The 72,089-nt window shown below is 39.7% G+C and overlaps 2 protein-coding genes across 3 annotated transcripts; both read right to left on the bottom strand.

Annotated features, from left to right (window-relative positions):
- Positions 1–34,885: 34,885 nt before the first annotated feature.
- Positions 34,886–40,136, bottom strand: PTP4A1 (protein tyrosine phosphatase 4A1). Of its 2 annotated transcripts, none has more exons than XM_060283687.2 (5): positions 39,998–40,136; positions 38,778–38,870; positions 38,307–38,437; positions 37,319–37,393; positions 34,886–36,286 (listed from the first exon to the last, which is right to left on the bottom strand). In XM_060283687.2, the coding sequence occupies exons 1-5, from the start codon at positions 40,100–40,102 to the stop codon at positions 35,947–35,949; spliced, it is 744 nt and encodes a 247-aa protein (XP_060139670.1). In that variant the 5' UTR covers positions 40,103–40,136; the 3' UTR covers positions 34,886–35,946. The 2 variants fall into 2 exon arrangements, with proteins under 2 accessions (XP_060139670.1, XP_030705356.1); XM_030849496.2 differs by having other exon boundaries at positions 36,027–36,290.
- Positions 40,137–40,407: 271 nt separating this feature from the next.
- LOC132593375 (uncharacterized) lies at positions 40,408–44,015 on the bottom strand. The gene is made up of 2 exons (XM_060283688.2): positions 43,808–44,015; positions 40,408–40,548 (listed from the first exon to the last, which is right to left on the bottom strand). Exons 1-2 carry the CDS (start codon positions 43,844–43,846, stop codon positions 40,453–40,455), a joined length of 135 nt encoding a protein of 44 aa, XP_060139671.1. The 5' UTR covers positions 43,847–44,015; the 3' UTR covers positions 40,408–40,452.
- Positions 44,016–72,089: the final 28,074 nt, after the last annotated feature.

The following is a 72,089-nucleotide window of genomic DNA, read 5'->3' as shown; positions in this document are numbered from 1 at the left end:
CCAGCTCCAAGGTCAGAGTCAGGAAAGATACCTCTACTTACATGGTGCCTGGGGAGGAAGGTTTGGGCCTCTTCCAACTTTCTAGAGGAATACAGGCTCTAACCTCCACCAAGACCCTGAAAGCGGGAAATTTCTCAAAGTTAGGCAGTGGGTTAAGATTCTGAAGTGCTGATAGAGAATAACACGTCCCCTGTATACGGCTTGCAAAGTGCTCCTCTAAGTAGCACACGTGCCACAGTTAGTCAGTCAGTTAGTGCACATGCTCGTTTTCGTGGCAGCAAGATAAAGGCTTTTCCTAACCTCACTACCATCTGAGAAACTGTGTCTATCTGGTTCCAGGAACACGATCCTTGGGGTTTTAGAGTACCTCTCAGTGAAGCTCCCTGTCATTCTGAGGGGGACCAGTAGAAAAAGATTCTCAAATTAATTCAACACACATTTCTGTGGGTCTACTGTGTGTAAGGCTCTGAATATCACTAAAGATAATAAGATGAATAAAACAAAGATGCTTCTTTCAAGACACTTATCATCTACTGAGTTTTCCACATTTCTAGTATAAAAAATATTCACTAATTATTGACCTATAATATTATTATAAGGAAAAAGAAGCCTCTGGCAGAATCTGCTCAAGCCATGATTTAAATTTGGAAACAAGCTTAGTTTAGTTTATAAAAAAACAGAGTGTGATTATGGATAAACAGCCACTAGGGCACTAACCCATTTAATTTTCTTCTCAGATATGGTCAGAATGGAAAATATCTTTCCTTCATGAGCAACAAGTCATGGTATGGTGTAATACCAAAAGGGAATGAAAGCCACAAAGCAAAACTTTCCAGAGGACCACTGGAACCAGAGATCTTTCGGCAGACATTATGATGAATTCTTTGGCCTGTTTGAGGAGTCACTGTCTTTGGGAGAAGTTTTCTGAGCTCCCAGCTCATGAATTGTTACGGACAGAGTAGGAACTGAGCAAGAGGAGTTGTGGGGATTCTGTTACTGAACCAAACTTGGATCCAGTTGCCTGCACACGGTAAAGCCAATCTACTGACCCTGGTTGTGGTGAAGGAAAGTGCAGAGTTTACTGCAGACGCCAAGCAAGGAGTCCAGGCAGCTAGTGCAAAAAAGACCTGAAATCTCCGAAGGCTTTCAACAAAAGGTTTTTAAAGACAGGGTGAGGAAGGAGGGTGTGTGGTGTGTGATCGGCTCGTGGACCTTCTTCTGATTCATTGGTGGTGGGGTAATGGGGAGTCAACATCATCAGTCTTCTGGATCCAAATGGTCTGGGATCTACATGCTTGTGGGCAGCATACAGTTAACTTCTTCCACTTGCTGGGGGTTTCAGTATCTGCAAAACAGTTCAAAGGACATGGCTCAGAAATTATCTTCGGCCCTCGAGGAGGAACTAAGGGTCCTTGACTTTGTTTAATGGCTATACTATTATTATTTTGTCTTGCTTGCCTGTTTTCCTTTCTTTCAGCATTTTCTCACTTCTCTGATTAAATTTACCCTTTGGAACTCGGGGAAGGCCTAGGAGGCTAAGGTTTTTCTACAGACAAGAGGCAGGCAGAGGACAAGGGGAGTAGGGTTCTGTTCTGGGAAGGCCCCATAAAGTCCTGCTCGGTTACATTTCTGCAGGAGCTGGCACAAAGGATTTTGGTGACTCTGAAAGGTGGAGCACTTGTCATTCTGGGCAATATTGCTTGGTGTTTGGTGGCAACATATTTGTGTGAAATGAGTGTCCTGATTAGGGAAACAGAAGCCGTGTGTCTGGCAAGACTTGGCTTCTAAAAGTCACGGCGGAAGATGTTAATTTCTGAGAAATGTATTAATGCATGCTACTACTACAGGTGTATTTTTCCTGACAGTAAAGCAGCCAGTCAACCACGAACACCAACAGCTCATAGTGATGGGTTTATACAGAGTAACTGGGGCCTGTGACTTTTCGAAACTCGCTGTTCTTTTAGAACATTGGTTCATTCAGTGACTTGGCAGAATAAACCAGGGAAGGTTGGGTCCCAAGTCCAGGTAGATTAAGAGGTTAGGAAAATCCTGGAAACTGAACATGGAAGGAATGTCAGGCATTGCTTTCCATGGCACTATGGAACCATACCATAATTGTTTACTTCTCTCTCTCCACCACTAGACTACAAATTATTTGAGGGAAGAAAACTTATGTCTTTGTATTTATAGTGTCTAACACAATATTTGGGGCAGAATAAATATTTTCCAGTGAATGAATTCAGCAGCTAAGGACTAAATCAGAGGATAAATCTAAAGCTGGGGTGTTAGTCTATTAGAAGAGAAGAATAATTGGACCCAAATTATAATTGTAGCTACCACTATTAAGCTCTTCTCATTTGCCAACAGCTGTGATAAGCACTTTACACATATCATATAATCCTTATAGTACCCCTTTCAGCGAAGCACTGTCATACGTACTATCATAACTCCTATGATACAGACAAGGAAAATAAATAAAAGAAAAACAAACAAAAAAAAAACACATACACAAAAAAATTCCACACAAAATGTTGTCCAAAGTCCCACAACTACTAAGGGTTGAATATCATAGCTTAAGGTTTCCTTTTTTCCCTTAAATAATAGATTTTATCTTTTTCAGAAGTTTTAGGTTTACAGAAAATTGAGCAGATAATACAGAGAATTCCCACTTACCTCCTCATGGCCTGGATCACAGTTTCTGCTTTTATTAACTCTTGGCCTTAGGATGGTATGTTTGTTATAACCGATGAACAAATATTCATACATTATTATTACCTGAAGTCCATGGTTTACATTAGGGTCCATGTTTTGTTCTGTACAGTTCTATGGACTTTGGCAAATGTGTAGCTTAACTTCTTAACCCCATGTCATGATAAAAAGATGCAATAAAGTCATTAGAAAGATGTTCAAACCAATACCAAGATCTTCTTATCACAGAGATGACAATTCTTCCAAATCAACCTGTGAAGGTATTGCAATTCTTATTGTACTACCAACAGAGTTTTCATGGAATCTGAAAAACGCATTCTAAAACTCAAATGGAAAGTGCCAAGAAGAGCCAGGAATTTTGAAGAAGGAGGATTATTCTTACCAGTTATCAAGTCTTACAATAAATCTATGCTAATAAAAACATGTGCTTATTACAATCAAATAGATAATCAAATAGTCCACTTAAAAGAGATGTGACTCTAGAAGCAGACCCACACATACATGGATTTTGATTTACGACAGAGGTGGTATTACAAATCAGGGGGGAAAGAGTAGACTATTTGATAAATGATACCGGCACAACTGACTCTCCATATGGGGGCCAAAAATTTTTATTATCCCCCCCCCAAATTCAGATGGAATAGATAATGAAGGCAGAAAATGAAATTATAAAACTTTCAAAAGTAAGCAGAGTAAAATAGCTTCATTACATCTTGGCAATGAAGGAATTCTTAAATAAGGCACAAACAGCACAATCCGTAAAGGAAAACTGATCAACTGGGTTACAATAAACTTTGAAACTTAGTATGACAAAAAGTACAGTAAACAAAGTGAGAAGACATGCACAAACTAGAAGAATCTTACAATTCATATGGCCAAAATAGGTATAACAAGTAAATAGAATTTATATCCAGATCAATAAGGAGAAGCTAGAGGAGGGGGCAGATGGCGCAATTGCTTTAAAGAGAAGAGGAAAAATGGATGGCAGTTAATCTTAGATCAAAGAAATGCAAATTAAAAGCACTTGCTAGGCTATTACATACCCGTTACGTTAAGAAAACGGAAAAGTTTGACAATATCACGTATTAGTAAGGTGTGAATGAATAGAAATTCTTGCATATTCCTGGAGAGAAAATGGAGCAGGCATGGACTGCTAAGTCTTTAGCAGATCTTTTCTCCTCTTCCCGGACACACAGCCAGACCAGCAACTCGGGTTCTCTTGGGGTTAGATGTGGCCCTGTAACTGTTACCGGTGGGGAGGGATTGAATGCACACTCCCTTCTGGCCACCTAGGAATGAAATAGATGCTCAGGGAAATGTGGAAGCCACAGGTTAAAAATGACAGAATCCCTGACAGCATCATTACCTGAGTAGCTGCGTGGGGCAGTCTCACTCACCCAACTCTGCAAGTTACCTAGTGTTTGTTCAGGTAACTGTTAAGGTGTGAGCACATGCTGTTCTGGGCTTTTAGGTGAATGAAAAGTAAACTGCTATTGAATTGAAGTGCTATATTTCGGGGTCTGTTTGTTACTGCAACCCAGTCTACCCTAGACATGCATTTGGCGATATATAATATTCACATCCCCTATTTGCCAGCAACTCTGTTTCTAGGTATATTTAATCCCTAAAGAAACTCACGGTTATGTGAACAGGGATAACTGTTCAAGAGTGTTCATTGCAGCAATGATGTTAACAGAGAGAACAATGGGGAAAAATTAACTCTCATAGAAGAATGGATAAACTGTGGTTTATTTAAAAAAAAAAGGAATACTATAGAGCAGGAATAATTAATTATTTAGATGTACATTATTAACATGGATGGGGTAAGTAAGAAAGCAAACTACACAATAATTATATTACAATAGCATCTATGTAAAAATGTAAAGATCAGCATATGAGGAACATTTATATATAATCCTTATTTGTAGTGAAAATGTAAAACTGAGAAGCACAATGAAAGCCACTAATTTCAGTACAGTAATTCTGGGGCTGGTATGGATAATTGTGTCCTGTTTTGCACGACCCTCTGGGGCACCGTTTATGTAAACTACAATGTTTACACAATCTGTGCAGTATCAGATGGCAGACCTGGGAAGGGAGGGAAGAAATATGGGGATAAATTTTAAATTGCACCCATAATTTATTTTGAGAGAAAGAGAGGAGGGAGGGGCGCTGATGTGGTCAGATGTTAACTTTACAGATGACTTTTTACTTGTATACTTTTGATACATATGAAGTGTTTTATAATTTAAAATAAAAAGGAAACTAAAAAAGGTCCCAAGAGCTATTCTCATTATTTCATTATGTAGTATTTCTGAAAATGTAGGAATATTTGGAAGCAAATGAAAAAATGAAATTTCTAATTTATACTTGTTTGTTAACTGTAAAGTTCTATGTATATATTGTGATTTGTCTATAGTATGTGTGCCATAAAGTAGGAATATCGTATACATAGGCTGCAAAATGAGTGCTAGGGTTTGTAAGGATCTCTGTCAAAATAAAACTCATTACTCTCAGCTGTTTTCAAATAGGACTAGAGAGGGGTGTGTGTGAGACAGGTTGGGACCTGGGACCTGGGACCCTTTGCTGCAGTGCTTGCACCTGGACAAACATCTCCTGGAGCAACAAAATACAAAGAAACTATAAGGCACTAAAGATAACTGTATGCACCCACAGGGACTTACTGTATAGCACAGGGAACTCTACTCAATATTCTGTGACAACCTATGTGAGAAAAGAATCTAAAAAAAAATGAATATATGCATATGGATAACTGAATCTCTTTGCTGTACACCAGAAACTAACACAACATTGTAAATCAATTACACTCCAATAAAATTAAAATATTAAAAATAAATAAAACCACGTGCATGTGAGTTGGGGTAAATTATGGACCAACTGCTAAAAGATGCAGAAAGACCCCCCGAAAAACCCCAACTACCACTTCTGAAGAGCGAGGAGCAAATACAGGGTGTCGGGAGCAAAAGCAGGGTACTGCCCATGCCCCCTGCACACTACACCACCTAAGGGGTGGGCAGACCACCTAAGCCATGCCTCCAGCCCGACCCCTGGATCCACCCTCATACTCACCCCATATAGGGAAGCAGCTCTCGCCCCCTCAGGGACCCAGCAAGGGAACCTGTTGCTTGTTCTCCCTCCCCTCTGCTGCAGCAGGGGCCCCAATAAAGCCTGGCCTGAATTTCTTGTCTGGCCTCTGATCAGCTTCTATTGACTGGGGAAGGCCAAGAACCTGGTATCAGGCGGAGCGTACACTCCGCCTGATACCAGCATGCTACAGCCATGGCTACAAGCATGGCTCTCGGTGGTGGGGTATGGTGCCTGAGACAAAGCACATCATATCTCTCCTCTGCCTAATACTTGCCCATCCGTAGTTATGAGTGAAGATGAAATCGGCTTAAATAGTATAAAGGACAATCCAGAAGCACAAAAAAACAAAGTACACATTAAAGGGCAGGTTCCGTGTGGCAGCTTATATTTTGCAAACATGGCCACAGCAATATGTGCTTTTTTCCTTTTCTGGTTCCTGTAACCTACAATATTAACAGTAATAAGAGGCTTAAGGATATTTTAAATGAATATTTATTTGTAAAGCAATATTCTTTGTTCAATCCATTCATCCAGGAGATAAAACATCCTACACATAGTTTTGTGAAACGGCAGCTTCATTCAACAGCAGGCGGAAAGGTCCATGCAACCCAGTGGGTGTCTCCAGAGTGACTGCTGTGGTGGGGATGGGAAGCAGGTAATCAGCAGGACAAAGCCTGTGACGGAGTCTGTCCTACCGAGCGAAGTAATTCAGAACGAGAAAGACAAATACCGTATGCTGACACATATATACGGAATCTAAGAAAAAAAAAAAACGGTCATGAAGAACCTAGGGGTAAGATGGGAATAAAGACACAGACCTACTAGAGAATGGACTTGAGGACATGGGGAGGGGGAAGGGTAAGCTAGGACAAAGTGAGAGCGTGGCATGGACATATATACACTACCAAATGTAAAATAGATAGCTAGTGGGAAGCAGCCGCATAGCAGAGGGAGATCAGCTCAGTGGTTTGTGACCACCTAGAGGGGTGGGATAGGGAGGATGGGAGGGAGGGAGAAGCAAGAGGGAAGGGATATGGGGACGTATGTATATGTATAACTGATTCACTTCGTTATAAAGCAGAAACTAGCACACCATTGTAAAGCAGTTATACTCCAATAAAGATGTTAAAAAAAAAAAAAAGCCTGCGACAGTCTGTGGTGACTGACACAAAGAGGTGTGGGCAGACAGGCGTTTGTCCTCGTGGTAGAAGCAGAACAGTCACTGACTCAGGGGAATGAATCCAAATCTTGGCAGGGGACCACCCTAAGAAGGAATAAAAGTGCCAGAGAGATGGCCAGGAATGCCTGGGACTGGGACCCCGGCATAAAGTGGTCAGACATCCATAGCAGCAGAGAGGTGTTGGAGAGTACTTGATCTTTTTTTTTTTTTTTTCAAAATATACAGTTTTTATTTTAAAATTTTGGAATAGATAATACACATACTTTGTAAAAAATACATTTAAAAGTATACAAGTCATTCGTTGAGAACTCTCTCCCACCCCAATCACTCCCCAGATGCAATGTCTAGTTTCTAGTGCCTCCTTCCAGAAGTACTTGATCTCAATTCATAGAAATTAGAGCTAGCAATGCTTAAATATAGTGACTGGTCATCCTGGGAAGCAAGCAAGGACTGAGTCTGAAGCTGTGTGGAGAAAATAGAAAACAGAAACCAGTGCAGCCCTACAACCTAGTGCGGAGGCAGCATCCAGAAGCAGGTTTGAAAAACGATGGAGGGAACAAATGACACTCCCGTTCTCCCTTCCACCTTCGAATGTCACTGTTTATGACAATATGGAAATGTCACGTGTGCTGAAATGAAAGGGGGACAAATAATAACTCTATTAAAAAAAATTTACTGGAGTACAGTTGATTTGCAATGTTGTGTTAATTTCAGGTGTACAGCAAAGTGATTCAGCTATACGTATATGTATATTCATTCTTTTTAATATTCTTTTCTCATACAGGTTATCACAGAATATTGAGTAGAGTTCCCTGTGCTATACAGTAGGTCCTTGCTGGTTATCTGTCTTATATATAGTAGTGTGTGTTTGTTCATCCCAAGCTCCTGATTCATCCCCTCCCCCATGTTTCCCGTTATTTACAAAACAGAAACAGACTTACAGATATCGAAAATAACTCCATTTTGAGGGGCTATTTTCTTCAGGCTAATTTTCTTTCCTATCTCAAACTCCATTTTGCAAAGATTATATCTTCAATATTTTGACAAATTTTGGACAGAAAATATCAAACTAAATAACACCAATGTCAGGTTTCTGTTTATTACTTTTTTTTTTTTTTTTGATTCAGGATCTAGCAGAGTGCCTTGCAGAGCCGGATAAAATGTGGAGCATACGGTGCTTTGTGACAGCCTGGAGGGGTGGGGTAGGGAGGGTGGGAGGGAGGGAGATGCAAGAGGGAAGACTTATGGGAACATATGCATATGTATAACTGATTCACTTTGTTATAAAGCAGAAACTAACACACCATTGTAAAGCAATTAGACCCCAATAAAGATGTTAAAAAAAAATGTGGAGCATACTACTAATTTTAATGATCAAAGCTGAATTGAACTAAGTTCTACTAATCATTGACTATATAATCCAGAAAAAAATTATTTCATGTCACATGGTTCCATATCTGTAAAACAGGACTGATGATAAATATTAGATGGTTTGTTATAAAGATTAAATAAGATGGTGTATTAATAGCATTTGATATAAGGTTTATCTTACAGTAGACAAAGTGAATGCTGGCTACAAATAAATACCTATGGAATCGAATATGTTTCATTTGTCCTTGTTCTCCTTTTTTTTTTTTTGGAGACAATAAATTTTAATACCTGTTGGTTAACATGTTGCAGTTATTAAATCCTTGGCAACTTGCAAACTGCAACAATATTTCCACTTCAAGGAAATTTAAAAAAAACAGGTGATCATAGAAGTTCTGCTTCAGGTACTGCAGTACACTCGATCATTTTGGTCCATCCTTCCCACCATGAACAATTTTAAAAGCTGAGATTGAGGTAAACATAAAAATAACACTTTGAAGGCATTGGAGAGCAACTAAAGAAGTGAAATTTGTGGACCAAGATCCAGGAGAAGAGGGAAGCCAGGAGCGGTGAACCTGGCATTTGAAACTGCTTTCTTCCTTAAAGTGGTGGATAATTTCAGAGTCGGAAGCTGAGAACCTGAAAAGTTTTGTTTTCAGATTATTTTTGAATAGGTCATATATTCACAAGGTACAACATTTAAAATGTATATGGCAAGGAGAATAATGAAAGTTTCCTTCATCCCCTTTCTCCAAGATACTATTTCCCCTTTCTAGGAGGCTACCAGTGTTACCACTTTCTCGTGCAACCTTGTATATCTGAAAATGAGATTCCTCCCAGTGCACAGTGAGATATGCTCCATATATTTCCAGGGAGTGGAATGGCAGATCCACCAGAGCCTGCTGGAAGCCAGTTTACCACTTAAATAAAGCCATTACTTTATTTGTTTAGCCCCCTTTAACCAATATTCTTAAATATTTGCTTAAAATATATTGAGGAGAAACTAATTTTTAAATAAACAAGTGGATAACAACCCACTTACTTCCATTAGCTAGTCAGTGTTCAAAAAATTTGTAAAATAACTTCTAAAAGTTTTGTAGTTTTCGTCTCTCTCCAGTTTTCTTTTGTGAGTTTTCCAAACAAGACAAATTTGTAGTGGGTCTTGCAAAAATACTCAATGAAAATATGTTGGCAGAATGAGGACTTCTTAAAACCTCTACTACAACTGTTGTTTACATTGATTAGAGTGGGGACAATTTAATTTTTTCTCAGTGTTAGTTGACTCTGTGACCTAATTATAATTTATTATAATGATGACTTAATCCTGCTCAAATTACCCTCACACTGTTTTAATTGACATCCTTGTCCAAATATATGCTGTTTTTGTTCTTTTATATCCTTTTATTTTACATTCCGGTTTAAAAGTAGAAGCTTCCTGTTTTTATTTCCTACCTCATTCTATTTTTCCTATCTATTGAGTGTTTTTAATTCCTATTAATCTTTATTTTCACCTCAATCTTCTTCTCTACACTTTTTTCAATGTTAATTTTTTTATTGCTGTTTACTCTATTTATGCTTTTAATTTTTGGCCTCACCGCACAGCATGTGGGATCCTAGTTCCCCAACCAGGGATCGAACCCACGCCCCCTGCATTGGAAGGGGGACTCTTAACCACTGGACCACCGGGGAAGTCCCTTCTTCTCTACATTTTAATTCATTCCATTTAAAAATTTCTTCTTAGCCATTGAATTTTTGTCCCTACTCCTTTATTGTTTATCGTGTGTTTTTATTATCGATTTATCTGTATAAGAGATAAGTACCAGAACTCAGTCAAAAAGAGGCATTGACAAGTTTACAGAAATTGATTTTCACTTTTAATAATGGGAAAGGCAAGGTTTTGAGGGATAATAGACAGCCATCATCTCCAAATTTGTCTTTATTACTGATTTTATTACTTTAGACTTTCCAGAAGGATTACGGCTTGTTTGTTTACCTCATTTCTTGGCTAAGGTTGGGAACTAAATTTCCCAGAATCCCTTTTCCTATATGGTTCCAGGTTAGAAATGGACAGAAGAATTTGTATGAGATTTGGAGAGCGACAGAAATTGAAGCCACTATGCTCAGAAGGTCATTGTTATCAGACTGGGTGACGGTAGGGGCAGAGATGCCCGGTGAGTCCCACATTTTCCTTTCTTCTCTCCAGGACATGTCTTGCCTCTCTTACCACCTGCTGGCCCTACTGACCACTGGCAGCCCCTGACCACCCACAAGGCACTTAGCTGAAGACCCAGGGGTGATGGCCACAGAAAGACAACTATTTCCCCAGAGGTGACGCTTGAAGAGATCTCTCCATCAGTACTCCTTCCACAATCCCACTTTGGCAAGCAGCTGTGCTTGTTTTCTTGAATTCCTCTACCATCTCCAGTTTGTCCACTCACACCAATGTTTCAGGTAGAAAGTTTAGTGCCTGTTTCTCTGATCGTGTCTCCCTTTGCAGATCTTCACTTTTGCAACTCCACTTATGCTTGTGTAAGGTCTAATTGTTATGATAAATCCCTTATTCTCTTTCTGTTTACAGTGGCTCTGTTTTCCTACTGATATACTTGGCATCTTTCTGTTCTGCCATCTTTACTGCTTCAACAATGTCTTTCCTCACGGCTGCAAAATGGCCACCATGACCAAGCATGATACCTTCACAGGACATTGCCAAAGCATAAAGCAGGAGTACTGGTGCTAAATATCTATCTCCTTACATTCTTCTCCTGGTTCAGGGAGGAAAAAATTTACCTCTGCAGAAATTCCCCTCAGTCTCATCAGTCAGAACAGTGATGTACCTTCCTCTGGTCACTGACAAAGGGGCTGCAGGCCACGATGGGCTTGGACCTGTGGTCTCGTTCCTCAGCTGCATATCGCGATAACCTAGGAGGCTTTCAAAACATATTTTCACCTGTGCCCAGCTTGCAGAGATTCTGATTTCATTGCTCTGGGGTGGTGCCCTGGCATCAATATTTGTAAAATTCTCTTACAGGGATTTAATGTGCAGCCATGATTGAGAGCCACTGCCTGGATCAAACATGATTCATTCTCTGGAGTTGTTGCACAACAAACAAAATCAGAGTTCTGTACAAGGAAAAAGGTGTAAAGGGCTGTGGGATAGGCCATCAAGAGCATCTTAGGATATGTTTTTATCTATTTAGATCAGCGGTCCCCAACCTTTTTGGCCCCAGGGACAGGTTCCATGGAAGACAACTTTTCCACAGAAGGGGCTTGGGAGGTGGGAGCGATAGTTCAGGCGGTAATGCCAGTGGCAATGGGGAGCAATGGGGAGTGGCACATGAAGTTTCTCTGGCTCATCCACTGCTCACCTCCTGCTGTGCGGCCCGGTTCCTAAGAGGCCAAGGACCACTATCTGTCTACGGCCTTGGGGTTGGGGACCCCTGATCTAGACTATCTCATCTAAGGATGATCTATAAGATAGCAAGAAATATGACTAAAATTCCCACCTGGTTTGCATGCTATCACTAAGCTCTACCAGATTCTACGTAAGTTATTTAATGCATATGTTCCATTTTGATCAACTTTAGGGATGCAGTAGGACAGCTCTTCTCCCATCCTTTACTACTTGAGGTAAAGCTATCTGAACCCACTACCAAACCACGTTACACAGGGCTCAAGAAATAACTATTCCTTGGTGGACACATACAATTTTGAAAAGCTAAATAAATGTACAAATCACTTATCAAGAGGATTCTTAAGTGATTTCCAGAAATTTCCTAGTTATGTTAAGGATTTGACTATTGATATTCCAGTTAGATAAACTATAAAATGCTAAAGGTTTGGACACTGGTCAGAATATCCCAGTCCAGCTACATCTTTGTTAAAAAAGCGTTTGCTAAGAGCTGCAGGGGGCGGGGAAAGAACTTTGAATGTAAGAAAATGTGTTTTCCAATATGCCGGTTACTTTTGCAATCAAATCAGTATTAAAAATATTAGTCCCTGTGACGCACACTCTAGGGATCTACCAAATCTAAAGTATTGATTTATATACCCGGGCACTCATTTGCATCATAGTTTTCAATACATAAGTTTTTCAAGGATAGGCAAGCAAAATTCACCATTTTGTTTTGTTTTGTTTTTTAAGGAAATCATGCTTAACCAGTACCTGAAAGTAGGAGAAGCTGTAGGCTATTCTTTACTACAGCACAAGTTTGCTCAGAAAGAATATTGGTTTTAAAATTTTATGTTTATTTTTTTTAATTAAAAAAAACTGAGCTATAGGTGATTTACAATATTATATTAATTTCAGGTGTACAACATAGTGATTCACAATTTTATAGATTACACTCCATTCAAAGTTATTATAAAAGGCTGGCTTTATTCCCTATGCTGTACAACATATCCTTGTAGCTTATTTACTTTATAGTAAGTAAGGTAATTTGTACCTCTTAACCCCTACCCCTACCTTGCCCCTCTCCTCAATCCTCTCCCCACTGGTAACTACTATTTTATTCTGCTTCTGTTTTGATATGTTCATTCATTTGTTTTATTTTTTAGAGTTCACATATAAACGATAACATACAGTATTTGTTTTTCTCTGCCTGACTTATTTCACTAAGCATAAAACCCTCCAGGTCCATCCATGTTGTTGCAATGGCAAAATTTCATTTTAATTGAGAAAAAACCTATAAGTTAAAAAACATGCCAACCAATTGCAATGTAGGGAATTCATGTGGATCCTAGGTTGCACAGTCTTAAAATAAATTCATGAGATGATCAAGGAAGATTATTTTATTTTTTATTGGTTTAGAACATTATAAACTAATGTATATAATATTTTATTTCATGTATACAATATTATATTTCAACTTTCGTATACACTACAGTGTACTCACCACCAAAAGTTTAGTTTCCATCTGTCACCATACAGTTGATCCCCTTTACCCATTTCAACCTCCCTCCAGCCCGTTTCTCCTCTGGTAACCACTTCTCTGTTCCATGTATCTAAGTGTTTTTGTTTGGTTTGTTCACTTATCTTGCTTTTGTTTTGTTTTGAATATTCCACATATGAGTGAAATTATATGGTATTTCTCTGTCTGACTTATTTCACTTAGTATTATATCCTCAAGATCTTTCCATGTTATCACAAATGGCAAGATTTCATCTTTTTTCTGGCTGAGTAGTATTCCATTGCATACCACATCTTCTTTATCTATTTGTCTATAGATGGGCACTTAGGTTGTTTCTGCATCTTGGGTATTGTAAATAATGCTGCTATGAACATTGGGGTGCATGTATGTTTTTGAATTAGTGTTTTCATTTATTCTGGATATGTGCCAGGAGTGGAATTGCTGGATCATATGGTAACTCTGTTTTTAGTTTTCTAAGGAACCTCTATACTGTTCTCCATAGTGGCTGCACCAATTTACATTCCCACCAACAGCGTATTAAAGTTCTGCTTTCTCCACATCCTCACCAACACTTGCCATTTCTTGCCTTTTTTTTTTTTTTTTGTGGTACTCGGGCCTCTCACTGTTGTGGCCCCTCCCACTGCACAGGCTCAGTGGCCATGGCTCACGGGCCCAGCCGCTCCGCGGCATGTGGGATCCTCCCAGACCGGGGCACGAACTCGTGTCCCCTGCATCGGCAGGCGGACTCCCAACCACTGCGCCACCAGGGAAGCCCCTTGCCTTTTTGATAATAGGACAATCAGGGAAAATTGTACTGTGATTGACTACTTTTTTTTTTTTTTTTGCGGTACGCGGGCCTCTCACTGTTGTGGCCTCTCCCGTTGCAGAGCACAGGCTCCGGACGCGCAGGCTCAGAGGCCATGACTCACGGATCCAGCCGCTCGGCGGCATGTGGAATCTTCCCGGACCGGGGCAGGAACCCGTGTCCCCTGCATGGGCAGGCGGACTCTCAACCACTGCGCCACCAGAGAAGCCCTTGTACAGTGATTGGATTCTTGATCTCACTGGGTGTTTGATGATCTTAAGCAATTATTAATTTTTAGGTGTGATAATGATATTGTGATATGTTTAGAAAAGATAAATTATTTTTTTGGCAATGCACACCAAAATATATTCAGATGAAATGATGTTATATCCAGCAATTGCTTCAAATAACCCAGTTTGACAGGGTATTCTTGTATTAAGTACCTACTGCTGCATAACAAATTACCCCCCAAATTTATCAGCTTAAAGCAGCAAACACTGATCTCACAGTTTCTGTGGGTCAGGAGTTCAGAAGTAGCTTAGAGGCATGGCTCTGGCTGAGCATCTCCATAGTCATCTGAAGGATGGAGGATCCGCTCCTGTGTTTACTCAGTAATTGCAGGCTAACCTCAGTTCCTCACTGGCTGTAGCTGGAGGCCTCATTTTCTTTCCTTCCCAAAGACTGCTTGGGTGTCCTGAAGATGCGGCCGCTGGCTTGCCCCAGAGCAGAGCCCAAGATGAAAGCTGTGGTCTCTTATAACCTAATCTCAGGAGTGATATACCATCACTTCTGCCACATTTCATTGTTCATGCAGGCCAACCCTGGCACAACATAGAAGGCATCACTGATAGGTACAAATACAGAGAGGTAAGGGTCATTATGGCCCATCTTAGAAACTGGCCACCACATTGACTCAGTGCTTTATGGGCTTAGGTCAGGCCTCCACCTGTCCTCATACCTCCATAAACAAAACCCTTACTGGTGGTCCATCAAGGTATTTCTGGTCTCTGATTTTGGCATTGGTTCAGAGTGATGGGTATTTTCCTTTCCTCAGGGTAGGGTCAACCATTAAACAGACTCTAGGCAAGGTCTGAGGGAAGATTCACCGAAAACAGTGGTGGAAGAGTGCAGGGTATTTTCTTAAAGAGACCAGGTCCCTTCGGACTCTGAGCTGGCTTAGATTGGGGAATTGGGTAAAAGATCAAAAAGTCCCACTACAATGACTTGTTTTTTGACAAGAAGACCTATAATTTTCCATCTATGTATGTCAAGTAGCACCTTAGTAAGCTGCCCATCTATTTCATTTCTAGGGATTCCATGACGAATTAGCCATCACCACAGATCTCAGGGACAAAACCCTCTAATTACCATTTCATCACTGTGGCTTAGGGACGTAATATCCCCTATCTTATCTCTGACAGTCCACAGCTGTCACCTGACCACTAACACTCCAAGATTTCATTATTCCCCTGGAGTTGGGCAATCCAACTGCTTTCCTGTGATATTATTTCTTAATACTATTATTGCAAATGGCAAGTCCTCTGCAGAGACTGTGGTTCAGGTTGTAGATAATAGACGCACGGCAACATGTCCAATTTCTTTAGCATTTGAATACCTTTCTCTAAAGCACTGGTTCTGAAAGGGTTATCCTAGGACTAGCAGCAGCACCTGAGAACTTGCTAGAAATTCAGACCCTCAGGCCCTCTCCACACCTATTAAATAGAAATTCTGGGGGTAGGGCCTAGCAATCTGTTTTAATATGCCCTCCAGTGATTCTGATGCAGGCATAAATTTGAGAATCACTGTCTTTGTGAATAAGGGTAGGGTAGAAGTTGACTAGCCTCAAAATGTCTTAAAATTTTCCCTATCATTGCTTACTTTCAAAAAATAAAATGTCATCATTCAGAAAGAGGAATCACATTTATTTTGGGCAAACATAAAACATAAGAAAACTGTGGAAAGAGGTTGAAGAAGTGAGTATTTTTTTAACATCTTTATTGGAGTATAATTGCTTTACAATGGTGTGTTAGTTTCTGCTGTATAACAAAGTGAATCAGATATACATATACATATATCCCCATATCTCCTCCCTCTTGCGTCTCCCGCCCACCCCTCTAGATGGACACAAAGTAAAGAGCTGATCTCCCTATGCTATGCAGCTGCTTCCCACTAGCGATCTATTTTACAGGTGACAGTGTACGTAAGTCCATGCCATTCTCTCACTTCATCCCAGCTTACCCTTCCCCCTCCCTGTGTCCTCAAGTCCATTCTCTATGTCTGCCTCTTTATTCATGACCAGCTCCTAGGTACTTCAGAAACATTGTGGGTTTTTTTAGATTCCATATATATGTGTTAGCATACAGTATTTCTTTTTCTCTTTCTGACTTACTTCACTCTATATGACAGTCTCCAGGTCCATTCAACTCACTACAAATAACTCAATTTCGTTTATTTTTATGGCTGAGTAATATTCCTTTGTATATATGTGCCACATCTTCTTTATCCATTCATCTGTTGATGGACACTTAGGTTGCTTCCATGTCCTGGCAATTGTAAATAGTGCTGCAATGAACATTGTGGTACATGACTCTTTCTCAGTTATGGTTTTCTCAGGGTATATGCCCAGTAGTGGGATTGCTGGGTTGTATGGTAGTTCTATTTTGAGTTTTTGAAGGAACCTCCATACTGTTCTATGCAGTGGCTGTACCAATTTACATTCCCACCAGCAGTGCAAGAGTGTTCCCTTTTCTCCACACCCTCTCCAGCATTTATTGTTTCTAGATTTTTTGATGATGGCCATTCTGACTGGTATGAGGTGATACCTCCTTGTAGTTTTGATTTGCATTTCTCTAATGATTAGTGATGTTGAGCATTCTTTCATGTATTTGTTGACAGTCTGTGTATCTTCTTTGGAGAAATGTCTATTTAGGTCTTCTGCCCATTTTGGATTCAGTTGTTTGTTTTTTTAATATTGAGCTGCATGAGCTGCTTGTGAAGTTTGGAGATTAATCCATTGTCAGTTGCTTAATTTGCAAATATTTTCTCCCATTCTGAGGGTTGTCTTTTTGTCTTGTTTATGGTTTCCTTTGCTGTGCAAAAACGTTTAAGTTTCATTAGGTCCCGTTTGTTTATTTTTATTTCCATTTCTCTAGGAGGTGGGTCAGAAAGGATCTTGCTGTGATTTATGTCATAGAGTGTTCTATGTTTTCCTCTAAGAGTTTTATAGTGTCTGGCCTTACATTTAGGTCTTTAATCCATTTTGAGTTTATTTTTGTGTATGGTGTTAGGGAGTGTTGTAATTTCATCCTTTTACATGTAGCTGTCCAGTTTTTCCAGAACCACTTATGGAAGAGGCTGTCTTTTCTCCATTGTATATTCTTGCCTCCTTTATCAAAGATAAGATGACAGTATGTACATGGCTTTATCTCTGGGGTTTCTATTCTGTTCCATTGATCTATATTTCTGCTTTTGTGCCACTACCATACTGTCTTGATGACTATAGCTTTGTAGTACAGTCTGAAGTCTGGGAGCTTGATTCCTCCAGCTCCATTTTTCTTTCTCAAGATTGCTTTGGGGAGAGGGGAAGATGGTGGAAGAGTAGGACGCAGAGATCACCTTCCTCCCCACAGATATACCAGAAATACATCTACACGTGGAGCAACTCCTACAGAACACCTACTGAATGCTGGCAGAAGACCTCAGACTTCCCAAAAGGCAAGAAACACCCCACATACCTGGGTAGGGCAAAAGAAAAAAAGAAAAAACAGAGACAAAAGAATAGGGCTGGGACCTGCACCAGAGGGAGGGAGCTGTGAAGGAGGAAAGGTTTCCACACACTAGGAAGCCCCTTCGCGGGCAGAGACTGCGGGTGGCAGAGCCGGGAGCTTCGGAGCCACGGAGGAGAGCACAGCAACAGGGGTGCGGAGGGCAAAGCGGGGAGATTCCCGCACAGAAGATCGGTGCCAACCGGCACTCACCAGCCTGAGAGGCTTGTCTGCTCACCCGCCGGGGCGGGCGAGGCTGCGAGCTGAGGCTCCGGCTTTGGTCGGAGCGCAGGGAGAGGACTGGGGTTGGCTGTGTGAACACAGCCTGAGGGGGTTAGTGCACCACAGCTAGCCGGGAGGAAGTCCGGGAAAAGGTCTGGAGCTGCCGAAGAGGCAAGAGACTTTTTCTTCCCTCTTTGTTTCCTGGTGCGCGAGGAGAGGGGATTAAGAGCCCTGCTTAAAGGAACTCCAGAGACGGGTGCGAGCCGCGGCTAAAAGCGTGGACCCCAGAGACGGGCGGGAGACGCTAAGGCTGCTGCTGCCGCCACCAAGGAGCCTGTGTGCGAGCACAGCTCACTATCCACACCGCTCTTCTGGGGAGCCTGTGCAGTCCGCCACTGCCAGGGTCCCGGGATCCAGGGACAACTTCCCTGGGAGAACGCACGGCGCGCCTCAGGCCAGTGCAACGTGACGCCAGCCTCTGCCACCACAGGCTCGCCCTGCACTCTGCGCCCCTCCCTCCCCCCCGCCTGAGTAAGCCAGAGCCCCCGAAGCAGAGGATCCTTTAACCCCGTTCTGTCTGAGCAAAAAACAGACGCCCTCCAGCGACCTACACACAGAGGCAGGGCCAAATCCAAAGCTGAGCTCCTGGGAGCTGTGAGAACAAAGAAGAGAAATGGAAATCTCTCCCAGCAGCCTCAGAAGTAGCGGATTAAAGCTCCACAATCAACTTGATGTACCTGCATCTGTGGAATACATGAATAGACAACCAATCATCCCAAATTGAGGAGGCAGATTTTGAGAGCATGATTTATGATTTTTTTCCCCTTTTCCTCTTTTTGTGAGTGTGTATGTGTATGATTCTGTGTGAGATTTTGTCTGTATAGCTGTGCTTCCACCATTTGTCCTAGGGTTCTATCTGTCCGTTTTTTTAAAAAAATTTTTTTCCTTAATAATTAATTTTAATTTTAATAACTTTATTTTACATTACCTTATCTTCTTTCTTTCTTTCTTTCTTTCTTTCTTTCTTTCTTTCTTTTCTTTCTTTCTATCCTTCCTTCCCTCTGTTAGACGACAAATCATCCCAAATTGAGGAGGTGGACTTTGAGAGCAAGATTTATGATTTTTTCCCCTTTTCCTCTTTTTGTGAGTGTGTATGTGTATGCTTCTGTGTGAAATTTTGTCTGTATAGCTTTGCTTCCACCATTTGTCCTAAGGTTCTATCCGTCCGTTATTTTTTTCTTAATAATTATTTTCTAATTTAATAATTTATTATATTTTACTTTATTTTACTTTATCTTCTTTCTTTCTTTCTTTTTTCCTTCCTTCCCTCCTTCCTTCCTTCCTTCTTTCCTCCCACCGTCCCTCTTTCCCTCTCTCCTTCCCTCCTTTCTTTCTTTCTTTCCTTCTATTCTTCTTTCCTTCTTTTCTTCTTTCTTTCTTCCTTCCTTCCTTCTTTCCTTCCTTCCTTCCTTATTTCCTTCCCTCCTTTCTTTCTTTCTTTCTTTCTTTCTTTCTTTCTTTCTTTCTTTCTTTCTTTCTTTCTTTCTTTCTTTCTTTCTTCTAATTCTACTAATTCTTTCTCTCTACATTTTCTCCCTTTTATTCTGAGCCGTGTGGATGAAAGGCTCTTGGTGCTGCAGCCAGGAGTCAGTGCTGTGCCTCTGAGGTGGGAGAGCCAACTTCAGGACACTGGTCAACAAGAGACCTCCCAGCTCCACATAATATAAAATGGCGAAAATCTCCCAGGGATCTCCATCTCAAAACCAGCACCCAGCTTCACTCAACGACCAGCAAGCTACAGTGCTGGACAACCTATGCTAATCAACTAGCAAAAGAGGAACACAACCCCACCCATTAGCAGAGAGGCTGCCTACAATAATAATAAGTCCACAGACACCCCAAAACACACCACCAGACGTGGACCTGCTCACCAGAGAGACAAGATCCAGCCTCATCCTCCAGAACACAGGCACTAGTGCCCTCCACCAGGAAGCCTAAACAACACACTGAACCAACTTCAGGCACTGAGGATAGACATCAAAAAAAACGGGAACTACGAACCTGCAGCCTGCAGAAAGGAGATCCCAAACACAGTAAGATAAGCAAAATGAGAAAACAGAAAAACACACCACAGATGAAGGAGCAAGATAAAAACGAACCAGACCTAACAAATGAAGAGGAAATAGGCAGTCTACCTGAAAAAGAATTCAGAATAATGATAGTAAAGATGATCCAAAATCTTGGAAATAGAATAGACAAAATACAAGAAACATTTAACAAGGACCTAGAAGAACTAAAGATGAAACTAACAATGATGAACAACACAATAAATGAAATTAAAAATACTCTAGATGGGACCAATAGCAGAATAACTGAGGCAGAAGAACGGATAAATGACCTGGAAGATAAAATAGTGGAAATAACTACTGCAGAGCAGAATAAAGAGAAAAGAATGAAAAGAATTGAGGGCAGTCTCAGAGACTTCTGGGAAACATTAAACGCACCAGCGTTCGAATTATAGGGGTTCCAGAAGAAGAAGAGAAAAAGAAAGGGACTGAGAAAATATTTGAAGAGATTATAGTTGAAAACTTCCCTAATATGGGAAAAGAAATAGTTAATCAAGTCCAAGAAGCACAGAAGAGTCCCAAAAAGGATAAATCCAAGGAGAAATATGCCAAGACACATATTAATCAAACTGTCAAAAATTAAGTACAAAGAAAGCATATTAAAAGCAGCAAGGGAAAAACAACAAATAACACACAAGGGAATCCCCATAAGGTTAACAGCTGATCTCTCAGCAGAAACTCTGCAAGCCAGAAGGGTGTGGCAGGACATACTGAAAGTGATGAAGGAGAAAAACCTGCAACCAAGATTACTCTACCCAGCAAGGATCTCATTCAGATTTGATGGAGAAATTAAAACCTTTACAGACAAGCAAAAGCTGAGAGAGATCAGCACCACCAAAACAGCTTTACAACAAATGCTAAAGGAACTTCTCTAGGCAAGAAGCACAAGAGAAGGAAAAGAACTACAATAACGAACACAAAACAATTTAGAAAATGGGAATGGGAACATACATATCGATAATTACCTTAAATGTAAATGGACTAAATGCTCCAAACAAAAGACACAGATTGGATGAATGGATACAAAAACAAGACCCATATATATGCTGTCTACAAGAGACGCACTTCAGACCTAGAGACACATATAGACTGAAAGTAAGGGGATGGAAAAAGATATTCCATGCAAATGGAAACCAAAAGAAAGCTGGAGTAGCAGTTGTCATATCAGACAAAATAGACTTTAAAATAAAGACTATTAGAGGAGACAAAGAAGGACACTACATAATGATCAAGAGATTGATCCAAGAAAAAGATATAACAATTGTAAATATTTATGCACCAAACATAGGAGCACCTAAATACATAAGGCAAATACTAACAGCCATAAAAGGGGAAATCGACAGTAACATATTCATAGTAGGGGACCTTAACACCCCACTTTCACCAATGGACAGATCATCCAAAATGAAAATAAGGAAACACAAACTTTAAATGATACATTAAACAAGATGGACTTAGTTGATATTTATAGGACACCCCATCCAAAAACAACAGTATACACATTTTTCTCAAGTGCTCATGGAACATTCTCCAGGATAGATCATATATTGGGTCACAAATCAAGCCTTGGTAAATTTAAGAAAATTGAAATCATATCAAGTATCTTTCCCGACCACAATGCCATGAGACTAGATATCAATTACAGGAAAAGATCTGTAAAAAATACAAACACATGGAGGCTACACAGTACACTACTTAATAACGAAGTGATCACTGAAGAAATCAAAGAGGAAACCAAAAAATACCTAGAAACAAGTGATAATGGAGACACGACGACCCAAAACCTATGGGATGCAGCAAAAGCAGTTCTAAGAGGAAAGTTTATAGCAATACAAGCCCACCTTAAGAAACAGGAAATATCTCGAATAAACAACCTAACCTTGCACCTAAATCAGTTAGAGAAAGAAGAACAAAAAATCCCCAAAGTTAGCAGAAGGAAAGAAATCATAAAAATCAGATCAGAAATAAATGAAAAAGAAATGAAGGCAACAGTAGCAAAGATCAATAAAACTACAAGCTGGTTCTTTGAGAAGATAAACAAAATTGATAACCCATTAGCCAGAGTCATCAAGAAAAAAAGGGAGAAGACTCAAATCAATAGAATTAGAAATGAAAAAAGAGAAGTAACAACTGACACTGCAGAAATACAGGAGAGGATGAGAGATTACTACAAGCAACTCTATGCCAATAAATTGGACAACCTGGAAGAAATAGTCAAATTCTTAGAAATGCACAACCTGCCAAGACTGAAGCAGGAAGAAATAGAAAATATGAACAGACCAATCACAAGCACTGAAATTGAAACTGTGATTAAAAATCTTCCAACAAAAAAAAGCCCAGGATCAGATGGCTTCACAGGCGAATTCTATCAAACATTTAGAGAAGAGCTAACACCTATCCTTCTCAAACTCTTCCAAAACATAGAAGAGGGAGGAACTCTCCCAAATTGATTCTACAAGGCCACCATCACCTTGATACCAAAACCAGACAAGGATGTCACAAAGAAAGAAAACCACAGGCCAATATCACTGATGAACATAGATGCAAAAATCCTCAACAAAATACTTGCAAACAGAATCCAACAGCACATTAAAAGGATCATACACCATGATCAAGTGGGGTTTATTCCAGGAATGCAAGGATTCTTCAATATATGCAAATCAATTAATGTGATAAACCGTATTAACAAATTGAAGGAGAAAAAACCATATGATCATCTCAATAGATGCAGAGAAAGCTTTTGACAAAATTCACCACCGATTTTTGATTAAAAAAACCCTGCAGAAATTAGGCATAGAGGGAACTTTCCTCAACATAATAAAGGCCATATATGACAAACTCACAGCCAACATCATCCTCAATGGTGAAAAACTGAAAGCATTTCCACTAAGATCAGGAACAAGACAAGGTTGCCCACTCTCACCACTATCATGCAACATACTTTTGGAAGTTTTACCCACAGCAATCAGAAAAGAAAACGAAATAAGAGGAAGCCAAATCAGAAAAGAAGTAAAGCTGTCACTGTTTGCAGATGATATGATACTATACATAGAGAATCTGAAAGATGCTACCAGAAAACTACTAGAGCTAATCAATAAATTTGGTAAAGTTGCAGGGTACAAAATTAATGCACAGAAATCTCTGGCATTCCTATACACTAATGATGAAAAATCTGAAAGTGAAATCAAGAAAACACTCCCATTTATCATCGCAACAAAAAGAATAAAATATCTAGGAATAAACCTACCTAAGGAGACAAAAGACCTGTATGCAGAAAATTATAAGACACTGATAAAAGAAATTAAATATGATACAAATAGATGGAGAGATATACCATGTTCTTGGATTGGAAGAATCAACATTGTGAAAATGACTCTACTACCCAAAGCAACCTACAGATTCAATGCAATCCCTATCAAATTACCACTGGCATTTTTCACAGAACTAGAACAAAAAATTTCACAATTTGTATGGAAACACAAAAGACCCCGAATAGCAAAAGCAATCTTAAGAACGAAAAACGGAGCTGGAGGAATCAGGCTGCCTAACTTCAGACTATACTACAAAGCTACAGTAATCAAGACAGTATGGTACTGGCACAAAAACAGAAAGATAGATCAATGGAACAGGATAGAAAGCTCAAAGATAAACCCACGCACATATGGTCACCTTATCTTTGATAAAGGAGGCAGGAATGTACAGTGGAGAAAGGACAGCCTCTTCAATAAGTGGTGCTGGGAAAACTGGACAGGTACATGTAAAAGTATGAGATTAGATCACTCCCTAACACCATACACAAAAATAAGCTCAAAATGGATTAAAGACCTAAATGTAAGGCCAGAAACTATCAAACTTTTAGAGGAAAACATAGGCAGAACACTCTATGACATAAACCACAGCAAGGTCCTTTTTGACCCACCTCTTAGAGAAATGGAAATAAAAACAAAAATAAACAAATGGGACCTAATGAAACTTAAACGCTTTTGCACAGCAAAGGAAACCATAAACAAGACCAAAAGACAACCCTCAGAATGGGAAAAATATTTGCAAATGAAACAACCGACAAAGAATTAATCTCCAAAATTTATAAGCAGCTCATGCAGCTCAATAACAAAAAAACAAACAACACAATCCAAAAATGGGCAGAAGACCTATATAGACATTTCTCCAAAAAGATATACAGACTGCCAACAAACACATGAAAGAATGCTCAACATCATTAATCATTAGAGAAATGCAAATCAAAACTACAATGAGATATCATCTCACACCAGTCAGAATGGCCATCATCAAAAAATCTAGAAACAATAAATGCTGGAGAGGGTGTGGAGAAAAGGGAACACTCTTGCACTGCTGGTGGGAATGTGAATTGGTACAGGCACTATGGAGAACAGTATGGAGGTTCCTGAAAAAACTACAAATAAAACTACCATATGACCCAGCAATCCCACTACTGGGCATATACCCTGAGAAAACCATAATTCAAAAAGCGTCATGTACCAAAATGGTCATTGCAGCTCTATTTACAATAGCCCAGAGATGGAAACAACCTAAGTGCCCATCATCGGATGAATGGGTAAAGAAGATGTGGCACATATATACAATGGAATATTACTCAGCCATAAAAAGAAACGAAATTGAGCTATTTGTAATGAGGTGGATAGACCTAGAGTCTGTCATACAGAGTGAAGTAAGTCAGAAAGAGAAAGACAAGTACCGTATGCTAACACATATATATGGAATTTAAGAAAAAAATGTCATGAAGAACCTAGGGATAAGATAGGAATAAAGACACAGACCTACTGGATAATGGACCTTAGGATATGGGGAGGGAGAAGGGTGAGCTGTGACAAAGCGAGAGAGAGGCATGGACATATGTACACTACCAAACGTAAGGTAGATAGCTAGTGGGAAGCAGCCGCATAGCACAGGGAGATCAGCTCGGTGCTTTGTGACCGCTTGGAGTTGGGAGATAGGGAGGGTGGGAGGGAGGGAGGTGCAAGAGGGAAGAGATATGGGAACATATGTTTATGTATAAGTGATTCACTTTGTTATAAAGCAGAAACCAAAACACCATTGTAAAGCAATTATACCCCAATAAAGATGTTAAAAAAAATAAAAAAAAATTAAAAAAAGATTGCTTTGGCTGTTCGGGGTCTTCTGTGTTTTCATATAAATTGTGAAAATTTTTGTTGTAGTTCTGTGAAAAATGCCATTGGTAGTTTGATAGGGATCACACTGAATCTGTACATTGCTTTGTGTAGTAGAGTCATTTTCACAATGTTGTTTCTTCCATTCCAAGAACATGGTATATCTCTCCATCTGTTTGTATCATCTTTAATTTCTTTCAACAGTGTCTTATAGTTTTCTGCATACAGGTGTTTTGTCTCCTTAGGTAAGTTTATTCCTAGGTATTTTATTCTTTTTGCTGCAATGGTAAATGGGAGTGTTTCCTTAATTTCACTTTCAGATTTTTTTTAACATCTTTATTGGAGTATAATTGCTTTACAATGGTGTGTTAGTTTCTGTTTTATAACAAAGTGAATCAGTTATACATATACATATGTTCCCATATCTCTTCCCTCTTGCAACTCCCTTCCTCCCACCCTCCCTATCCCCCAACTCCAGGCGGTCACAAAGCACCGAGCTGATCTCCCTGTGCTATAGGGCTGCTTCCCACTAGCTATCTACCTTACGTTTGGTAGTGTATATATGTCCATGCCTCTCTCTCGCTTTGTCACAGCTCACCCTTCCCCTACTCATATCCTCAAGTCCGTTCTCTAGTAGGTCTGTGTCTTTATTCCTGTCTTACCCCTAGGTTCTTCATGACATTTTTTTCTCTTAAATTCCATATGTATGTGTTAGCATATGGTATTAGTCTTTCTCATTCTGACTTACTTCACTCTGTATGACAGACTCTAGGTCTATCCACCTCATTACAAATAGCTCAATTTCGTTTCTTTTTATGGCTAATATTCCATTGTATATATGTGCCACATCTTCTTTATCTATTCATCCAATGATGGGCACTTAGGTTGTTTCCATCTCTGGGCTACCATAAATAGAGCTGCAATGAACATTTTGGGATATGACTCTTTTTGAGTTATGGTTTTCTCAGGGCATATGCCCAGTAGTGGGATTACTGGGTCATATGGTAGTTCTATTTGTAGTTTTTTTAAGGAACCTCCATACTGTTCTCAATAGTGGCTATACCAATTCAAGTTCCCACCAGCAGTGCAAGAGTGTTTCCTTTTCTCCACACCCTCTCCAGCACTTATTGTTTCTAGATTTTTTGATGATGGCCATTCTGACTGGTATGAGATGATATCTCATTGTAGTTTTGATTTGCATTTCTCTAATGATTAATGATGTTGAGCATTCTTTCATGTGTTTGTTGGCAGTCTGTATATCTTTTTGAAGAAATGTCTATATAGGTCTTCTGCCCATTTTGGAGTGGGTTGTTTGTGTTTTTGTTTTTGAGCTGCATGACCTGCTTATGAATTTTGGAGAATAATTCTTTGTCAGTTGCTTCATTTGCAAATATTTTTCCCATTCTGAGGGTTGTCTTTTGGTCTTGTTTATGGTTTCCTTTGCTGTGCAAAAGCGTTTAAGTTTCATTAGGTCCCATTTGTTTATTTTTGTTTTTATTTCCATTTCTCTAGGAGGTGGGTCAAAAAGGATCTTGCCGTGGTTTATGTCATAGAGTGTTCTGCCTATGTTTTCCTCTAAAAGTTTGATAGTTTCTGGCCTTACATTTAGGTCTTTAATCCATTTTGAGCTTATTTTTGTGTATGGTGTTAGGGAGTGATCTAATCTCATACTTTTACATGTACCTGTCCAGTTTTCCCAGCACCACTTATTGAAGAGGCTGTCCTTTCTCCACTGTACATTCCTGCCTCCTTTATCAAAGATAAGGTGACCATATGTGCGTGGGTTTATCTTTGAGCTTTCTATCCTGTTCCATTGATCTATCTTTCTGTTTTTGTGCCAGTACCATACTGTCTTGATTACTGTAGCTTTGTAGTATAGTCTGAAGTTAGGCAGCCTGATTCCTCCAGCTCCGTTTTTCGTTCTTAAGATTGCTTTTGCTATTCGGGGTCTTTTGTGTTTCCATACAAATTGTGAAATTTTTTGTTCTAGTTCTGTGAAAAATGCCAGTGGTAATTTGATAGGGATTGCATTGAATCTGTAGGTTGCTTTGGGTAGTAGAGTCATTTTCACAATGTTGATTCTTCCAATCCAAGAACATGGTATATCTCTCCATCTATTTGTATCATATTTAATTTCTTTTATCAGTGTCTTATAATTTTCTGCATACAGGTCTTTTGTCTCCTTAGGTAGGTTTATTCCTAGATATTTTATTCTTTTTGTTGCGATGATAAATGGGAGTGTTTTCTTGATTTCACTTTCAGATTTTTCATCATTAGTGTATAGGAATGCAAGAGATTTCTGTGCATTAATTTTGTACCCTGCAACTTTACCAAATTTATTAATTAGCTCTAGTAGTTTTCTGGTAGCATCTTTAGGATTCTCTATGTATAGCATGATGGCATCTGCAAACAGTGACAGCTTTACTTCCTCTTTTCCAATTTGGATTCCTCTTATTTCTTTTTCTTCTCTGATTGATGTGGCTAAAACTTCCAAAAGTATGTTGCATGATAGTGGTGAGAGTGGGCAACCTTGTCTTGTTCCTGATCTTAGTGGAAGTGGTTTCATTTTTTCACCATTGAGGATGATGGTGGCTGTGGGCTTTTCATATATGGCCTTTATTATGTTGAGGAAAGTTCCCTCTATGCCTACTTTCTGGAAGGGTTTTTATCAGAAATGGGTGTTGAATATTGTCAAAAGCTTTTTCTGCATCTATTGAGATAATCATATGGTGTTTCCTCTTCAGTTTGTTAATATGTTTTATGACATTGATTGATTTGCGTATATTGAAGATTCCTTGCATTCCTGGGATAAACCCCACTTGATCATGGTGTATGATCCTTTTAATGTGCTGTTGGATTCTGTTTGCTAGTATGTTGTTGAGGATTTTTGCATCTATGTGCATCCGTGATATTGGTCTGTAGTTTTTTTTTTTTTTTTTTGACATTTTTGTCTGTTTTTAGTATCAGGGTGATGGTGGCCTCGTAGGATGAGTTTGGGAGTACTCCTCCCTCTGCTATATTTTGGAAGAGTTTGAGAAGGATAGGTGTTAGCTATTCTCTAAATGTTTGATAGCATTCCCCTGTGAAACTATCTGGTCCTGGGTTTTTGTTTGTTAGAAGATTTGTAAGCACAGTCTCAATTTCAGTGCTTGGGATCAGCCTGTTTCTATTTTCTATTTCTTCCTGGTTCAGTCTCTGAAGGTTGTGCTTTTCTAAGAATTTGTCCATTTCTTTCAAATTGTCCATTTTGTTGGCATATAATTGCTTGTAGTAATCTCTCAGGATCCTTTGTATTTCTGCAGGGTTGGTTGTTCCTCTCCTTTTTCATTTCTACTTCTATTGATTTGAGTCTTCTCCCTTTTTTCTTGATGAGTTTGGCTAGTGGTTTATCAATTTTGTTTATCTTCTCAACTAACAAGCTTTTAGTTTTATTGATCTTTGCTATTTTTTCCTTCACTTCTTTTTCATATATTTCTGGCCTGATCTTTACGATTTCTTTCCTTCTGCTAACTTTGGGGTTTTTTGTTCTTCTTTCTTTAATTACTTTAGGTGTAAGGTTAGGTTGTTTATTTGAGATATTTCTTGTTTCTTAACGTAGCATTGTATTGCTATAAACTTCCCTCTTAGAACTGCTTTTGCTGCATCATATAGGTTTTGGGTCATCGTGTCTCCATTGTCATTTGTTTCTAGGTGTTTTTTGATTTTCTCCTTGATTTCCTCAGTGATCTCTTGGTTATTAAGTAGTGTATTGTTTAGCCTCCGTGTGTTTGTATTTTTACAGATTTTTTTCGTGTAATTGATATCTGGTATCATAGCGTTGTGGTCGGAAAAGATACTTGATACAATTTCAATTTTCTTAAATTTACCGAGGCTTGATTTCTGCCCCAAGATATGAGCTATCCTGTAGAATGTTCCATGAGCACTTGAGAAGAACGTGTGTTCTGTTGTCCTATAAATATGAATTAAGTCCATCTTGTTTAATGTATCATTTAAAGCTTGGGTTTCTGTATTTATTTTCCTTTCGGATGATCTGTCCATTGGTGAAATTTGGGTGTTAAAGTACCCTGCGATGATTATGTTACTGTTGATTTCTCCTTTTATGGATGTTAACTTTTGCCTTATGTATTGAGGTGCTCCTATGTTGGGTGCATAAATATTTACAATTGTTATATCTTCTTCTTGGATTGATCCCTTGATCATTATGTAGTGTCCTTCTTAGTGTCTTGTAATAGTCTTGGCTTTTTTTTTTCCAGTATGTGGGCCTCTCACTTTTGTGGCCTCTCCCATTGTGGAGCACCGGCTCCAGACGGGCAGACTCAACGGCCAGGGCTCACAGGCCAGCCACTCCGCGGCATGTGGGATCTTCCCGGCCTGGGGTATGAACCCATGTTCCCTGCATGGGCAGGCAGACTCTCAGCCACTGCGCCACCAGGGAAGCCCAATAGTCTTGTTTTTAAAGTCTAATTTGTCTGAAGTGAGAATTGCTACTCCATCTTTCCTTTGATTTCAATTTGCATGGAATATCCTTTTCTATCCCCTCACTTTCAGTCTGTATGTGTCCCTAGGTCTGAAGTGTGTCTCTTGCAGACAGCATATATACGGGTCTTGTTTTTGTTTCCATTCAGCCAGTCTATGTCTTTTGTTTGGAGCATTTAAGCCATTTACATTTAATGTAATTATCAGTATGTATGTTCCTATTACCATTTTCTTAATTGTTTTGGGTTTGTTATTGTAGGTCTTTTCCTCCTCTTGTGTTTCCTGCTAGAGAAGTTCTTTTAACAAGCTGGTTTGGTGGTGGTGAATTCTCTTTGCCTTTGCTTGTCTGTAAAGGTTTTAATTTCTCTGTCAAATCTGAATGAGATTCTTGCTGGATAGAGTAATCTTGGTTGTAGGTTTTTCCCTATCATCACTTTAAATATGTCCTGCCACTCCCTTCTGGCTTGCAGAGTTTCTGCTGAAAGATCAGTTGTTAACCTTATGGGTTTCCCTTATATATTATTTGTTGTTTTTCCCTTGCTGCTTTTAATAGTTTTTGTTTTTAATAGTTCGATAAATATGTGTCTTGGTGTGTTTCTCCTTGGATTTTTCCTGTATGTGACTCTCTGCACTTCCTGGACTTGATTGAGTATTTCCTTTCCCATATTAGGGAAGTTTTCAACTATAATCTCTTCAAATATTTTCTCAGTCCCCTTTTTTTCTCTTCCTCTTTTGCAACCCCTATAATTCGAATGTTGGTGTATTTAATGTTGTCCCAGAAGTCTCTGAGACTGTCCTCAATTCTTTTCATTTTTTTTTTCTTTATTCTGCTCTGCAGTAGTCATTTCCACTATTTTATCTTCCAGGTCACTTATTTCTTCTTCTGCTTCAGTAATTCTGCTTTTGATTCCATCTCAAGAAGTTTTAATTTCATTTATTGTGTTTTTCATCATTGTTTGTTTGCTCTTTAGTTCTTTTAGGTCCTTGTTAAACGTTTCTTGTGTTTTCTCCATTCTATTTCCAAGATTTTGGATCATCTTTACTATCATTACTCTTAATTCGTTTTCAGGTAGACTGCCTATTTCGTGCTCTGGTGGGTTTTTACCTTGCTCCTTCATCTGCAGTGTGTTTCTCTGTCTTCTCATTTTGCTTAACTTACTGTGTTTGGGGTTTCCTTTTCACAGGCTGCACGTTCATAGTTCCTGCTGTTTTTGGTGTCTGTCCCCAGTGGCTAAGGTTGGTTCAGTGGGTTGTGTAGACTTCCTGGTGGAGGGGACTGGTGCCTGTGTTCTGGTGGATGAGGCTGGATCTTTTCTTTCTTGTGGGCAGGACCTTGTCTGGTGGTGTGATTTTCGGTGTGTGTGACCTTATTATGATTTTAGGCAGCCTCTCTGCTAACGGGTGGTGTTGTGCTCCTGTCTTGCTAGTTGTGTGGCATAGGGTGTCCAGCACTGTAGCTTGCTGGCCATTGAGTGGAGCTGGGTCTTAGCGTTGAGATGGAGATCTCTGGGAGCTTTTGCCACTTGCTATTACGTGGAGTTGGGTGGTCTTTTGTGGACCAATGTTCTGAACTCAGCTCTCCCATTTCAGAGGCACAGGCCTGACACCCGGCTGGAGCACCAAGACCGTGTCCGCCACACGGCCACATACATGGGGAGTTTCTTTCCTTTTGGGAAGTCTGAGGTCTTCTGCCCGCATTCAGTAAGTGTTCTGTAGGAGTTGTTCCACGTGTAGATTTATTTCTGATGCATTTGTGGGGAGGAGGGTGACCTCTACATCTTATTCTTCCACATTTTGGAGGTCTCTGCCAGTAGTGAGATGTTGGAAGAGGAAAAATATAATTTTACTTTCTATTGGGCTTGGGAATTTATTTTTATATTTTAAGTAGGATAATAAGAGCACCTTTTGAAGGTCTGATTTCAAAGGAACAGGGAACTATTTAGTTCTGTGAACTAGATCTGTGTTAACTGTTCCTGTGCCTTCCATACCATGGGGGAAATGATTAGTCCTCTCAAGCAAGTGCAAAGCAGTAAGTGAAATACGTTGCCTCTCTTTAACTTTCCAAAAGCTGAAAAGTGCTGAGAAGCAAGCTGTGTCAAAAGTGAGTACAGTGCGAAGGACTTAACAAAGTAAGTTACCAAGATAACCTTTTCTCTTTTGATGACTTTGTAAGCAATATTTGTAACCAATACCTCTCTTGCAAACTGCTTGCAGTTAAGGACACCATATGTCGTCGTCAAATGAAAAGTTACTAGTACTAGTTTTGCCTATGTTGTATGGTTACAAAAAAATAAAATTTTCAAAGAAAGAAAAAATAAGTGAGAGAAGTAGCCTACACTGTCAGGGTTGTTGGAACTAAGTCATGGTAGCCTTTTTTCATCCATCAGGAGGTAGAATTAGTGGGCAGAAAAGTTTTTCAAGTAGAAATTGTTGGTAATTTTAGATCCTCCGCAAGAACAACTTATTCCGTATGTGTGACCAAACAACTCAATGCCAAGGTTTGGAAGTTCACCTTGTCAAGTTTTTGGTGTTTGAGCTGCACTTCTGTGGTGGGTTTAGTCTGATGCACCAGTGAGCCTTATCAAACCTGGCAGTATTAATTTCATGCACAGCATATGTATCAGACATAACTACAACTATCATTTAATTAATGTCTAAATATTTGCTTTCTTTGAATCTGTATGCTAATGGCATTTACTTGATAGCCACCCATGCAAATTATTTGAATATACTTTTGCAGCAGGGGTATTTTTTTTTTTTTTTTTTTGTGGTACACAGGCCTCTCACTGCTGTGGCCTCTCCCGCTGCGGAGCACAGGCTCCAGACGCGCAGGCCCAGCGGCCATGGATCACGGGCCCAGCCTCTCCACAGCATGTGGGATCCTCCCGGACCGGGGGCATGAACCCGTGTCCCCTGTATCGGCAGGCGGACTCCCAACCACTGCGCCACCAGGAAGCCCCGCAGCAGGGGTATTTTAACATACTTCTTTTGCAAGCCAGAACCTTTAGGTAGAGGTTGTGTTGGTTTAGATACACTGGCTTTTATTATGGGATATCCAGCAGTTTAAATTTGATGTGCTAGTCTAAATTCCATGAAGGCAGGGACCAAGTTTGTCCTAATCACTTTGTCTTCAGTGCCAAATACATGGCATATAATGTTCACTCAATGGACACCTGTGGAACTAATGCACAATTTCCTGATTCTAGTGAACTGAAAATTCAGTAGCTCTTTCAGGGCTAGAATTTTGCTTCTTCTTTTGCTCCAGCCCTGCCAACAAACCACAGACTATTACTTTCAGAAAAAAAAAGTGCTTTCCTCGAAGGATATGTATGTATTGGATTTACAAAAAGCATCTGATAATTAAATTTGGCATTTAATACTTGAGTAAATACTAGCAAACATAAAACTGAGTCGTATATATGTAACACTAACTAGTAAACCAAATTACCACAGCTACCTTAGTTTTATCTAAATTAAGATTAAATAGGCTTAAATAAGCACCTATGATTCCCTAATAAGCACACACTTCAATAAGCACTAAACTTCTTGACCTCTATTTTGGTTGTTTGGAAACCTTATACCCTAATGCTTAATATTTCAGTTCTGTGGGATGTTGCTGTAGATATACTCTTTAAATATAAATCCACTCTATAAGTGACGTGGTAGTGATTAACACTGTGTATTTCTGGCTTTTCAGTACACGATAGATGGCATTTCCCGTGCTGAGTGGCCAGTTCTGTCCAATGAGTTGAATAAAAGTGATTAAGCATGATTTCTTAGTCAAGAAATTTGTGACACTCCAAAGCCTTTTTTGCCTTCTGTCACAACAAGCACTGGCCCAGAGTAGATGCTCCAACAGCTTGGGTCCCTCTGATAGACATGACACTTAAGTGACAAATAAATCCCAGTTACTCTCAGGGTTGGTTGTTTCTGCAGCGTATCTTAGCCTATCCTGACTTAATTCAAAAGGGATTTTCTGCAGAAATAAAAAAGGTTTTAATATAAATGAAGAAACTTACAAAATTAATGTTGTGGAACACTTTGTCCTTAAACAAAATGGGCTCCATAGGCAGGAGTTTGAAAACTTATACAAGAGCTTTAACAACTGGTAACATAAAAAAGTGGCCAGGCATATATATATACATAGTCACAGCTGTGTGGTAGAATGGACAGTCACACAGGTTTGAGTCTCTGTTTTTACCACTTATGAGCTCATCACCTAACTAGAGGCTCATATCCCTTATGTGTAAATGTGGGATAACTAATATAGGATTATAAGGTAATTGAATTACGAAAATCACCTGATAATAAGATCTTTAATATGTAAGTAGCTATGATAGCTACATTAATCAACTGATTAGTCTGGCAATATATATCAAATTATAGAATTACTACTAATTCTTCCATTCACAACTTAGTGCATACAACAAGCCTAAGTTTCAAGAATGGAGTATATTAAATGCTAAACTGGTATGAAAAAATGGAAGCAAATTCTTTAAAACATAAGATGGTATATCATTTTTTTACTCAAATTTTGAGGCTTTTAGTCAGTTGTAGCTATTTTTTTAAAAAAAGGGTTATCAGACAAGGACATCTCTTCCTTTTAGATTAACACGAGCTATGCAAAAGTATTTCAGATTACTGAAGGAAACATAACACTTATTAAGACCTCACATGCCAAAAATTTATGTCTGAATTAATTTCAAAACCTATAAAGGTATGTAATTATTGATATGCTAATGAGAAGACTGATGCTCAGAAGTTAAGTTGCCCAAAACCACTTAGTAGGTGGAACTGAGCTTCAAATCATGGTCTTCCTCCACGACAGTTTCTCCTCAGTATGTAAGAGTACATTGGTTCATGATTATCTAAACCTTAAAAAAAGTTTATAGTGGAAAGCACTTTTAATATTAAATAGCTCCCTGCCTAATTATAAGGAGCTTATCACAACGCCAACTTCATTTAATCCTTCATTTGTTAAAAAAAAATCCACGCTTCAAAGGGCAGTAAGTGAAGTGCAATTCTTTCATATCGTTTTCTACAAAATAAGTTAACTTTAAGCAAAACAACTTCAATGACAATAAATGCATTTCATCATTTATTTAATGTTTAAGCTCTCGCACTAGATTTTTACAAGCTGGTGAACACTGACAAATTATTTCTCCCACAGAACTATAACCACATGTTCCCGGACAGTATAAATATATGGTTGAGCTGACATTAATACACATCACCATTTTATCAATCACATAATAAAACAAATTGTCAAGTATCCAAATATTAAGTTACACAGCTCAAAAGGCATATAAAATATTAAATGTCTGCTCAATTCATTAGCAGAAACCCACTTTTTTGTTTTTTGCAAGAAAGGTTGGGAATCACACTTCAAACAAAAATAAGTTGGTAAACAACTTCAGATAAGTTTGAAAAAAAATTACAAGAATTTCAGAAATTTTATGATTAAGAATTGTTTTAGCTACCATAACAAAGTATTTCTACCTTTTAAAAAAATATTTACTAAATTAAAGCGCATATTCTACATGTTCTGCACAAGACAAAGGCAACATTTTACTAAAAATACTTAATAGCCCCCTCCCATTCCTTTTTTCAGGCCCTCCCTGTAAGTTGCACCCCAAAGTGCAAACATTAAAATTAACTGTAAGGCTTTTTTGTCTGGAGACATTAAAGACATGTGCTTCTGTACAATGTAGATTTTCAAAACGGAGGTCTTCCATGACAGCACAAAATGAGATTTATAGAAAGACATTAAATAGTCACTGGTAAGACTTGGTTAATTAAAAAAAAACAAACGAGCAAATCTGATGTATACTGGTATGAATGTGGAAGATGTAAACATATTGTGATCAAATAACCTTATAGGCCCTACTTTCTATGTTTGAAATGATGGAAAGAATAAAACACATAAGGTCCAGAGTTTTCATAGTTCCTGGGATTTTAGTTCGATATGATACTAAAAACAACAAGAATTGTGCTGGGTATTTTGGCACCTAGTCTTTCTAAATTTCTTATATACTGATAAGAATCTGGCATGGAAACACATTTAAAGACATGAATGACTCCATACTGCATGATTTCAGGAAAAGTCAATTGGTACAAATGATAAGCACATTTTAAATGCTGAACAGCAAGAATCCTTTGCTAAGTGTCCAAGTAGGTTGATCATAACCCAAACAGAGGGTGCAATTCTGCCAGGCTTGTGGCCTGGTAAAACTGCGTTTCAACACTCCTATGGAAGCTTCATCAGACTTCACCAAGCCAACATGCTGGTTAACATGTACGACAAATCCCGTCCTGTCTAGGTTCCACTTCCAAGCAATGGCATCAGGCACCCCAGTTTTATTGAATGCAACAGTTGTTTCTATGACCATTAGAGTCTTTGAAGCGCAGCCGCATTTTAGGACGATACTTCTCCAAATACAAAAGTTGCTTGCTGTTAAAAGCTCCACGCCGCTTTCTAGAAGGAAGAAAACGAAAGACAAATTAAAGCAAAGTCCCTCTATAATTAACATTTACTGTTCTATAGGAGGCAATCATCACCTTTCTTGTAGCAATTTATTTTGATTATTACATTGTGACTTAATGTAGAAATAGGGATCAGCATCCATGTGTAAATGGGAAAAGGGCCATAAAAAGTTAATTTTCTAAATCTTTTTGAGAGGTAGTTATAAAATAGTCCAAACTTACAAATTCATTCATATAAAGCCCAAGAAAAGGCAAAACTAACTTATTGTAATATGAGTCAAAGAGATTGCCCCTGGTGGTTGGGAAGATGACTACAAACAGCGTGAGGGCACTTTCTGAAATGATCAAAATATTCTGTATATTGCACTGAGTGGTTATTTTATTTGGCTGTTACCATCCATTCATTTACCTTTGATATCTGCATTTTAACTAACTATACCTCAATAAAAGGGCAGATACACAAGCAACATATTCAATCAAGTATTTGAAGTAAAACAATAATTTACAGAATCATTACTGGATTACAATCTTTGTAATATGAGTATCTACATGGAATGCAAACAAGTAAGATACTCCCTGGTGGTAATACTATCTTAAAAATGAACAAAATGGGGCTTCCCTGGTGGCGCAGTGGTTGAGAACCTGCCTGCCAATGCAGGGGACACGGGTTCGAGCCCTGGTCTGGGAGGATCCCACATGCCGCGGAGCAACTAGGCCCGTGTGCCACAACTACTGAGCCTGCGCATCTGGAGCCTGTGCTCCGCAACAAGAGAGGCCGCGATAATGAGAGGCCCGCGCACCGCGATGAAGAGTGGCCCCCGCTCGCCGCAACTGGAGAAAGCCCTCGCACAGAAGCAAAGACCCAACACAGCCATAAATAAATAAATTTAAAAAAAAAAAGAACAGAATGGTCAGACAGGCTCTTGAAAAGAAATTGCTTTCCTAGTAATATATTTAAATTCGCTAACATTCAACGAGGAAATAAAAAGTGCAAACGGAAAGAACGTATTAAATACATACTGTCTTATGAACTGTACTGCATCTTCGTATTTCATTCCACCTTCAATTAATGCTAGGGCGACAAGCACTGGAGCTCTGTTAAGGTAAGAATTATAGTAAATTATTTTTCAAAGTCAAATCCTGGAAAATTCAATACTCCGAACATTCCCCAATCCGAAAGCACTATTATTTACTGCACTTCCTATGTTAATACCTATGGAAAATGTTGGACTTCATGTTAAAAATTAAATTAATAAAGTACCATTACTTTCATATCAAACCCAGGTTTTTAATCTATAACCAAAAAGACAACTATGTCCTTAACTAATACAAATAAGCCTAGAAATTAAGACCTGTATCACTAGAGAGCAGTCCTGAAAAAATTTAAGGGAGAGGGTAAATCGTGACACGTGTGGACAATATTTTCTAAATTCCAAGCAGTGAAAAATACTTTCCACTTAAAGATCTGGAAAATACTGCTTTCTTTGTTTTATTATCCATGAGACTGTGACATGTTTCACGCCAGCCTCCCCAGGGCCATGGTCTGAGCAGTGGGGGACGAGGGTGGTGGTAGCAATTTACAACTACGGACACGTATATTTTGGCACTGCTGTGTAATGACTTCCTACTGAAACAGGATTCTCCAGGATCAAGAACCCTGCCACAAACTCACCATATGCAGTGCAAAAACACCTTAGAGACAATTCATGATCCTTTTTCCAATGAGCTTGGACAGTGATTCCCAATACTATGGATACAACCTAGAACACACAATTAAGTAATTCCGCCCACATGGGCAAGTATAAATTTCAGCGACAGCATCTGTCAGTTCCAAATGTACTGGAACACATTACTGCTACACTCACCTACTTTTAAATATAACTCAGTAAGTAACCTAACAAAGCAAATTGATTCACAAACTGACAACCGCGTCTTTATGGGAGTCAAAATCAAGCTTTAACTAGAATGAAGACCAGTATCATTAAATGGGTTTAAGAAATTCTCTTACCTCCCAAGGCCTGCAACACAATGAACAGCAATACAACAACCAGGGTCTTCACGAAACTTAATTTTCACAAGACTTAACCAATCATCAACAATCTGGTTAGATGGTGGTGCGCCATCATCAAAAGGCCAATCCTAAGTCAAAAGAATACACATTTTAGACTTTTAATGTAATTGGTATAATAATTCTAAAATTCTAACACCCAAATGTTGCCAGAAGCATTTTCTTTTAACGTTTAAACAAGTGTTTTATGAAACCCCACTGTCAATGAAATGCAAATACATGCTGAGTCTTTATAAAGATCTTTTATTGCTTCAAGCCTCTGCTCAGCTTTCACCTTTATTTGGACCTCAGGACAGTGTATACTTTTGCAACAACTTAAACAATTAAGCTTTCTGAAGCCAGTGGTTTATCTGAATGAATAAACTTTGGCAGCACAGCACTGTGAACACATGGGAACCATTAAACACTTACGAGAACATGGATGCCTTCTTTCTCCACAAGACTAGTGTCGTAAGTTGCTTCACATACTCTTACTACTGTGGTAACTCCGTACTTCTTAAGTTCCTGGATAAAACATATATAAAAAAGCACATGAAGTCTTCATAACCATGTCACTCTTGCTCACCATTTGCCATTTTGATCACCTCTCTAACAGGTTAACAGAAAATCATGTATGTTTAACACGGTCTTGTTAAGTCTTACTGTCACAAGCCTTGTTTTAGGTGACAATACTAAAATAGCATTAAAAGGAAAGGGAATTGTTAAACATCATATATTTTTAATAAATTTTATATTAAAAAAAATCCCATGGCCCTTCACATACTGAAGTCGTTTATAGTCACGGTAACCTTGGCTAGACGAAGCACTAACAAAAGAGCAACTCAGGAACAAAGGACCAAAGGAATCACTCATGACTACAAACAATCTGACTTGACTGATATTAACTCTAAACTTTTGCTCATTTGCAGTGCACAGTGTATAGTTTGGAGCCTTAAAAGTATGTTCAGAGAGTAAAATCTCAAAAATGCGGTGTAAAAACCCCGCACCATTTAAGACTAGAGGCTTTAAGACTCATAGTGCATTATTAATTATAATTCTGGCATTTAAAAAATATACAGACGAAAATCAAAGATAAAAGTATTTCTATGATCTGGAAGGCCTATTTGTTGTTTCTGATTATCTATAGATATTTATAAAATAAAATGTGTATGCATCCAAATAAATTATTCAGCATTACAATCCTTCCAGAAATAGAATTAGTAGATCAGTAGCTGATAATTACATTCTAAGCATCAAAAGGGGGCCAAGACATAAACTAATCCTGGTTTATAGTATCTGTCATTATGCTAATAAGCAAATATGTGAAAAACCCACAAGCGGAGCCTCCCGCCAACCAATTTCTAGTAAGATAAGAGCCATACTGTTATACTGTCCACATATACACTTAAATTAAGCAAACTGTGAGGCATGAAGAACTAGATATTAACTTATAAATCTAAACTAACTCAAGTACATGTTCTCCTCAAAATGTATAAAATAATTCACCTCTAACGTAAAGACACTGGTACTTCTGAGAGTTGGAACTGTAGTCGTAACACCTCACAATTTCCAAAACATTTTATTTTGTTACATAAAAGGCTCCACTATTAAACTACAATCAGTTTAAGACATTAAAAAGCATCAAAACTTACCTCTATAAATTTGTTTAGGGTCGCATTAGTTGGATTGTGTGTAATAAGAAATCTCATGTTCTTGTAAGTGATTTCCACAGGAGCTGGGCGGTTCATTCGAGCCATGTTAATTTAGTTAAAAAACACTCAATAGGGTTATGAAAGAATTTAAAAGACTGAATACAGAAATGATGCAAAGAAACTGAGTCTACTTCAATATACTCCACTTGAAATTCTCAGTGCTTTTGAGTATGAAGTTGGGAGTAATGGGAAATGAAATGAACCTCCTGACAAGAAGCAGCAATTCTTCAATCCAGTAATACTGAGGCAAGAGAAAGGAAGTGCACTGAGGTTTACCCCATCCAGGTCAGAACTCTTGTAAAAAATGCTCTGTGGATTTCAATCCAACACTTCTGTGTCCAGGTTCACCACTCTTACGGGGGCTTCTTGGTGGAGTAGTAATGAATTTCTACAGTTCACTTGTCTGCATAGAGGTCGTGCTGTGCCTGGCAGTAATCTCCACTGCCCTTCAGAAACTCCATAAATGTGTGACCAAGAACACCACAGAACTGCTGTTTAAAAGAAAGAGAGAAAAAAAGTTGTTTTCAATTCAAAAGGAACATGTTATGCTTTGACAGTATTTAAGGGCACAACGATCTTTCCAAATCTGGGCCCAAGCCACCTTTTAAACTTTTACTTGAACCACAAAATACAAAGGTGATTACAGATTAAATCAATAAGCAAGGATTACTTTAAGTAAATATCCCTCACATCGTTACATTTGATGAATATCCCTTACATACATTCTTCTACTAATTACTCCTTTTAAAACCTGGCTACTTGTTTTACATTCTTCTAAATTATCACGTACAACTTTCTACATTGATTTTTCCAACTACCAAAATATTTTTATGTATTACAAAAATTCAATATATTAGTCAATATATTCTTAAAAGAAAAAAACGAAACTGGTTTTCAAAATGCTCCCATATATACTATTTCATTTGATTCTTAACAACCTATTAACTTATCATTCCGCTTTAACAGATATTTCTCATCTGAGTCTCTGGAAATTAATCAACTTGAAATCAAGTTTTCAACTTACGTGAAACATAAGCGCGCGCGCACACACACACACATATACACAGAACTTCCATTTATAACTATAAAAAAGACGTTCATAATTGTAATAGTCTTTTGTATTTTAAAACCGAAGTTTCAGTTATCCTGTCATAAACTGAAATCTAATTGAAAGAAAAAGTAGTGGTGGTGGGATGGTGTAAATTACCTTACATTTCTTTCACAGGTCTCAAAAGCAAGGTAACTGCTACCACCAATTATACTTTCCCCAAGTTCCCCTTAAAGATCTAAATTAATTTTATGTTAGTATCAAATATTACACGAATATTCACAGGATATTTTCATAATATATACACGGAAAACATTGATGTTGACGTTAGTCTTCTTCCAAGTAGTTTACAAGGAGCTTGTGTGGTTGGGAGTAAACAGAGGACTAAAAAAAAAAAAAAAATTAATAGGTCAACAAGAGCACTGAGAGCCAGCCACTGCCCCAAACTCTTCACAGGTATTCTCATGGATAATTTACCAAATAAAATCTTTTGAAATCAAAAGATTCCCTTAGTTTACTATGCTTAAGTTTAAATTTAAGCATTAAAAAAGGCTTAAAACTACATTCAAACTATCTCATCTCATTTTCAGAGTCCCACGCTAGTTATAGTTTCTAAAAGAACGCTGCTAAGTTTTGAACAATAATTCATATGAAGATCTAGCCAATCACAGAAAACATTAAGTCAAAAACTCAGTTCACTTTTCTGTGAAAATACAGGAACTAGCCTCAGGAATCATGTCTTAATAGGTGTCCCATAAGGAAGGTAACTTTCATTAATCCAAGTTCGTTCAAACCCACCCTCAGATGTTACTTCATCAACTTGTAAGCTGGGCTAAGAAAATTAGTGATTAAATTGCCACTGAGGACTTTGTTCTGTTAACAGTGTGACAGCAGTAACTGGAAATAATTTCAATTATACTTTCCCTTCAAATCCTACACACTACTTCCTTAGAATAAAAAGTGTATTCTGGCACCTTTCCAATGACAATGAATTAAAGTGATCTGCAAAGCTGTTAAGGTCAAGGGCTCTTATCTCAGTATTCTGATTTCCGGTACTACCTTTTTTCAACTGAAAGCCGATTTCTGAATAGACAGTATTGCACACCACCGATTTCCATACTGAAACATACAGCTGAAACTCCTGTTATAGCTGAGTTTGGCCATATCCACCCCTTTCAAGCAAGCGGTTTCATGAGAAAGCACAGAAAGCACAGAAAGCAATACAGAAATAAGTCCTTTGGTGACCTGGTTATTTTTACTGAGTGGAGGCACCCAGTGGCTGGGGGGGGGGGACGGGGACGGGACGACGACGGACAGACGGACGATGGATTTCCACAAGCGCAGAAATGACCACTAATACCTAACATCTTTCTCTTCTGCCCGAGACACTCCCCTATTCCCCATTTCTCTGCCCCAGGAAAAACCATCCATGATAGGAAGTATGGAAATATCAAGGAATTGTTCCCCTCCCACTGCATATAACCGCAATAATACACACGGGGGCATGGGGGACCAATTTCTGTGCAGAAGCCTAAACCGATCTGTCCTACTGCAGAGTCCGAGCAACAAATCTCTGTTGTGTCCAACGATTCGTTGGCGAGTCTGTTCCACATCTACTTGTGCTTTAGATAACGCACCCGGAATAAAGCATGTATAAAAAAAGTACTGCTCACTCCTGGGAATGATCTGGTTTTCTGGTCTCCAACTTTTCTACTGCCATCAAACAAAACTCATACGAAAAGAGTAACAGGATGGGGCTTCCCTGGCTGTCCAGGGCTTATAACTCCTCGCTCTCAGTGCCCAAGGCCCGGGTTCGATGCCTGCTCGGGGAACTAAGATCCCACAAAAGCGGCTCGGTGAGGCCAAAAAAAAGAGAGAAAAAGAGAGAGAGAGAGTACCAGGACGCATTGGCTCACAATCTGGATCCCAAGCAAGCCCACGGTGCCAGCTACAGCGCAACAACCTCACACACTGGGAACGGTAGCGGGTTCCACGGGCACAAGCTCAGCCTCACAGCCGTGGGTGTGGCTCGCCACGGCGCCACAAGCCAACAGAAGGCAAGCACACGGCGCGCCAGGGGACACTCAGGCACAGCCCAAGAGCCCGCGATCGCAAGACACCGCCGGCCCAGCCCGCCCCGGCGCAGGACAAGCCTGGACTCGCTCCCGCGGCCTGGGGCGGGGCGCGCCCCCCGCGGCGGCCGGCTTACCTGGCGAGGCCGCGCCGGCCCGGGTCACGGGTTCGCGCCGCGCCTTCAGTGCGGCGCCGAGGCCATTTTGTCCGAGCGCCGGTCCCGGCCGCGGAGCGCACGGTAGCCCACAGGCCCAGTCCCGCCGGCCCCGCGCCGGAGAGCCCTGCCCAGCCCGCGCGCAGCCGCCTCTCCCGCCCGCCCGCCCGCCGGGGCTGGGGGCGCGCCCGCCGCAGTGACGCGCAGCCCGCGCCCCACCCGGGCCACGTCCCCGATCCCAGGGCCCCGCGGCAAACAAAGGGGCCTCGGGGCGCCGGCCGGGCCCGCAAGACGCCCAGACGAAGAAGCGGCCACAAAGCGGTTTCTGGGCCGCCGCGCCGCCGGGCGCCCCGCCCAGCGCCCCGGGCTCGGTCCCCAGCACCCGCCCGCCGCCAGGACCGCCGGGACTCGGGCCGGGACGCGGGCGGGCGCCGGGCTCCGAACAAAGGCGGCGGCGCGGGGCGCGGGTACTCACAGGAATATGTCTACTCATTGAAGATTGTGGCCTAATCATACAGCCGGTCCCGAGGCGGCGGCGGCAGGGCAGGGGCGGCGGCGGTCGTCGCGGGGCGGAGGCGGCGGAGGCGGCTTCGCGGGCTGCTGCGACGGCGGCGGCGGCGGGGCAACCGGACTCGGTCTGCAGCGAGCGGCTCCGAGAAGGGCGCGCAGCCTCACCGGCCCGCAGTCCAGGGGGCCAATACGCGCGCCGAGGCGCCCTTGCGTCACAAGTCCTCCCATTTATAGCGCGCCTGACGTGCGTGCCACCCGGCCACCAATCGCAGCCGGGCCCTAGGTCGCGCGCCGACGAGCGGGGGCAGAGGCCCGCCCCGCGGACGTCACGGAGCGGCGGCGGCTGCCGGTGTGAACCGGTTGATGAATGGCGCCGCGCTGCAGTCGGAGCGCCACCCGGCGGGGGCGGGAAGTGGCGGAGGCGGGGGGACAGGGATGGGAGGGGGAAGGGCCGGGAGAGGGAGGAGGTGCCGCCCTTCCTCCTTAAAACCCCGACGAGTGCGTGCGCTCTCGTCACCAGGTGAGGCCTGCCGTTGGCCTCGACTGAAAACGCAGTCCCCTCGGGGCCGGAACCGGGTCTCAGGGCAGGCCCCGCTTCCTTTTGCTGTAGGTCAGACCGCGGTCGGCTTTGCTTGCGGTTCACCGTAGCACCTGCGACTTGCGATCCCCGTCGTCAAATAAATTTTTCTGTGGCCCTACGGCTGCCGGGCGACGACCCCTGGGGAGCCTGGGCCCCCGGGCCCGGACCGCGCGAGCGCAGGTGCCCGGGGAGAGCATCGCGAGGCGCGGCCGGAGCGCTCTGCCGCCCGCGGGCTCTGTTAGGCACCCCTTCGTGCTCCGCACGCGGGCAGTTGCGGCAGCCTCAAGCGTGGCATTGCGGACTCCCACGCATCCTCTGTGCTGCGGCTCCCTGGATGCGTTGCCACGGGTGAGGGAAGGTTAGGCAGCGTTTTAAAAATTGTAAGAGCCTTCGACTTGGTCAAGGACCGATGGAACTCTTTGCGTCCAAGCTGGAGCTTTTCCTTTTTGTTCCTTTTCACAACCGTCCCACTCTCTTTCGTAATTTAGGCCCTTAACAAGTAAAGCTTATCACGGTTGTTCTGTGTTACACAAGGGCAACTCTGTCATTTCTAGTCGGAAAACTCTCTTTTGCTCTCTGGAAGGAGTAAACAGGAGTTTTACCTGCTCTGAAGAACTCGGCTTTCTACTAACACTGAGGCCTTTTGTTTGGTGTTTTCACTGAGCATAGGTTGGAGAGGGCTTTAGGGATCACATTGTTTCCTTGGTCAGTGTACTGCAGCATCTTAGGATTTATTAGAACTTCTACTTAGAGACTGTGCTTGCATAGTTATTCAACTTTATAAACGTTATACTCTGTAAACAAAGTTAGCACTTTAAAAAAAGAGTTGGGTCAGGCAGACTTTTATGGGAATAAAAGTCAAATCACCTTCATCTTAAGGAAATTGCTTGCCTTGGAAACTGTTGAATCCATCTAAGTCAAGGAAAACTAAAGAGCTTGAGAAATATATGATGCCCCTTCATTACGTAAAAGTTTAAAACTTTGATATGGTAAAAGGCTGTTGACAAAGTTAAAATATTTAATGGCCCATTGGGAGAAAATTTTGGCGACGTATCATGGGAACAGTTAACACCATAATAAATAAAATGCTTGACCCACATCTACAATAGTGTAGTTTAAAAAAACCCATGTTCAGTCAGCTGCTCTCATGGCAAAAGTTTGCCAGCACAGTGATGCTAGTTGGAAGAGTGAAAGCTTTTGAAAAAATGAGCTTGGTGGGACGAGATATAAGTTCAGCTAAGCAAAGCCAAATCAGTATTAGCCAGTGTTCTTGTAGAACTTGAGATACAAGTTGTGAGTCTTGTGAGCCAGATCCCGAAATGGTCACAAGCAGTGCTGACATGAAATATCCGGTGAGCTCTCATCAAGCTCTCAAAGCTGGGCTCAAACTCCCAAGTGGACCAATCAGCTTGGGGGGGGGGGAGTGGGAGGGGGCGGGTCTTAGCCTCTCAGATGAGGTACCACCTTGCTCTACTTGGAAAAGACAGTCAAGGATGAAAAACTAGATAGAGCTTTTGCTATTGTCATGGGCCTGCGACTCCGGCAGCTGCCGTGTTTATATGTGTCATGTGGTATTGTGGTTCACTGCTGAGCGTGTGTGCCCTGTGGAGCCCAACAGTTTTAAGCTGCTGCTTCTTAGAAAACAGTGGTCCATCCCATCACTGGTTAGGAGGCTCCTGGGGTCAGAGGACTCACTAACATCTATAGATCTGCACTTGGAGCATCAGCACCTGAACTTGTTGAAGCAGAGGGTTCAAACTGAGCCAACAAGCTTGCAAATAGTGGTCTAGACATCCAGAAGTAAGGAAACACTTCTGAAAAGGCAATGCTCCAGAAAGAAGCCCTAAGATGGAAGACTTCTTTTCCAGCTAAACAAAATGCCCAGATAGCAGTTAACTTTTCTCAGCAAAACATGTGTCCTTGAGTTCATCATGGTAGGCAGGACTTTTCATTAGCATATTCAAAATTCAAAAGCCAACAGTTGGGAGGTAAAGGAGACTGTAAGAGCATTATGAGGAAAATCCTTACGGAAGATGAAGCACTGAAGGAGACTACAAGTCAGCAAAAACTGATGATGAAGAGCAGAGAACTCTTTATAGGATGGCAGATCTAGTAAACATTGAATGATTCCACTTATACCAGACCTGTAAGAGGAATGGAGGATTTCAACCCTTTCTATCTTCTCAGACTTATTAGGGCCACGAAGGGTAGGTTGAGACCATGAGGAAGTCTGATAAAAACAATTTTAATAAAGCAAGAGTATTACCATTGCAGTGATAGAAAGATCAAATGTGACAATAACAACCCAGAAAAGAAATACTAGATTGCAATGTATAATGATGTGCCAGGTGTACTAAATAGAGGCAAATACCCCAGTGGGTGTCTGGATACTAGTGGGGAGGGTGATCTTAAGGGCAGTATAGCCCCAAACTTAAAAAGTGTCCTGAAAACTCAGGGATACAACCATGGCTACTATCAACATTGTAACAGTTTATTTTCCTTTTGCTGTTATATAACAGCCTATTTTATATCTAAAATGAATCTTCTTGTGTGATTTGTTAAAAAAAAGTTTAAAATGGAGGGCTTCCCTGGTGGCGCAGTGTTTGAGAATCTGCCTGCCAATGCAGGGGACACGGGTTTGAGCCCTGGTCCGGGAAGATCCCACATGCCGCGGAGCAACTAAGCCCGTGCGCCACAACTACTGGGCCTGCGTGCCACAGCTACTGAGCCCACGTGCCACAACTACTGAAGCCCGCCTGCCTAGAGCTTGCACACTGCAACGAAGAGTAGCCCCCGCTCGCTGCAACTAGAGAAAGCCCGCACGCAGCAACAAAGACCCTATGCAGCCAAAAATAAAATAAATTTTTAAAAAAATGTTTAAAATGGAGAGTGTACTTAAATTTCTGTGAACATATAAATTTCAAGTGCATGAATGTTTAAAACTAAAGCATGCTTTATGTTAAAAAATGGCTGTTTTCTTTCCCTAAGTTACTGATTTAAAGATTTATCATCTTTTTTTAATAGCCACATATTTTTGTATATTTATTACTTTTTAACTGAGGTATATAATTGACATATAACATTATATTAGCTTCAGGTGTCTGACATAATGATTCGACATTTGTGTGTTTGACAAATAATCACCACAGTAAGTCTCGCTAACATCTGTTCCCATAGGTAAGTACAATTTTTTTTTTCTTGGGATAAGGATATCAATTCATCCTTTTGATGAATAATAAAAATCAAACAGCAGTGCTACATCATCATTTCTATGTGAATTTTAGACACAGAAATCTCCAACAAGCAATTAAGCTTGTCACAAGCCAGTCAAAGTCCGTAGGCCAATCAGTACCTGTACTCGGGCTATTGTGTTTTGACTCAGTCAGACATAGAAACTGTTAGTCACCTACACGGTGGGTGCTAAAGATATAAATATCTTTAGATAAAAGAATCCTGTTGGATCAGAAATAAACATTTTATTAAGTCATCAAACCCAATCATTAGAGGTAATCTTTCTCTGTAAAACTGACTTAAGGCAGTTTTCGAAAAACCTTTTAAAAACTATTTTAAGAAACAATTGTCTTTAGTAAATCTGTTATGTCCATTTTCTGTCCCTTTACTTTTCATGTCTAAGTTTAATCAACTTGAATATAAACCCAAAAATTGCTTAGGTAAGTCTTCAAGTCAGATGAAACTGTGTTTTCACGTTAGAAACCCTGCCACTGAATACAGTGAGTATTTACTTCTGTGAAGGTTCAGCGTGCATATTATGATGTGACAGACAGATTCATCAAAAGAATATTTCTATTTGCATACTGGTAGGAACTGTTTCCTTGGGATGCTGAGTAAAGGACTTACTATGGACCTCTAATACTTCATAGCATTTTCATAGCATGCCATTTTGATGACTGATTCACATACAGGTACCCGGAGGAATCTAGTTTCAGAAAATTCTTATTTTTAGTGAACTTGGAAAAATTTCTTTTGCTGTTCTTAAGTCTGAATAAAAATCATTTGGGAATTGGAAATCAGGAGGGCCACAGTCTCCATGAAATCGTTAGGAACATGTTGAATTATGCCACAGTCTGAAGCGAGGCAAAAATAGCTTAGGAAAGGAGAACTTAATCTGACCAGAGAAAGGGAATGGAGTATCAATAAATGTCAAAGGTTTGTTATGCGTGCTATGGCAAAGCTGTCACTTGACAGGTTTAATTTACAGAGTTGGCATTTAGGCTGCAGAATCCAGACAGACACTGACCCAAGCAGCCTTCCTAGGGTCAGCCTTACATACGGAGTGTTCTTGAACAGGTTCTGCCAAGCATAACAACACTTATTTAACAGAAAGCTGCAGTAGTCATGTCTCTTCCCTACTCTATCACAAATTTGTTTTTTAACGGGACATGTTCAGTAAAGATTCCTATCTTAGTGTATTTCTATAGCTTGTTTCATCACCAGAAGATACTGAATAAGAAAAAAGTGTAGAAGCATTTCAGAATTTTTTCTGCTTAAGATAGTTGTCATATCATGTATTTCTGGAGTCCTTTGACATTAGTATAGTAGATAATCAATATTTGTTTGGCTATGACCAGGTTACTGTCCCCCCTGAAATCCTTTTAGGCATCCTCTTCCCAGTCTTCCTAAGATTTATTTGCAGGCTCCTCTTAGTTTTTCCTCAATCCCTTTAACAATGGTGTTCACTGGGGTTTTGTTCTAGGGCTGCCTGGCCCTGCTCTGCATGCACCCTGGGGTTTTCACTTACCCCCATAGCTTTGGCTATCCACCCTCCCTCTTTCCTCAGCACTTGTTAAATGCCTAGCCCATGCCAGGCCCTCTGCTATCTTATGATAAACAGCATAAACATTGTTCCTACCTCCAGTGGAATTTATATACAGATGAGGAAAGGGAAAATACAAAGTAACCAAGCAAAGAATATATAAGTTATAATGTGTGCTATGAATAGCTGGGGTAGTTACTTCAGACAGGGAAGTCAAGGGGCAGTGTCTCCCAGGAAACCCAGACCTAAAGGACAAGAATTTATCACAGAAAGAGGACGAGGAGAGGAGAGAGGTTCTTGGTGGAGGAAATGACAGTACAAATACCCGAGGTGGGAAGAGTTTGGCTGTGCTCAAGGAGATGAAAGACTTGAGGGGCTGCAGCAAAAAAAGAAAAGGGAACAGAGGCAGGAGTCAGCCTGCACGTCTGGCAGGGGCTGGATAATTCAGCAACCTTGTAGGCCATGGTAAGTATTTGGATTTTATTTTAAGGGCAATGAGCAACAGCTGCCTAACAGGAAATAGATGTTTTAAGAAAATCATTTTTCCTATTCTGTGGAGAATGGATTGGAGGGAGCCACAGAGTGGAGTTGGCATGATGTGGTGAAAGACTTGCGGTTTCCTGTCTTGCTAAATGGTGGACAGCGACAGTGTTGACTGTGATGAGACAGTGGAAATGGAGAGAAATGAGTAGATCAGAGACGTAGAAATAGAATTAAGAAGACTTGAATCACAGCATGTCCTACAGCTTCCCAGAATTGTTGTCCGTGTCCAAAGATATAAGTTCATTATTATAAGCCTATTTTATGCTATGGTGCTGAATATTATAGGCAAACTGACATGAAGTTTCATAATTCACATGACCATTTTCATTAGCAATGTTTGTAAGGGGTAAACCAGAAGCATGAAAGAAACAAAGGTCCTCAAATTATGCTTGGAGAAAGGCACTATTTCTGAGGATTTCAGGACTATAGAGGAGTGGGAATGCCTAACAGTTGTATATTTAAGTTTTCAAAGAACAATCAAAGTCCTGATAACTATATTAGTAAGAAAAGCTAAAATTTATTATGCTCTTGTTGTTTTCCAATCTGTGCTAAACATATTTGCATTTTTTCTTGAACTTAGGAATAAACGTAAATGTCAACAGTGTTACAACTGACATTTAAGTGCTTTGTGGGTGTCATTGGGTGATGTGATGAACGATTTTTTTCTTTACAGATTTCTATATTTTCTAGTTTCTTTCCAAAACTGCTACCCTTGTTATTGGGAGTGGGGAATATCAAATGAGCACTTGGAGGATTTAAGTCATATCCCATATTCCTAATATTTTCAGAATTTCAGGTAATATTTTCAGAAAATGAATGTCTGGAATGTTGTTTACATGGAAGATATTTGAAACATTTAATTGTATGATGACTGTTTAGAGGTAGAGGAAGGGGTATTTGTGTGGCAGATTTAAGTTGGGAGTTAGAATTTGTCCCAGAAGAGGTTCTGATACGTCTGTGGCCTTCTTATAATCTCTGCCACAGAGGTGGTGGCACCAGGTTACCCTAACCTCACTCCAGCTGTCAGAACACCACAACCCTCTTGTTCTGAGTCCATGTTTCCAGAGAATTAATCCCATTATAATTTACTTTTAAGGTGGATCTATTTGCCATCACATGTAGGAATGTAATGCCCAAGTTCTCAAGATCCCTGAGAACTTGAAATAAAAGGAAATCTTTTTGCATTTTCTTTTTTGCTTTAAAAAATTGTCTTCAGAGAATTAAGCCAGAAACTCTGCTACAATGAGAGTGTTTACATACCATATCTGTGGTTATAAATCAAAAGATTGCCTAAAAATGTGTGAATAACATTTGGAAACATCTAAAACTTGAGTCAAGGTAACTTTGGTATCATCTAAGAGAAGGTGAACTGGAATGTGATTGTAAGTGGAAATTAAATCAATTTTATTATACCTGGTGGAGGAAGATTATGAGAACTGAAGGAAGATGACAAGAGGTACATAGAAGAGTAAAGCCGAAAGATCTGAGGGTTGTCAGTGTTTGCCCAGCACTGCCTAGGGAAGAGGCCCTGAATCTGTGTACAGTGAACCTGCTGGTTGTTCTCTCATTCTGGCCTATATGTCATCTTCTATGAGTTTAGTAAAAGTGAATCACAAAATATGATTATGTAGTAAATTACTGAAACTCCATCCTCCCTTCTCATTCTCATGAATATTTCAAGAGAAATTGTTCTCTAGGCCACTGCTACTCAGATTTAGGCTGTGAGCTAGTACCAACCAACCTACAAACTTTTGCTGGTCTGAGAAGAGATAAGTATAGAAATTGAGGGCAGGACTTTAAGAACTTTTGTAGCAATTTTGTAGGGTAACTTTATGTTTATTGAATTAAATTTATAAATTAGGCTTTTGAAAAATTTCATTTTCACGTAATTCATTTTTATTAAGAAATACTGCTGAAAACCATGGAAATTGATTAGTTACATTATGAAAAGAATTGCTACAGGTACCTTCCTTTAGTCTTTCATGCATGAGGCCACTCCATGACCTTTTACAATATTAATTATTCCTAGTCTGTCCATCCTGGGTTGCTGTCATCAGGAGGAAAGAAACCATTCATGTGGTTTCTCAGCTTCCTTTGATAAGCTTTAAATAAGAACTATGATTGTGGTTTTACAAATATATGAACATGTTTTTGTTGGTATATTGGTGTGCGCCTGTCAGGACAACTTAGAGTTACTGTAGCACACTTCCACAGAGTTAAAAAGGAAACTGAAAATGTTGTTTACAACATCAGATGACAGCCAAGAAAAGTAGGCTGACAGCAAACTTATAGACTGTTTTTATAGCCTTTGGGAAATTCATTTTTAAATCCAAATTGCTTTTTACTGCTATTTAAGCCCTTCTCCTTGTATTTAGTGTTCATTGTGTAAAGTAAATTCACTGTTTTTACAAGTAATGGTGGAAATGGAACTCTGTCGAATAGTCTTATGCACTACAGCTTCCCAAAATAACTCCATATAAGTCCCTGCTGTCTACAAGTGTCGTCATGATCCTTTTAATTGATTTTAAATGGCTTTAGAAATTTCTAACAGGAGTATTTATAGTTAGAGAATATTTTTCTTCATGAGCATGTTATTTATAAATATGAATTGATTTTGATGAAATTGAACTAGTTAATTCCCCACTAATGGACATCATGAATATCAATGATCCATGACTCCTCTCTCCAGTGTTCTTTCCAATGAGAAAGGGAAGAGAGCTGAGCAAAATCATGTCCTCCATACTGCCATAGAGTCTTACTGCCTTGGATATGTCCTGTCCAAAGCCCATCAGCCTGCTCTATGGGCAGGCTTTGTGATAAACACTTTATGAGCATTATCTGACAACCTACTTGTCAGACTAGGAAACTCATTCTTTATTTCCTTCTTGAAACTCTCTTACTTCGTCTACCCCTCTGGGGGCTCCTGGCTTGTCTCCCTCTGTCTTCCTGTCCTCCAGTTGTTGGTATTTTTAAGGATATTTCTTATTTCTTCTCTGCTATACTCTTACACTCTACAGTCTCAGTCGTTTAGAAGATTTCTTTGGTTTCAACTTCCTAACATTCCCTGTGCTTCCAGTAAAGACTTCTCGCCTGAGTTCCAGAAATATATATTTCCATGGTGTAAACTCCAAGTACCTCATACCTCATAGTCAAAGCTGAGCCGATAATCTCCTCCCTTCCCCATGAGACCAGTTCATCTTTTTGTTGTCCTGATACCAGTGACTCCTGTCTCTGGCCCTCAGATGCCCCAGCCAGAAACCTGGCAGCCGTACTAGCCTCCTCCCTTCTCTTCTCTTCTGTCTGGCTGCCAATTTCTGTTGAGGCTATCTATTAAAAATCTCAGAAAGTGTCCCTCTCCCTCCACTTTTTACCATCAGTCTTCCTTCCTTCCTTCATCTGTAACCCCTTCTTTCATTCCTTCATTCATCCCTTTAACAATATTTACTAAGTTGTACTGAAATAGCTTGATTCAATTACTTCTAGTCTTGTCTCCATCTAATCCATCCTGTATTGTTAAAAAATTCAGTGTCTTTAAAAAAAATGCAAATCTGATCTTGTCATTCTCCTACTTAAAATCCTCCAGTGACCCTCTATTAACTTTTAGAAAGTCCAAATTAGCAAGACATTTAAGACCCTCCAAATTATGCCTTTGCCTTCCCAGCCCTACTTCCTGCACTACTGTTACTCTTCTAGTCTTTGAAACCACTTGTGGTTTCCAAAATATTTGCCGTGCTTTCTCAGACCAGTATGGTCTGCAAGTCCTTTTACCTAGAAAGTTCTCTTTCTACTTCCCCTAAAGCTCTACGATTAATTCTCTTATGAAGCTTTCCCGGCCACTACATCAATTAGGTACTCCATTCCCCATGCTTCCATAGTTTCTTGTGCATACCTCTAATGAAGCATTCATTGCATTATGATAACCATTTCTGTAAACTCCATCTGTCTCCCTCATGAAGCTTTCAAGGCAGAGGCCAGGTCTTATTAATTTCCCTGTGCCTAACACAGTACTTCGCACATAGTAGGTATTTAATGAGCAACTAGCATATTTTGTGGTATTATTGTTTCATGCTTTATTTAAGCATGTTTAGAGGACAGTGCTGGTGTTTGCTAGGACACAGAACCAAGAAATAGGATCTAGCAGCAGACAAAGATTAGAAGGTGAAATCAAGAAAGTCATGATAACAGGCTGGCTTATCTTGGATAGTATCAAAGACAGATTGTTTACTATCTTTTTTGGGTTGTTGTTGCTGTATTTGAGCACTTCTCCTAAAAGAGTATTAATAACTCACTTTTACATTACTATTAGGAATAATCTTACTTTTTATTCCTTGAAATGAATAACAAGACAAAAGAACTCACAACTAGTATCAGTGACTCAGAAATAAATTATTGATCTAGAACAGATTCACCTAAAGTGATAGTGACATACTGATCTCTTTGGCAGAGGCTTTGCACAGAGAATTCTAGACTTCCCTTCTGGTATCACCCTCCCTTCTGTGTACTATAAGGCAGACAGAAGCCATGCTCTGAGAAAATACTTAACATGGCACACCTAAAGCAAGTTTATTATAATATTTTTAAGGTGTTGCATCAGTGTGATTAAACTTTTAGATTTGCAAAAATGTATACTTGAAGACTGGATTAACTTTTTGAAAATTTAAGGAAAAATGTTCCTTCCTTTGTTTTGTATATTGTACCAAAGAAATGCTAATTAATATTAAATTTTAATTGAGAAGAGTATGGCATGTGTTCTGTTGGCTCCATATACACTGAAGGTGCTGACTGATCAGTGGTAATGATAATAATTTAAGAACAGATTTTACAATCTTTGTAATAGTTCTCCTTCAATTAAATCCTTTTTGAGAGGGGAAAATCCTGGCAGGTGGCTACTGTACATATAGGGCTTAATTCAGGATGGCAAACATCTTGTGGTAGTTGCATCCTATTTAGGGTTTTATCCTGCATCTATGCACACAATTTATGATTATGGAATCATTAAATATGGCCCTTCAAGGTTCTTAGTTATTGTTCTATTCTTGGATCCCTTGATTCTACATAACAATCTTTCATTTTTAAGGGGATTTTTATCTTTTTAAAGCACTCTATCTACACGGCCCAACCTCTCTGTCTGCCATGGTTATTGTATAAGGATACTGTAAAGTGTCTATATCTGTGTGCCTTTTTGGAGTAGTTGAGATTCAGAAGCTGTTAGAATGATGTGAGGCAGCAAATACAGTAAGGGGTTGGAGGATGGAGTTTTTCCAAATATAAGAAGATGAGAGAATTTTAGAGCCATGTAAAGATGGAACTGGAAAGGCCTGAAAGATCATCCAATTATACCTCAGGGAGCAGAGCCCTGGAGAGGATAAGTGACTCATCAAGTGCTCACAGAATGTAGCAAAGTCATCTCAGAGCCAAGGGGGAGTCCTCCTAACGGGAACATAACTTGCATTTCCATGTAATTTAACTCCCAAATGATTTCCTTTGTATTATCTGATTGCATCTCTTAGCGATTCTTAACAAGGCTTTGGGAGGAGAGTTGGCTGCCGCATCTTCCATAAGGAGAGGTTGAAACACACTTAGTGGTTGAAACACACTTAGTAACTAAGCTAGTCAAAATTGAAAACTGCTCCCAGACTCATTCTTCTTATAAAATCAGGATCCACAGGTTAAATAAATGGTCCAATCTCCTCTGAGGCTGTGGCTCCCAAACTCTTTAGAGGTACCTCGGGTGATTCTGACTCACAAGTTGGGGTCTGTGAATGCTAAAAGCTCCCACGAGCTGCTGCTGTAAGGTAGCTCATCATTAGCTAGGCAGAGTGAAAGCATGCCTTTGGTAGTATGTCACACAAGAAGACAAAATCATCTGTTTCTAGTGCAGTGGGGCACACAAAACTCTTCATGGGTCCAAGAATTGTGATTGCAGTAACAGCTATAGCAGCAGTAATAGTATTTCTGGTAACTGAGGCCCCATGCCACTAACAGAAATAGGTATCTGAAGAGATAGGAGAGAGGGGGACACAACTTCAAGAATTTTACGTCCTATAGGTCTAAACATACTTTAATGACATGACAAAAAGATCGAATTCTTAAATTCTCTGATTTCCAGTGAACTCTTCCAAGGTCCTTGTCTTTACTGTGACATCTGACTCAATGCTCTAATGCTGGAGACGGTTGCCATGGTGAGTCACACCTGTACTTCCACCTGTCTCAGGGCAGCCTCTGAGAGCTTCTAAGCTCTACAGAGTCCACTTTCTTTGCTGAGCCAACTATGTTCTCCTTTGAAGAAGGGAGGGTCAGTTAGCACTAATCTTCTATTACTAGAAATGAACAGCAATTGTTCTGGGAGTGGAAAGATGAAAAGAAATGGAGGTTTGAGGTTTCTACGAATACCTGGAACAATTGCTGCTTTGCTTGGCTCCGTTCTGACATTAGCCACAGGTAAATATGTGCAGAAACCATACCATATGTCTCAGAACTGCCCATGTTGCCTCTAAGACTAGTCTTCTCCTTGGATGGAGAAATTTCTGTGAGCATTTACTATGCACTGGCACTGGTCTAAGAGATGGGGATGTGGGTGGTATACAATTGTGAAAAAGATGCTGTCCTCAAAAGTGATCCCTGTGTAAACAGTTACAGTACAGCAAGATAAAATGTATAACAGATGTTTTCTGTTGGGTGCTATGGGAACCCTGAGAAGTGATGCCTAATTCTGCCTGGGTTGGAATGTGGGAGTGAAAGTAAAGAGTCTTCCTAAGGAGGGACTAGAGTTTGGAAGAAAGAGAATAAGAATTTCTGGTCCCAAGTTTTGAACCAAATACTCCCAGTATTATGATAATTGGATGAAAAGAACACGAATGCTTTTCATATTGGTTGAAGTTTTCCAGAGGGATCAGAAACTTGACAAGAATAGAGAAAAATTCTACTGTAATGAAATGTGCTTGAAAAAAAAAAAAAAGACTGCAAGACTGAATCGTAACTAGATACACTTCTGGTGAGAAGAATTGTAAAGTCTTTTTTTATTGTCTCTGCTGAGAGGAGTCTACCATCTGTTAATTTGAATATTTGTGCTTCCAATATTTTGCTTTCTTTAAAATTTAAATCACTTAATTACCAAAAAAAAAAAGCATAGTCTATGTCTATGAACATTTCTAGACTGAAAACTTGGATTTTTCGGTTGTAAGTTTCTTAAATAATACCAGCTGATATGACATCACTAACTTTGATGCCCTATTATTCTTATTTTCTGCTTTAAACAACTGTAACCAGTACCTTTTAAATAACCTGAGTCAAGTAACTTAATCGCACCCCATACAATTACACTCTCAAACTGGGCAAAAGTTTTGTTTAGCTCTTCATACCATCATTTCCTCTTTCTTTCCCCTTCCCTACAACCCCTGTGTGAATTCTTGCTCTTATACACAAAGACACTGGAATTCCTATGCCCTGATCTAATCAGAGATAATGCAGTCAATCAATCACCAGTAAACTACACATTCCTTAGCTGAGATGCTTTTGTTGGGGGCATGAAGATAGAAATATGTGCTAATGGCCAGAGAAGATCTAGCTACACTGTAGCACTAAAGTAGCTACACCACTACAGGATTCCAAGCCGAATCTCATTAACCTGTCTTAGCCAATAAGAATTCTCTCTTTAGGCTACCCATGGAATTGGTTATTCATAAAAGAGGAAGTACATTGACCTTTGGCTTTCACTATGGAGCATGGGGACCAAAACTCTGGGTTTTCACACACCACATTCACACACATTCTATTACCAGATTTTATTCAAACTTGAGTAACCAAGAAGTGCCTTTTACAGTAAAGCTTTGATATCTTCAAAAGGCTCCATTCAGTCGTATAACACGATTACTGGGGACTTACTTGATTAAGCAAAATATGTGGAGTTGACCCTTGAACAACGCAGGTTTGAACTGTGCAGGTCCACTTACTCGTGGATTTTTTAAATAGTAAATACTATAGTACCATATGATCTAAGGTTGTTTGAAACTGGATTTGGAACTACGGATATGGAGGGACTGTGGGGACATAGGGCTGACTACAAGTTATGGGTGGATTTTCGGCTGTGAGGAGGGTCGGCACCCCTAACCCCTGCATTGTTCAAGGGTCTATTGTAGTTTGAAGTTGAATGGTATCTCTGAAGAAAAAAAAAATGTTTTTTGAATTTACTCAATGTATTCAGATATCTTTTCCTTACTACGTTGAACTTTGGGGACCAGTTAAATACAATCTGGTAAATTTGTATGAAGAATTCTATGCAAATATTTATATCATATTTCCCAAGAATATTCACTGAAAAAAGGTCATGGTCATGAAGGAATGTTAAGGATAATGAATTTTATATGACATAATCCTCATTTTGAAACAATATTTGTGGTACATACAAAGAAAATGTCTGGAAAGGAATACATCAAAATGCATATAGTGGCTATTTCTGAAGTAGTATAGATTTGGGACATTTTATTTTATATTTTATACTTTTCTGTATCTTCCAAATTATCCACAGTGGTTTGTATTGCTTTCATATATGAGAAAAACCCTCTCAACATTCTTAAAAAAAGACCCAGGTGGTCCAGTGGTTAGGACTCTGTGCTGGTTGGGGAAAGATTCCACAAACCTCAAGGGCACAGAAAAAAAACAAAAAAAAAGACCCAGGTAATCATGATCAAGTATGTATAACTAGATTCCCAGAGCAAAAATGAATTCACGTTATTAAGAAGATAAATTATGGTTCACCTTTCGATTACCAGATTGATTTTTTTAAATTATGAAAAGTACTGATTTTTAAACTTGCCAGTGACCAGACTTTACATTATTACATAACATAGCTCTTATTGGACCTAGTTTCAAACTTAGATAATCCTTTGATAATCAGAATATAAATTTTGTGACCATAGTTCCCCCAATTATCTGGGATAGGTCTGATGTCAAATATTTGTTCTCCTGATATTTGGGCTATAAAAAATATTATCATGATCCAGATTACTTCTTAATAACCTGAAACTTTTGTTGTTGTTGTTTTTTGGCCATGCTGCCCAGCATGTGGGATCTTAGTTCCCCCACCAGGGATGGACCCGGCACCCACTGCAGTGGAAGCCTGGGGTTTAACCACTGGACCACCAGGGAAGTCCCACAAACTGAAACTATTTTTTAATAGGAAAAGAAATCACACACATAGTTCTAAAAATCAAACACTATAGATATGTTTTAAAGCAAACTCCCTATCCACATCTATACCCCAAATCTCATCCTTGGAGAGAACCATTGTTGACAGTTTCTAAGGCCTGGGGAGCCCGACTTTCCTCTCTTTCACACACGGGTCTACTCACCCTCTCTCCAGCCTGTTCTCTTGGTGTAGGTTTGGTTATCCCAAGAAAGGTCCACTCTTGTAGCTTCACTCTCAGGGCGCCGAATGCATCACTCGCGCCTCTCTCAACTCCTTTTATACTCCCGAGGGAGTGGGTAAACCTTCCATCCCGATTGGATTATCTTTTTTACACACCTCTTTTAATAGCATTCTAGGAAGGGGCCCACAAAGACCTTTGTTTGGATCTATTCAATATATTCAGAAAGCAATCACTGTATGTTATCTATGTGTGATTCCTGTTTTTTTAAATAAATAAATGAAACAAAAATACCTCAATAGGTATAAGTAAAATTGTGTATATTTAAGGTGTACAATTTGATGTTTTTTTGTTTTTTAATTTTTAAATTAAAAAAAATTGAAGTATAGTTGATTTACAATATTAAATGAGTTTCAGGTGAACAACAAAGTGATTCAAAATTTTTATAGATTATATTTCATTTAAAGTTATTATAAAATAATGGCTATATTTCCCTGAGCTATACAATATAGCCTTGTAGCTTATTTATTTTATGCATAGTAGCTTGAACCTCTTAATCTCTACCCTTATCCTGCGACTCTCCCCTTCTGTCTCTCCTCTGATTATTGAGTTTGAGCATGTCTTCATATATTTGCTGACCTTTTGGGTTTCTTCTGAAAATTGGCTATTCATCTACTTTTTTTTTTTCTTTTAAGATTTCCCATTTCTTGTTGATTTGCAGTAGTTCTCTGCAAACCATAAAGAATAACAATTAAACATGAAGAATATTGATTACCCCTAGGGTTGAAGTTGGAAGAGGAACGGAATCTGGAAAGATTTATAGGTAATTTCAACTGTATTGTAATGTTTAATTTCTTAGGTTAGGTGGTAGGTCAAGTTCATTTATTTACTTATTCTTTACCTCTTTGTAAATCTTATATGGTATGTAACTTTAAACAAATTCTACATGCTGGAATCTACTCAGTATTCAAAATCAGTGCTTCTCAAAGTGTGGTGCCCAGAGCAACAGCATTAGCATCACCAGAGAACTTGTTAGAAATGCAAAATCAGCCTGCATGTCAGACTTCTGGACTCAGAAACTCTGGGAGTAGGGCCCAGCAATCTGTGTCCCAGGTGACTCTGGGGCAGATAAAGTTTTTGAACTATTGTTGTAGGGAAAAACTAAAGCACATTTTGATGCTATCTTCAAAATATGAGATTATGCTGTTGAGACCCCCAACTATTTGTTTTCATTTTCATTTTTTATGCTAATTCTTTGTATCTGCAGTATTTTATATGTCTGCACTACATTTCAAAATCTTATTATTTGATACAATGCTACAGCATAAATACTGGGATATATAACTACCTCACTAAGTGTCTTCGACTGAAAGTTAAGCTAATCTAATTTCTGTCTAATTTCTTTTAAATCAGGATGTTCGACGTTCATCTTTAATAATTCAATCACTAAATTAGTCCCAATTTTTGCATGTTTATCTTTCTTATGAAGAGTGGAAATCCCTTTAACAATGTTTGCTACACTTTCAATACAATTTCTTGAAATCTTGGTGAAGAGAAAATAATAGCAGAACAGTCCTGGATTTCTGTCTCTTTCTCTTGATGCCAGCTCCCCAGGGAAACCCGTGAAACGGTGTCTCTTGAACAACCTCTGGTAAACAAACACCCCATCTCACATTCCAAAGAACCTTTAATGGGGATGATTGGGTGCCATCTGCTGAGATAAGTGCCTGGAAATTTGCATGTACATTTAACGTCAGCAAATTTTTAAAAGTTTCCCCATGATTTTGCAGAATAATTTCAGAGACAACTAATCTTTATGTCTGAGTAATCTCTATTTGGCTGTACAAAGGTAGCCTCAGGTAAACTCTGATTGGTGCAGGTGAGATCTGCCTGTGACACCATACCAGCTTTTTGTTGTTGTAAACCCTTGTCCGGGCCTGTCTGTATTCTGATTGTAGGACTCTCCTACCTTCCCCTTCACTGGAGCCCTGGCCCTTTCTTCATATTCTCGGCTGTTGAGGTATCCTTACTGTGCCCCATGGGTCAGGATGGTCATCCCCCCTCCTCCTTTCTGCACATGCAAAAATTAAGCCTAGGGTCCCTATTCAGAGTTTGGATCTACTGACAAAGGTGTTAAAAGATTTAAATAGAACTAATCAGTCCTGACTGTACCCAGCCTGTGGTTTCACATTTCTTTTAAGAAAATCTTTCATTGACAAAGAAGTAAAACAAACTGGTTCAAGATTTAATTAATCCTGTTGAAGGAGGCTTAACTGTGGAGCTCAGCCAGTTGGCTCCTTTCTCTTGGTTGCGGGGGACTCTCTAAGGAAGTGGTTCTCTATCCGACATTGGAAGACCTGAGAAGTGTTGTGAACCATACTGATGCCAAGACCCCATCCTCAGAGATTCTGATTTAATTGTTCTGGGACCGGCCTGGGCATTGGTAGTTCTTAAAGCTCCCGTGTTACTAATTTGGTTTTCCACCTCTTTCAAGCATTAGAATCACCTGTAGGACTTTGTTAACATTTGATTACTGGGCCCTACCCATAGTTCCTGGTTCAGTATGTCTGGGATTGGGCCTGATAATTCGCATTTCTAACAAGTTCCCAGGGGATGCTGAAACTGCTGGTCCAGGGACCACACTTTGAGAACCACTGCATTGCTCTAGTGAGAACTTGAAAACCACTGTGTTAGGTGAATTTTGTCGCGTCCAGAAAATACTGCCATCCTCCCTTTAAAAAATACTTTAAAAACTTTCGAATGATTAAGAACATTGTTCTCCTTAATTCATTCCATTTTATTATCATCATTAGTCCATGAAAACTCTCATTTTAGTTTTTTTTTGACTTTTTACCTTACTTGTCAACCCCTACTCCCATTGCCTCCTCCCCCACCCTCCCCTTCTAACTCATTTGATTTGTGGTCTTTTATAATTATACAATAAAAACTCCCATCTGAAGTAGTGACACTAATCTGAGAGTTACAGTCACAGAGAGTTTGCTCAGAGGAGAATTTTAAATCTGGAGTGCTTTAGGAGAAACTTCAAGTTACAAAAAGACCCTGTACTGCTAAGACTTTATACCCCTAAACTTTAAATTTATTATTATTATTTTCTTTTAAGAAGATGTTGGGGGTAGGAGTTTATTAATTAATTAATTTATTTTTGCTGTGTTGTGTCTCCATTTCTGTGCGAGGGCTTTCTCTACTTGTGGCAAGCGGGGGCCACTCTTCATTGCAGTGCGGAGGCCTCTCACTATGGCGGCCTCTCTTGTTGTGGAGCACAGGCTCCAGACACGCAAGCTCAGTAGTTGTGGCTCATGGGCCTAGTTGCTCCGCGGCATGTGGGATCCTCCCAGACCAGAGCTCGAACCCGTGTCCCCTTGCATTAGCAGGCAGATTCTCAACCACTGCGCCACCAGGGAAGCCCCTATTATTATTTTTTTAAGAAATAATATATCAAAACTTTGCCTAATAAATAATAATTAAGGTTGATTTCCTTGTAGTGATGCTTATTTTCTATAGGGTAAGACATTCATTATCCTTGATAAAATACTGCTAACACATATGGGAAACATTATAAATCATTCCTAGATTATCTTTAAAATTGCACAAAATCATGTGGATAAAATATAAATGGTAATTTGTTTCCCCTGGAATTCCTGGGTTCAGATATTTTCTAATCCTATTGTTTTAATCCAATTCTTTAATATATTTCCCTCTCTCAGCAAAGTTACTGAGATATCCTTAAACCTTTATGATTGGCTTTCAAATACCAGCAAAGCCATAAAATAAAGTGACCTGTGCCAAAAATAAACATATGTATTGATTTTTAATATTTAAGTTTTATTTATTTATTAACATCTTTATTGGATGTATTGATTTTTAACTAGTCATAATGTTCTGGAAGGCGGTCAGGTTTCTGGTCCTTTGATATATGTGGGGCACAGTTCTTGTGACTAAATCATCAAAGCTACTCTAAGTGTGTTTATGATGTTGCTCTGGGTATCACACTTATTTTTATAAATAATTCTATATTTGTATTAACATTCAAATTATCTCATAATATTACCTTTAGAGAAACCATAATGACACATATAATTGACAAATGCCATTAATTTCAGTTACGGAATAAGTGAAATTTGTTAACTATTCAATTAAGGAAGAAAATGCATATTGTTGTGTTTTTAATCCTTCCAAATCCTCTTTTACGCACAGCTACATAAGATATGTATCTAATTGCCTGTAGTGCTTGGTGCAATGTTATATAGAAATGTTTTATAAGTACTGGTTGAACTGATTACGATAGACCCCAATTTTAGACCCCCTGTGTCACTGCTCTGATTCCTTACACTCAGAAAAAAAATCTGATAGAAATCTATAAGATACAGAACCTGTAGTCAAATACCCTCAAAAAACCATTTTCTCAGGACTTCCTCTGCAGTCCAGTGGTTAAGACTCCACGCTTGAGAGACCTTTAAGATGGCGGAAGAGTAAGACGCGGAGATCACCTTCCTCCCCACAAATAGATCAGACATACATCAACATGTGGAACATCTCCTACAGAACATCTACTGAACGCTGGAAGAAGACCTCAGACCTCCCAAACGGTAAGAAAGTCCCCACGTACCTGGGTAGGCCAAAGGAAAAAAGAAAAAACAGAGACAAAAGAATAGGGACAGACCTGCACCAGTGGGAGGGAGCTGTGAAGGAGGAAAGGTTTCCACACACTAGGAAGCCCCTTCGCGGGCAGACACTGCGGGTGGCGGAGAGGGGAAGCTACGGAGCCGCGGAGGAGAGCGCAGCAACAGGGGTGTGGGGGGCAAAGCGGGGAGATTCCCGCACAGAGAATGGGTGCCAACCGGCAATCACCAGCCCGAGAGGCTTGTCTGCTCCCCTGCCGGGGCGGGCGGGGCTGGGAGCTGAGGCTCGGGCTTCGGTCGGAGCGCAGGGAGAGGACTGGGGTTGGCGGCGTGAACACAGCCTGCAGGGGGTTAGTGCACCACAGCTAGCCTGGAGGGAGTCCGGTGAAAAGTCTGGAGCTGCCGAAGAGGCAAGAGACTTCTTCTTCCCTCCTTGTTTCCTGGTGCGCGAGGAGAGGGGATTAAGAGCGCTGCTCAAAGGAGCTCCAGAGACGAGCGCGAGCCGCGGCTAAAAGTGCGGACCCCAGAGACGGACATGAGATGCGAAGGCCGCTGCCGCCGCCACCAACGGGCCTGTGTGCGAGCACAGGTCACTATCCACACCCCCCTTCCGTGGAGCCTATGCAGCCCACCATGGCCAGGTTCCCGGGATCCAGGAACAACTTCCCCGGGAGAACGCACGGCGGGCCTCAGGCTGGTGCAAGGTCACACTGGCCTCTGCCGCCGCAGGCCCACCCGGCATGCGTACCCCTCCCCCCACCCCCAGCCCCCCCGGCCTGAGTGAACCAGAGCCCCGGAATCAGCGGCTCCTTTAACCCCGTCCTGTCTGAGTGAAGAACAGATGCCTTCACGCGACCTACGTGCAGAGGCGGGGCCAAATCCAAAGCTGATCCCCGGGAGCTGTGCGAACAAAGAAGAGAAAGGGAAATCTCTCCCAGCAGCCTCAGGAGCAGCGGATTAAAACTCCACAATCAACTTGATGGACCCTGCATCTGTGGAATACCTGAAGAGACAACGAATCACCCCAAATTGAGGAGGTGGACTTTGGGAGCAACAACATAGATATATTCTTTTCCTTTCCCTCTTTTTGTGAGTCTGTATGCTTCTGTGTGTGATTTTGTCTGTATAGCTTTGATTTACCATTTGTCCTGGGTTCTGTCTGTGCGTTTTTTTTGTTGTTGTTGTTTTTATTATAGTTTTTAGCACTTGTTATCATTGGTGGATTTGTTTTTGGTTTGGTTGCTCTCTTCTTTCTTTTCTTGTTTAATTACTTTTTAACTTATTTATTTTTAGTAATTCTTTTTTATTTTAATTCTTTTCTTCCTTTCTCTTTCTCCCTTCCTTCCTCCCTCCCTCCCTCCCTCCCTTTTTCTTACTTTCTTTTTTCTTTCTCTCTTTCTTTCTTTTTTTCTTTTTCTCTCCCTTTTCTTCTGAGCCGTGTGGCTGACAGGGTCTTGGTGCTCCGGCTGGGTGTCAGGCTTGTGTCTCTGAGGTGGGAGAGCCGAGTTCAGGACATTGGTGCACCAGAGACCTCCCGGCTCCATGTAATATCAAACGGCAAAACTCTCCCAGAGATCTCCATCTCAACGCTAAGACTCAGCTCCACTCAACGACCAGCAACCTACAGTGTGGGACACCCTATGCCAAACAACTAGCAAGACAGGAACACAACCCCACCCATTAGCAGAGAGGCTGCCTAAAATCATAATAAGGTCACACACACCCCAAAGCACAGCACCAGACATGGTCCTGCCCACAAGAAAGAAAAGATCCAGCCTCATCCACCAGAACACAGGCACTAGTCCCCTCCACCAGGAAGCCTACACAACCCACTGAACCAAACTTAGCTACTGGGGGCAGACAACAAGAACAACGGGAACACAAACTTGCAGACTGCGAAAAGGAGACCCCAAACACAGTAAGTTAAGCAAAATGAGAAGACAGAGAAACACACAGCAGATGAAGTACCAAGGCAAAAACCCATCAGACCAAACAAATGAAGAGGAAATAGGCAGTCTACCTGAAAAAAAATTCAGAGTAATGATAGTAAAGATGATCCAAAATTTTGGAAATAGAATGGAGAAAATGCAAGAAACGTTTAACAAGGACCTAGAAGAACTAAAGAGCAAGCAAATAATGATGACACAATAATAATGACACAAATAATAATGATGCAATAAATCAAATTAAGAATTCTCTAGAAAGAATCAATAGCAGAATAACTGAGGCAGAAGAACGGAAAAGTGACCTGGAAGATAAAATAGTGGAAATAACTACTGCAAAGAAGAATAAAGAAAAAAGAATGAAAAGAATAGAGGACAGTCTCAGAGACTTCTGGGACAACATTAAATGCACCAACATTCGAATTATAGAGGTCCCAGAAGAAGAGGAGAAAAAGAAAGGGACTGAGAAAATGTTTGAAGAGATTATAGTTGAAAACTTCCATAATATGGGAAAGGAAGTAGTTAATCCAGTCCAGGAAGTGCAGGGAGTCCCATACAGGATAAATCCAAGGAGAAACACACCAAGACACATATTATTGAAACTATAAAAAATTAAATACAAAGAAAAAATATTAAAAGCAGCAAGGGAAAAACAACAAATAACATACAAGGGAATCCCCATAAGGTTAACAGCTGATCTTTCAGGAAAAACTTGGCAAGCCAGAAGGGAGTGGCAGGACATATTTAAAGTGATGAAAGAGAAAAACTTAAAAAGAAGAATACTGTGCCCAGGAAGGATATCATTCAGATTCAAAGGAGAAATTAAAATAGACAATCAAAAGCTAAGAGAATTCAGCAACACTAAACCAGCTTTACAACAAAAGGTAAAGGAACTTCTCTAGCCAGGAAACACAAAAGAAAGAAAAGACCTACAGTAACAAGCCAAAAACAATTAAGAAAATGGTAATAGGAACATACATATCGATAATTACCTTAAGTGTAAATGGATTAAATGATCCAATTAAAAGACATAGACTGGCTGAATGGTTACAAAAACAAGACCTGTATATATGTTGTCTACAAGAGACCCACTTCAGACGTAGGGACACATACAGACTGAAAGTGAGGGGATGGAAAAAGATATTCTATGCAAATGGAAATCAAAAGAAACCTGGAGTTGCAATACTCATATCAGACAAAAGAGACTTTAAAATAAAGACTATTACAAGAGACAAAGAAGGACACTACATAATGATCAAGGGATCAATACAAGAAGATATAACAATTGTAAATATTTATGCACCCAACGTAGGAGCACCTCAATACATAAGGCAAATGCTAACAGCCATAAAAGGGGAAATTGACAGTAACATAATCATACTAGGGGACTTTATCACCAATGGACAGATCATCCAAAATGAAAATAAGTAAGGAATCACAAGCTTTAAATGATACATTAAACAAGATGGACTTAGTTGATATTTATATACAGTCCATCCAAAAACAACAGAATACACTTTCTTCACAAGTGCTCATGGAACATTCTCCAGGATAGATCATATTTTGGGTCACAAATCAAGCCTTGGTAAATTTAAGAAAATGGAAATCATATGAAATGTCTTTTCCAACCACAGCGCTATGAGACTAGATATCAATTACAGGAAAAAATCTGTAAAAAATACAAACACGTGGGGGTTAAACAATACACTACTAATAAGCAAGAGATCATTGAAGATATCAAAGAGGAAATCAAAAAGCACCTAGAAACAAATGACAATGAAAACATGATGACCCAAAACCTATGGGATGCAGGAAAAGCAGTTCTAAGAGGGAAGAGTATAGCAATATAATCCTGCCTCAAGAAACACCTCAAATAAAGAACCTAGCCTTACACCTAAAGCAATCAGAGAAAGAACAACAAATAAACCCCAAAGTTAGCAGAAGGAAAGAAATCCTAAAGATCAAATGAGAAATAAATGAAAAAGAAATGAAGGAAACAATAGCAAAGATCAATAAAACTAAAAGATGGTTCTTTGAGAAGATAAACAAAATTGATAAACCATTAGCCAGACTCATCAGGAGAAAAAGGGAGAAGACTCCAATCAATAGAATTAGAAATGAAAAAGGAGAAGGAACAACTGACCCTGCAGAAATACAAAGGATCATGAGAGATTCCTACAAGCAACTATATGCCAATAAAATGGACAACCTGGAAGAAATGGACAAATTCTTAGAAAAGCACAAGCTTCAGAGACTGAACCAGGAAGAAATAGAAAATAGAACAGACCAATCACAAGCACTGAAATTGAGACTGTGCTTAAAACTCTTCCAACAAACAAAAGCCCAGGACCAGATGGCTTCACAGGTGAATTCTATCAAACATTTAGAGAAGAGATAACACCTATCCTTCTCCAAATCTTCCAAGATATAGCAGAGGGAGGAACACTCCCAAACTCTATGAGGCCATCATCACCCTGATACCAAAACCAGACTAAGATGTCACAAAAAAAGAAAACTACAGGCCAATATGGCTGATGAATATAGATGCAAATATCCTCAATATAATACTAGCAAAGAGGATCCAACAGCACATTAAAAGGAGCATACACCATGATGAAGTGGGGTTTATCCCAGGAATGCAAGGATTCTTCAATATATGCAAAGCAATCAATGTGATAAACCATATTAACAAACTGAAGAATAAAAACCATATGATCATCTCAATAGATGCAGAAAAAGCTTTCGACAAAATTCAATACACATTTATGATAAAAACCCTGCAGAAAGTAGGCATAGAGGGAACTTACCTCAACATAATAAAGGGCATATATGACAGACCCACCGCCAACATCATTCTCAGTGGTGAAAAACTGAAACCATTTCCACTAAGATCAGGAAGAAGACAAGGTTGCCCACTCTCACCACTATTATTCAATATAGTTTGGAAGTTTTAGCCACAGCAGTCAAAGAAATAAAAGGAATCGAAATTGGAAAAGAAGAAGTAAAGCTGTCACTGTTTGCAGATGATGTGATACTATACATAGAGAATCTTAAAGACTCTATCAGAAAACTACTAGACCTAATCAATGAATTTAGTAAAGTAGCAGGATACAAAATTAATGCTTAGAAATCTCTTGCATTTCTACACATTAATGATGAAAAATCTGAAAGATAAATTAAGGAAACACTCCTATTTACCACTGCAACAAAAGAATAAAGTACCTAGGAATAAACTTACCTACGGAGACAAAACACCTGTATGAAGAAAACTATAAGACACTGTTGAAAGAAATTAAAGATGATACAAACAGGTGGAGAGATATACCATGTTCTTGGATTGCAAGAATCAACATTGTGAAAATGACTATACTACCCAAAGCAATCAACAGATTTAATGCAATCCCTATGAAACTACCAATGGCATTTTTGCAGAACTAGAACAAAAACTTTCACAATCTGTATGGAAACACAAAAGACCCTGAACAGCTAAAGCAATCTTGAGAAAGAAAAACGGAGCTGGAGGAATCAGGCTCCCTGAGTTCAGACTATACTACAAAGCTACAGTCATCAAGACAGTATGGTAGTGGCACAAAAACAGAAATATAGATCAATGGAACAGGTTAGAAAGCCCAGAGATAAATCCATGCACATATGGTCATGTTATTATTTTTTTAACATCTTTATTAGCATATAATTGCTTTACAATGGTGTATTAGTTTCTGCTTTATAACAAAGTGAATTAGTTATACATATACATATATCCCCATATCTCTTCCCTCTTGCATCAGTCACCTTATTTTTGATAAAGGAGACAAGAATATACAATGGAGAAAAGACAGCCTCTTCAATAAGTGGTGCTGGGAAAACTGGACAGCTACATGTAAAAGAATGAAATTAGAACACTCCCTAACACCATACACAAAAGTAAACTCAAAATGGATTAAAAACCTAAATGTAAGGCCAGACACTCTAAAACTCTTAAAGGAAAACATAGGCAGAACACTCTTTGACATAAATCACAGCAAGATCCTTTTTGACCCACCTCCTAGAAAAATGGAAATAAAAACAAAAATAAACAAATGGGACGTAATGAAACCTAAAAGCTTTTGCACAGCAAAGAAAACCATAAATAAGATAAAGACAACCCTCAGAATGGGAGAAAATATTTGCAAATGAAGCAACTGACAAAGGATTAATCTCTAAAATTTACTAGCAGCTCATGCAGCTCAATAAAAAAAAAAAAAAAAAAAAAACCCAATCCAAAAATGGGCAGAAGACCTAAATAGACATTTCTCCAAAGAGGATTTACAGATTGCCAACAAACACATGAAAGATCGCTCAACATCACTAATCATTAGAGAAATGCAAATGAAAACTACAATGAGGTATCACCTCACACTGGTCAGAATGGCCATCATCAAAGAATCTACAAACAATAAATGCTGGAGAGGGTGTGGAGAAAAAGGAACCCTATTGAACTGTTGGTGGGAATGTAAATTGATACAGCCACTATGGAGAACAGTATGGAGGTTCCTTAAAAAACTACAAATAGAACTACCATACAACCCAGCAATCCCACTACTGGGCATATACCCTGAGAAAACCATAATTCAAAAATAGACATGTACCACAATGTCCATTGCAGCAGTATTTACAATAGCCAGGACATGGAAGCAACCTAAGTGTCCATCGACAGATGAATGGATAAAGATGTGGCACATATATACAATGGAATATTACTCAGCTATAAAAAGAAATGAAATTGAGGTATTTGTAGTGAGGTGGATGGACTTAGAATCTGTCATACAGAGTGAAGTAAGTCAGAAAGAGAAAAACAAATACCATATGTTAACGCATATATATGGAATCTAAAAAAAAAAAAGGTTCTCATGAACCTAGGGGTAGGACAGGAATAAAGGCCAGACGTAAAGAATGGACTTGAGGACTCGGGGAGGGGGAAGTGTAAGCTGGGACGATGTGAGAAAGTAGTAGTATTGGCATATATACAGTACCAAATGCAAAGTCGATAGCTAGTGGGAAGCAGCCACATAGCACAGGGAGATCAGCTCGGTGCTTTGTGACCACCTAGAGGGGTGGGATAGGGAGACGCAAGAGGAGGAGATATGGGGATATATTTGTATGTAGAGCTGATTCACTATGTTATACAGCAGAAACTAACACACCATTGTGCAGCAATTATACTGCAATAAAGATGTTAAAAAAAAAAAAGACTCCACGCTTCCATTGCAGGGGGCAGGGTTCCATCGCTGGTCATGGAACTACGATCTCGCGTGCCACTCTGTGCAGCCAAAAAAAAAGCAACAATTATTTTTTCTTCAGAATTAGAGTATACCTTGACCCAGGAAAGATTGCATGGTACCAGATGTAGTGGGAAAACATTATTTCCTGTTTCTTTTCAATTACAGTGTTGTTAAACCACGTCCAAAATTAAGCATTAAAAATTTTTTAATTACTGTACTTACTGAAGTGTATTCAATTTGTGATGGAATGTGATTTCTGCATTTATAAAAAGTTGAAGAATTTGCTACATTTTGTTTGTGTAGATAAAAAATTCCTAATTGTACTTTACTGCACATTTCTCTATGCAGTTGCTCATCAATCTTTTCATGACTCCTTTTGCAGGTTTGCAAGGTCACTTAGAATTCTAATCCTATCCAAATTAATAACCACTTATTCTAATTCTCTGTCATCTGTAAATTTAATCATTATGTGCTCCAGTCCGTCAACCACATCTAATGGAAATGCTAAACAGCCTTGTATTCAAGATGAAACAATGAATGCCATAGTTTTTTGGGCACTCTTCCTTGCACAATGTCAGTATGATTCTCCAACCAAACTATTTTTCAAATAGCTATACACTAGTGTTTATTTTCTCATGTAATTTATGTGTATAATATGAAATTAAGATGTTATTAGTGCCAAGATATATTTATTTTATTGTTTTCTTTTACTCTATCAAGTATTTTAAAGGAGAAAATGAATGCCTATAGATTTTGATGCCCCTATCAGGTCAGTAATTCTACAAAGGCAGGGCCTGGGGATACATTTCTGTGTCTACCCCTCCCCCCTCATGCCGTGGGATATAGACTCGCATCAGGAATGTAATACATGAACAAATTACTAACTAATAAGTAGATATAATTTGATCATCATAACAAAAGAAATCGATTGTGCACTATCTTATCTTTTCCCATAGTCTGTTGCCAAATATATAGAATGCAATCTTATGGGATCTGAATACTGATTTAACATGGTCATAATGTTTCTGTAAAATTTGTAACAATGGGACATTTTAACTCTGGTCAGTTAGGACTGATTTTTGCTTCATTGTCTAACACCTCCATCACACTTGCCCTTCAGTTGGGTGATGTGCCTAGATAC

The sequence above is a fragment of the Globicephala melas genome, chromosome 14 (genome assembly GCF_963455315.2).
Source record: "Globicephala melas chromosome 14, mGloMel1.2, whole genome shotgun sequence".
NCBI classification, from domain to species: Eukaryota; Metazoa; Chordata; class Mammalia; order Artiodactyla; family Delphinidae; genus Globicephala; species Globicephala melas.
This window is presented reverse-complemented; position numbering and strand designations above follow the sequence as displayed.

Bases quoted from the DNA above. Each gene is read 5' to 3' on its own strand.
- LOC132593375 (XM_060283688.2), bottom strand. From the start codon at position 43,846: ATGATTAGGCCACAATCTTCAATGAGTAGACATATTCCT. The intron at 40,549-43,807 runs GTGAGTACCCGC...TCTTTTAAACAG, and splicing joins CAATGAGTAGACATATTCCT to CAGTTCTGTGGTGTTCTTGG.
- PTP4A1 (XM_060283687.2), bottom strand. From the start codon at position 40,102: ATGGCTCGAATGAACCGCCCAGCTCCTGTGGAAATCACTTACAAGAAC. The intron at 38,871-39,997 runs GTAAGTTTTGAT...TGTTTTATCCAG, and splicing joins CCCTAAACAAATTTATAGAG to GAACTTAAGAAGTACGGAGT. The intron at 38,438-38,777 runs GTAAGTGTTTAA...CTTTTGACTTAG, and splicing joins AAGAAGGCATCCATGTTCTC to GATTGGCCTTTTGATGATGG.